Source organism: Miscanthus floridulus, chromosome 6 (genome assembly GCF_019320115.1).
Source record: "Miscanthus floridulus cultivar M001 chromosome 6, ASM1932011v1, whole genome shotgun sequence".
NCBI lineage: Eukaryota > Viridiplantae > Streptophyta > Magnoliopsida > Poales > Poaceae > Miscanthus > Miscanthus floridulus.
Window position 1 is genome coordinate 39,751,425 of NC_089585.1, and position 72,089 is coordinate 39,823,513.

The following is a 72,089-nucleotide window of genomic DNA, read 5'->3' on the forward strand; positions in this document are numbered from 1 at the left end:
AGAAGCGAAGGGCCTATTTGTTTGCCTATACAGATCTGCAAGTGACACGCGCAGCCAGAAAAACCAACCAGTGCCACTTCCTAGTTCCTTTCATCATCATTGGCTTAACCAGATCTGAAATGCTACAATGTTTCTTGTATACCTCATGTTCAAGCAAGGACCAAAATAGTGAAGCAAACAGAAAAAGGCAAGAAAGGAGACCTGCAGATCGGATCTGTCACCTCTGCCGCGGCACACGACGGACACGAACACCAATGTCGCCCCGCACCACTAGGAAGACCCACCGCCTAGCCTCCAAAAGAACGCCTGAGCCACCACAGCACACTGGGAATCCTCCGTTACCGCCGCCGCCGCCACAAGTCAAACGAGCACATATTTGTTTCCACTTGCAGGGGATATATCCAATATATAAGTCAACCTGTCCACACAAAAAACATATACTACTCCAAAGACATGTCAACACAACCAGGCGTCTAGCGCAATGGTGAAGATGGTCTATTCCTTGATCTAGGTCCTGTGTTCGACTCCTAGGACTCATGGTTTTCTTTGAGTTTGAATTTATTAAACCCCGGCGGCAACAAGTGACACGCAAGCCATCGGGTCCCACAGGTTAGATGGAGATGGATAAAGGTCCCACAGGTACACGTGACACGTAAGTCGTCGGGTCCCAAAGGTCGGATAGTCCCATAGGTACACGCGACACGCAAACTGTCGGGTCCCACAGGTCGGATGGAGATGGAGAAAGGTGTCGTCGAGTCCCACTAGTCGAATGGAAATGGAGAAAGGTGTCATCGGGTCCCACAAGTCGGATGGAGAAGGGTCCACAAGTGCAAGTGACATGCAAGCCATTAGGTCCCATAGGTCGGATGGAGACAGAGAAAGGCCCCACAGGAACACGTGACACGTAAACCATCAGGTCCCATAGGTCGGATGGAGAAGGGTCTATCGACGAAATACGTCTGGTAGTCTACCGAGGGGTATGCCTATGGTAGGAGATGAATCGGTGGAGGTGCGCGTGAGGGAACTGGATAGTGGCACAAAACGCAAGAGACAACGATTAGACAGGTTCGAGCCGTCAGCTTGACATAATACCTTACATCCTGTGTCTTTGTGGATTATATTGCGTTTGATCAGATGAAAACGAGGGGGTCATTACCCGCCTTATATAGCTTGGGGGTAGGGTTACAGATCGGTTGTTTCTATCCTGATCAATTTTACAAGATAGGAAGTTACAAATATTATGAGATCTGGTGTATCCGAGCAGGTCTCCTAGATCACCGGAAATCTTCATGCAGTCTTGCAAGGCACGCCAACTGGTATCGTGCCTTATACGGAGCGGTCTCGTGGGCTGGGCCTCCACCAATGGCGTAGCCCAGGCGCACTTTTATGGGCTGGGCCTCCCCTAGCGCCTCGGCCCATGTACAGCCCTGCTGGTATCGGAGGTTATACCCCCACAGCTAGTCCTTGAGCTCCTTGCATCCATTGGGAAACACCGTCTTAAGCTTGTCCGAGCTGTTGAGCATGCTTCCGAGCTGCTGAACATGCCATCCGAGCCATTTGACCATGCACCCGAGTTGTTTGAGCATGCGTCCGAGCCGTCTGAGCATATGTCTGAGCTGTTCATCTGGTTGCTAGAGCCAAGCACACTCAATGCTAGGGTTTATCATAAGGATGTAAGGAGCTCAAGTAAAAAAATTTCAAAGTCTCCACCTACGTCGATGAGGGCCAATGAGAGCCGTGGCGGCGAGTTGTCGACGAGAGGCAGTCCGCGGAGGCACGTACCTCAATCAATGAAGTAGTGGTCCGAGTAAGGTAGCCTACGAAGGCGCGTACCTCACCCAGATCTGGTTCCCTATAAGATAAATATACATAATTTTATAGTTATTGTTATTCAGGATATCAAGTCGGAGCAGGCCCCATGCATGTAAAATAATAGGTTGGGAGTGGATCCTAGTATTATGAGATGCTTGTAAAATTTTTTGCGTCTTGCTCTTGCTAGGCTGTGTAAATTCTCCGAGTAGTTGACCCCGTTTTTGTCAGCACTTGTATCTTCGGCATATGGTCGTGAGGTGAATGACCGTAGCCATGTGAGCCGTGCGAGTAAACAGTGTAGTTACAAATGTGAGTTCATACTACTCTAGTATTTGTACAACCATTAAGAGTAGACTTAGAGCAGTCGGTGCTGCGCTAAAAAAGAGGATGCACACAGAGCACACGTTATACTACAAGCGCGAAGCTGTATGAGTAGTCGGAACGCAACTATGGTATGGTCGTAGAGGCACATGTATAATGTCCAGAGATATATGAAAATTAAAGAATACGTAGAAAAATATTAAAGCTTGACTTAACTTGCATGGCCGAGTAGAGGAATCGGCATATCGACGACGCGAACGGGGCGTGCTGTCCGGGTGCCACCGTAGGATGACGACGGCCGACGAGTGCCGTGGCGGGTACTTTCCTGGTGCCATCGTGGGATGACGATGGGAGACGAGTGCCCGCTCGAGACCCACAGCATGCCTGGGCATTGGAGTCGGAGTTGGTAGTCGAACTCGACGTGTCCGAGTTGGAGTCGACGAGCCATAATATCCATGGATGTGGGATCGAGGGCTCGCTGGCGGCTGTTGATCTCGTACATGTTGGAGTCGTTTTGTTTGAAGTCTTGCATGTAGCTGGCTCGGTTCGTACGCCGGCAGTGCTTCCCGTAGCGTGGCCGAGTAGAACTCCTTTGTTTGCTGTACGGATGGCCATGCTGTAGACGTACACGGCTCCAAGACTTGCTGTAGTATTAGCACGGTGCCTTTTTAGACTTGTACGTGGCCTTGTGTACATGCAAGTGTACGCTGATTGGGCACGAGACGCAGTCGGACAACTTGCTCCCGGGTTGACAACAGTCTTTACTCCGTGATGTACTTGACGTACGCATCCGCTGGAGGCCCACAGCGTGCATGCCTGTTGGAGTCGGAGTCCGCCCCAGCGCAGAGGCGGAGTCAGCACTCGGTTTCAGAAGGCGGAGTCAGAGTCAGCACTCGGACTCGGCCGCTTGGACGATCCGGCCGCCACGGGATGTGAGGTCATACTGTTGAACGCCAACGCCGACTGCGGCGAATCATCTGGAGGCGTCGAGTCCCTTCGTTAGCAGCCGTTCGTGCACGGGGCCCAGTTCGACTTAGATCGACTTGATCTGCGTTGTTCGTGCAGCCGCAGATCTTGTATGTGCGCCTCGCACATGCATGTACTGAGTATATGCAAATCACGGTGGCTTTTGCATGGCTTGCATGATTAGCTTGCACAGCTTGCATGTCCCTCTATAGTCGTACGGTGATCTTTGTTTGTCTGCTCCTAGACCAATGGTGCCATGACGAGTTCCGACTACTGAGGATGCTGGCCGAGTTGCTTCGGCACATGGAGACCGATTGCAGGATCGTTGAAGAATGCCGCCCGCGGGGAACCGAGTTGATGTCGACTTGATGCGGCCGACGAGTTGACCATGTAGGACGACGGCACAGGGAATCTGGCTGCCTCAGACGGCGTGGAAGATACATGTTGATCCCGCCGAAAAAATCACGTTGTCGAGGTCCGTCGAGATCTTGAGCGCAAAGTCGCCGAAAGCTCTTACCTAACGCGTCAGCTGTCGGTGTTTGATGACCGGTAACTCGTCATGGGGTTACCCGAGACGATGTTCAAAGGGATTCGGCGTACATAGAACTCGAAAGTAAACGCAAAGAGACGAACGATTTATACTGGTTCAGGCCCTCGAGTAATAGCCTTTATGTTCAATCGGCGTGTAGCCTTTTGCGTTGGATTAATGGGTATGATTGTTAGTCATGGCCTGCCGATCTACGGAGCCTTGCCCTCCTTTATATATTTCAGGAGGTAAGTCTCCTAGTCAGTTATAATATAAGAGTCCTAGTAGAATTATAGGATAGCAATGTTACCAGAATTACATGTAGGGAATTTCTAGTCAGACTAGATCTTCTCATTTTCTTGCAGGGTACTCGGGGACTATGTCCCACACCATCCAGTCTGAAAAATCTTTGTTGTGACAAGCTGAAGGACCTGTTTGTTTTTCCTGATGGGTTTCATAAAGAGGTGGTAAAGGATCGGGCATTCTTTATCATGGGCAACCCATTCAACCATTTTAGGTACTACCTGGACACCCAATATGTAAGGAAGGGCATCGAGCCAGAATAGAGTGAATACCCACATCAATAAGAGTATTGAAGTGATTTTGTTAGTAGTGAGGAATCAGATAAGACGAAGGAACAGAGGGAGGCAAATACGATCAACTCCTGCAAAAATATGAGGCCGCATCGCACCGCCTCGCGTGGCTACGCCTACGCGAGGAAAATCCGAGATTGGGAAGGGCACGAGGAGCAGTTGACCCAGAGCAGTGTTACGGTCTGTACATCTGACTGGGATCCTCGCTCTGTAAGGTTCCTTCTTGCGAGGGGGGTTACCTTCAATCTAGATGGCTCCCTAAGTTATCGGGATGCTACAACCGAGGAATTCACACAAAGGATGAAGGCGGTCCACGAGGAAGTTGCTAATGGTACTTTCAAGCCTAATAGGGAGAATGATCAGTTGACTCGGGCACCAGGAAATAAGAGAGCATCCTAGTCGTACATGAGGGTTCATACACGAGGAGAATGCCCAAAAAATTAGAGTTACAACATATGATGGAGGCTGATCGACAAGAAATGAAAGAAAACACTGAACAATTACATCAAGAGCTTGAGGAGTGAATAAAGAACTATTCAATTGTGGGAGATATGACCCCCGATATCCTTAAAACAAGACATGGGCCGCACCATCAGAGGTGGCCCTGCCCACAAGATTAAGACGTGCATGGTACTAATCGACATACACTGCAAGATATTGTATAGTACCAAATATGATACTTTCCTTGTAACCCTACCCCTCCAAAGTATATGAGGAGAGGCAGGGTCCCCTAGACGACATCTATATACATCTCATATTCAATACAATCAAACCAAAGACACAGGACGTAGGGTATTACGTTGATCAAACGGCCCGAACCTGTCTAAATAGCTGTCTCTGCGCCTTGTGTCACCATCTGATTCCTGATTACGCGCACCTCCACCGATCAATCTACCTTCGTGGGATACCCCTCAGAGGACTGCCGAGCATCTTTTATCGACAGTTGGCGCCCACCATGGGGCTCATGCGTGCTGATCCCTGGCGAACTAGATGGCGTACCTCAAGAACAACGCCATTCATGGCAACCTGACTTCCTGAGGCGGCGTTCTTCAGCAGCCTTACGGGCTCGACGTTACGGCAACAACAACCGTTCGGCTACCTACAACAGGACTTCACCTCTCAAGCATCCAGCTCCGACTCGCCTAGATTTTGGCCAGGACCAACACTAGGAAGCAGGTCGGCGAGAAGCCAGGCGAACTCAGTTGCTGCAAATTTTATCAGATCCGATCTTAAAACTCATGACAAGATCAGAGTCTGTCCCGCATGCATCTCGTGTTGGCGAATACGAAGTCAAAGCTTCAGCCACGGCATGCATCAATGACGAGACTTGAAACCAGCGTTATGACATCACGTCATGATCTGCACCACCATTATGCCTGGCCTTACATCACCATGACATGAAGATGATCCAAGCAAGCTAGTCAAAAGTGATCAACGTATTAATCTTGGTTTCTGCCTATACGTGCTTACGCATGCACCGGTCACGCCTGCCAAAAATCCTTGTGACCTGCCTTTAACATGGGATCGACTATGCGGGTTCACCTACAACTCCGCACATTGGTTTGACTGCGTCAAGCCGCCCAAGCCACCAAGCGAGCCACAGAAGGACGACGTCGCCCAGACTACTTACTCCGACCACCCGACGCGTTGCAATGATGACCGTCACCACGACGACAGACCGGAAAGCTCGAGGGCCGGGCAATTTCATCAACGCCGACCAGATAACGCCATACGCCGCCGACTAGACATTCTGTCTAAAGCTAAGTCACGCTTTAATATTTTTCTAAATATTCTCCAATCTTCGTATATCGCCGTAATATTTTTCTGAGTTGTTTTCTCTATGTTTCTCTCCAAATGATTTTCTTTTATGTATACCATCTTAAAGATGACATACAACTAAGTCTAAGGCAAATCCCCGAACAGTCATGTTGATGCTCGAATGTCCCTAGAGACGGCCCTATCTCCGGCTCCTCCCTACACGTGGACGAGCGTCTGCCTTCTGTGTTATGGGTGGTCGGTAGCGGCTCCTTAGCGATACTTTGTTCTTCCTACACGCACATGGGCTCCGCGCTCCGCGTTATGGTTAACGAGCTAACTAGGACTGGAGACTCAGCTACACACTAACTAGTCGGATGGTTTATATTAAATATAAATACATCTTCACACCAACTGATCGCCGAGCTGCATATGCTATTTCATCACCATTACTGATTCTTCTCCAGAGTTCATATATTTTTACATCATGTACTACCCGTTCTACATATTTGTATTGCAGGATCATCGTCCAGGTGGTCGGACCACCTAGTGCCCGGACTTCTCCACTGATCAACTGGTCGAACCGCTAGGTTCATGGACTTCGTCGCCGACCAGTTGATCGGACTATTCGCCGGTCGCTTCTACTCAATGCTCACTTCGCCGCCGACTAATTGACTGGACTCCTTGGTGCTCGGACATCACCAACTACTTTGGGGTCTCCTCAGTGCTCGGACATCGCCAGCTACGCCGGAGAGTCCTCGGTGCTCAGACATCGCCAGCTACGCCGGGGACTCCTCGGTGTTCGCATTCTTCGTGCAAGCATCACCAGCTAAGCTGAGGATTCCCTTGGTGGTCGGATCTTGCTATGTCTCATCGGTCTACTATCAAGCTGCTCCATGCTATTCGGATCAGGGTGCTGATCTTGGGCAGCATGTCTGGGGTCTTGATACACGCATGTCAGATGATGCCGGCAAGCTTTCAAACTTCTTTTCTTTGATCCTGCTACAAGATTCATTCTTCATTTTCTAGCAAGCTTAGGGACTAAGTGACTACACTTCACCTTGCGGTGAATATAGTGCTTATTTCTTGATTTACCCTTCTTATTGATGGAGTCTAAGTGGCTACACTTCTCCTAAGTGGAAGAATTTTTAGATTTTGAACTTGAGCTCCTTACATCCTTGTGGCAATCCTTACTTGGGATACATTGCTCAACGATAGTTCACAACTGCTCGGCGACGATTCACAACTGCTCAGCAACTCATCATGGTGGTCGAACTATGAGTCTGACTGCTCGGCTTTGTTCGCACCTGCTCAGACAAGCTCAAGATAGCGTTGCACAATGAATACTATAAGGAAAATAAACCCTCATCCCATTTACTTTGGATTTTGGTGTTTGATGACCAACACAACCAAATTAGACTAAAGAATTTGCAAGTGTTTGTTTTATAGTTCAATAGGGTGCAAGACGTGACTTGGACGAAGGCGACGTAATGATCCGATGATCAACACCATAAGCAAGACCTTAGAAGCACAAGAGAAGACCCAAGATATCAAGCAAAGTCCAAGCACGAAGATATGAATTAAGCCGAACACAAGATCGTGAAAAATGAGCTCACAGAGGTGATAGGACGCTGCACAGGACGCTGCATCGGACGCTTCGATCAAGAGGTTCGGCAACAGCAGTGTCAGCAGCAGCGACCGGACGCTGCATAGGACGCTACACTGGACGCTGAGTGCCAGAGTCCGGTCAACATCAGTAAGGTTCTAGAGAGCCATTTTCGTGACCGGACGCGTTCGGTCAGTGCTGACCGAACGCTGGTCAGAGTCCAATCAGTAGCAGAAAAGCAAGATTTCATCCCCAATGGCTACTTTCTCAGTGGGGCTTATAAATAGACCCCCAACTAGCCATTTGAGTAGTGTGGAGTTGAGGAAACATACCAAGGGTGTTGATACACCATTTTAGTGATCTCCACTTGCATAGTGCTTAGTGTTTTATTAGGTGATTAGCGTAGGTGCTTTTGTGAAGTGCTTAGGTTGATTAGACCACCATTTATGCGCTTGCTCTAGGTTTAGGCCTAGTGTTTAGTGAGGTTTGCATACCTCTTACCACTCGGTGCTTGTGCGCACCATTATTGTACATCGGAGGGGCTTGTAGTCTTGCAAAATCACACAAACCGTGTTTGTGGTGTGGCCGCCACCGTGTACCGGAGGAAACAAGGCCCGCGGCGCTTTGGCCGGAAGCTTGATAGTGAAGACGGCAGGGAGCATCCGGGAGAGGCTTGCCGGAAGGCACGTCGGAGACCCACTTGCGCGTGGGGAAGGCCCAAGGCTATCCACGGAGTTACCTGACTGGGAGCTTGGCCCTTGCGAGGGGCTCCAACGAGGACTAGGGGGAAGCTTGCGCGCTTCTCGATACCTCGATAAAAATGTCAAAGTCATCGACGGGAGTTTGCATATCTCTACCTTGCTTTTTAGCTTCCGTATTTACATTGATTGCATTACTTCTTTTGTAGTAGAGATAGCAACACATTAGCAAAACTATAGTTGCACATTTAGATAGTTTGTCTTTTGCATAGGTTTTGCTAAGGTTAGAAAAAAGGACCATAGTGTAGAGTTAGAATTTTAAGTTGCCTAATTCACCCCCCCCCCCTCTTAGGTGTCACGATCCCCTTCAAATACAAGGTGCTTGAGGGCTAGCTATGGGGGATATGACCCCCGATATCCATAAGACAAGACATGGGCCGCATCATCAGAGGTGGCCCAGCCCACAAGATCAAGACGTGCACCATAAGATATTGTATAGTACCAAATAGAATACTTTCCTTATAACCCTACCCCTTCAAAGTATATAAGGAGAGGCAGGGGTCCCCTAGACGACATCTACATACATCTCATATTCAATACAATCAAAACAAAGACACAGGACATAGGGTATTGCGTTGATCAGACGGCCCGAACCTGTCTAAATCGCTGTCTCTGCGCCTTGCATCACCATCCGGTTTCTGATTACGCGCACCTCCATCGATCAATCTACCTTCGTGGGATACCCCTCAGAGGACTGCCGAGCATCTTTTGTCGACATCAATGCTCTCTTTGGCTCACGGGTTTGGCCCCTCGGCCCCTTTAGTAAATTTGGATGACCTCGCTACGTACTTAAAGTGTTTAGCAAAGCTTTTCTTAACTATGTTTCACCTTTTTCTTGTGTTCTAGACTAAAGTGTCATCTACACTGGAGCTGACCGAATTGGAGATATCTGAGTTCCAAGAAGATCTTTCCGATTTTATTACAGACCAAGTCGTGAGCACCAAGGGAGTCCATCACCTTCTCTAATCAAGGTGCTAGTGTTCTGAAAACTCCTATATTCGCTATTGTTGGATTTAGACATTATGTCGTTGTGGTTGAAAACTATGTTTATCGCTGTTGTTTTGTTTGTATGGATATTTGTGTCTCGGCGGTGATGTATGTTTGGATACAATATATTGTCTCTCTATATATATGTTGCTGGCGATGCGTAAGCCATGGAATGTCTGTATTGCTGTTATTATAATGTATTGTGAACAATAATGATGTTCAGTGTTAACGCCGATGGTAATGGACGAAACATTACTGCCGGAACAAGCACAACAGCGGCGGTGATGTTGCCCTCATTACCGCCAAAGGGAACACCGACCTGCGTTCGATGGTACATACATCAACGGCGGATCGTACGCCGGACCGGCGTTGATGTTCTTGTCATCACAGCCGGATGGTACGCCGTCCTAGCGTTGGTGTTCTCGTCATCACAGCCGGATGGTGCACCGGTCCGGTGTTGATGTTCTCATCATCACTGCCGGATGGTACGCCGGACCGGCGTTGATATGCTCATCCTCACCGTCGGGCGGTACGCTGCCCCAGTGATGATAGGTACATCGTCACCGCCGGATGGTGCATTGGCCTGGCGTCGATAGCTGCATCTTCACCGACGGATGGTACGCCGGCCCGGCGTCGCTAGTTTACATCATCACCGCCGGGCTGTATGCCGGGCCGGCGTCGATGGACGCATCATCACTGTCGGATGGTATGCCGGGACGGCAGCGAAGGACGCATTATCACTGCCGGATGGTATGCTGTGCCGGCGGTGGTAAGATACCGTCACCTGCCGTATGGTACGCCGGACCGACGGTGGTAAAATACCGTCACCATCGGCGCGCAACCGACAGAGATAAAGGTCTCAGATCACCGCCGACATACACCAACGGGGCCCAAAACCGTCGGTAACGGGGGTTCTGGAGCCGGCGGTGATTAGCTTTCTCTATTAGTGAATGCTGAGGTGGAGGAGAGAGGAGAGGAGAGGAGAGAGAGAGGGAAAATGGGCTGTAAACTTACAACCGGTTTAGACACAGAAACCAAGAAACTCTGTGATAGAGATAAGTAAACCACGTATTAATGCTGAAGAGTTAATTAGATGGGCTGAGCTAGTGACCGGCTATATTATTATCCATGCTCTAACGGCAGCATATGCGTCCATATATGTGCCCCAGATCCGGCAAAGACGGTATGATACGACACGACACTGCTGGTCTGGTGGGTAAAAAGAATACGTAGATAAATGTTCCTAGCTCCCAGAAAGTCACTTGCGTTGCGTACAGCGATTTCGTTCTTTCCTTTCAATGTATCACGGTACGTCGGGTACCTGTTCCACGCACATGTGACGCAGGACGACGGCAATCACTTGTACGTGTTGCGCGCTAAGCTTCGGTTGTGTTATGCGTGTGCTCAGAATCAGCGACCCGACCGGCGCGAGCGCTGTACGTACGCCAACAAAACTGGTAGCTAGCTCTTGCACAGCGACGTATCGTCGTCGACTCGCCGTTGCTGTTGCTGACCGGCCTGCTGGCTTGGTGAAATTATGGCACGTCGTCGTTGTTGCTGACCGGAGCAAGGTACCAACAGAACGTCGTCGCTGGTGCTCCATCGGTGGTGCATGGCAACTGGCAAGCGACGCCGAGGAAGACGTGTGTCTGATATGATTATCCTAGCTTGCAGATCGATTTGCGGTTGCGGTCTTTAAAAAGTTTGCTGCAGATTAGGAGTGCCTGAGATTCTTGTTATTCGTTAAGAGACCAACTGGGAACGTAACGTAACGGAAGATTCTTCATCGTTAGGTACAGCGTGGTGCACACACACTGCAGTTATGGGCGTAATAACGAGCCGAGTTAGTTTGGCATTCACTGTTGCCTGCTGGGTGTCATCGCTGCGATCCTCAGACAAAGGCTAGATGCTAGAGGTCTTGGCTACTGCCGTCCGCAGGACGTCGCCCATCCCTCCATCTAGACAGCGACGGCTCAAGGCTGCTGCACTAACTAATACAGCAGCAGCAAAGCCGCAATTAGTGCCGTGCTTGCTTTGGGATGACGACGACACGTACGTGTCCGTCCCTCTGGCCCGCGAGCCCTCGAAATCAATCGAAGCGAGTGAACTGCTGGTATGGGCTCGGAGAGCCCCTGGAAACGCTTGGGCTATCATGGCCTGGTTAGAATTTATGGGCTTCAAGGCCTGGTTGAAACTGGGCCAGAAAAAGGCCTTACAGCTCGGAACAACGGTCACAAAACCGAGGCCCAGTATAATTTCCCCATTCCTGCTTCTCCTCCGTGTCCTCTCACGGTCTTTCCCCTCGGCGCCGGTCTCCAAGCCCGCTTCCGCAATTCGTATCGCTTCCGGCTCGGGGGCCGACGGCCGAGCCCACTACCGCAGCACCGTTTCGCCTCTCGGTTACTATGGCTTCCGGCGAGGGGGCCGGGACCGGGGTCGGGTGGGAGGCGGCGGTGCGGGCGGAGGTGGGCGCCGTCGCCTGGTGGGACGACCCGGACAGCGCCGACCTCCGCGCCAGGTTCAAGGCCTTCACGGGGCAGCGCAGCGACTGGCCCCAGCCCACGGTCCTCTTCTGGAAGGACCTTCTCCTCCGCGTCGCCCGGCGACTCCGCGTCTGCTCCGCCCCTGCCCACCTCGTAGGCCTCCCCCGTCCACTGCCCCCCAACTAACCCACCTGAGCTCCCTTCCTCTCTTCTGAATGTTCTGACGAGGCGACGCCGACAAACGCAGGTGACGAGCGCTTGGTTCGCGCGCCCCGGAGGGCTCACGCCGCTCTGCTTGCCGCAAGTTCTGGTCTGACCTTCCCACGACTGTCTCAGTTTGTCTTATTGCTGCGGTAGGCAATGGAAACTGATTTTTGAATTTTTGGGCATTTTTCAGGAAGAGATGCGTGCGGATGGGGACATACTGCTGAAATCCGAGCTGATCAATCCATCCTCAAGGAGCCTGCACCAGTTGGTCAGGAGGGTGAGCCTGATGACCATCGGCTCGAGAAGGTCGGTTTCGCAGGACATCCTCGTGTTCAAATTGTTGGTTGAGGTACGTGAGAATGCTGCACCCAAGGCTCTTTGCTTGGTAGAATGCAGGAATTCTTATTTGTTTGACTGCTAGTTGATTGCAGGAACGAGCTGCTGATATTGCTAGGCAATTGAGTGACTCTCATTGGACATCGACATGTGTTGTTACGATTAGCAAATTCAATAGCTTCTTTGTTGACCGGGAGGATGCTCATGTCGCATTGTGTTTTTTGACCCAAAATGAGAAAGCTAGGTACCTTTCGGGCAGGAAACAAGACCCTATTGAGGTATGCTCCCTTTTTCTCGTGCATTCTGTTATTCTGCTGAGGCAAGTGCCTACTACCATGCTGCATTTTGTTCAGTTGAATTCATGCGTGTAGGGTGTCAAGTTTGCACTCACTGCTTCACAAGTTCCTGCCGTATCCAAACTTCACTGCTTCACAAGTTCCTGCTGTATCTAAACTTGACCACGACACCTTGCACTTAGTCTGGACAGAAGAGAAGTTGCAAGGACAGCTTGATGTGCTTGATCGCCAATGGGAGATGTAAGTATTTTCGCCATTTGGTCTCTGCAGTTTAAATGTAGCTGTTATGTATTTCAACTTTCAAAAGGACAGCCTTGCGGGTATTGGTTGCCTTCTATAGAATGCAAACTCCTGAAGAGTACACATCCCAGCAGATGACACTTTGGCCAGTTTTGTACATAGAAGTGCACACAAGATTTAATATTGCTGGTTCCCCGAACTTGATCCATCTATTTTCAACACATCAATAGCACCACAAGTATATATTGAATAGGCTATTATGATTTTCCGTATATGACCTTATGAATTGGGAAGGGGCTACCCAGTCCATTGCTTCCTGCTACCAGATTTGACAACTTAATGCTATTGGATTCTCCATCACTTCCTCATGCCCTTCTGATACTGCTGCTTCCTTTCTGCCTTTTGTATTTGTGATATCAAAAAAAATTTAGGCTCTCAAATTCCTACATTTGGCTGCTGGATGTTGTCCAGTGTTAAAATTATGTCACACAATATAGCAATAAGGAGGCCTAGATTAAATCATAAACTGAATAAGGTTGTGCGCTATGGGTTAATACTGAACTCCATGAACATAGTATGGTCATAGTGGATTTTGATAAATGCTAGTTCTAAAATTGTTCTGATTTGTAAAGAATTATCTTGTGATAGTTCAAGGCGAAGGGCATTGGCATCCTTCAAGTCCGGAGATAAACAAGCTGCTTATCGTTATGTGAGGCAGTCTAAATTATTCTCACAAAGCCAGAGCAGATGCACACAGTTGTTTTTTTTTTGAAACAAATGCACACAGTTGTTGTAAAGGATTGAAGAAGTCATCAGCCTAATTGCTAGTGCTGAATCAAATAAGAAGGTATGATATTTCTTACAAATTTATAATTATATGATGAGTAGTTACATTATGTGTATATAGATATCACAAACAATGACATCTTTGTAGCATAATTAATTCTGTAGTCTGTACATGATACTAGGTCTGTGAGGCAATACAAATTGGTATCCTGGCAATGAAGGTGTTATGACCGGCACCTATTATAATAGGCGCAGGCCCATTAGTGGCTAGGGGAGGACGCCGGCTATAGGGGCTAAGAGCCCGTATTATTATTATTTGCTATTTATGGTATTTATTCGTTAATTATAGGATCCTAGAGAGGATAAAGACTCAGTAAACAATTGAGATTGGAATTAAGCAGAAGCAACATATTTGTTGCCGGCTTCCCTTGGGAGCCCTAGCCGCACCTCCTCTTCCTCCTTGCGCCGTGAGCACCACGGCGCCAACCCGCCGCCGTTTCCCTAAGCCTCGCCCTCCGCTCTTCCACCCCTATAACCTACGTGGCAACTCCGGTAGGGCATCAAGTCTTATCAGAAGGATAACAATGTCAGCATAGGTGAGGTTAGCATCCACATGAAGGAGATTGATGAGCTTGTTGCTGCACAAAAAGAAGTTGATGCTGCCCTTGGTAAGTTGTTTGTGGTTCTTTTACTAGGAATTCTAAAGCTAAGGGTTTTATCTAGGGTGAAGTCCATTTTCTAACCTCCAACTTGCACGGCAGTATGATTTTCAACCATGAACTACGAAACAGGTACTGAATGCCCTCCAACTATTGAAATGGTCAAATTTAGTTATCTAGCTGGTTTCAAAGGTGGTCTTCTATTTTCTAAAAATAATAAAAATTTGGTTTAATCTTAAAAAATCATAAATTATTTATTTTAAAAGTACCAATTTTTTTTCTAAAAATGTTGTATATCTGTTGGTGAATCTATTTAGATTTATTTGGAACCTATTTATTTTGTTCCTCTTTTTTACTGCTTGTAATAAAACACTAAGAACACGAACACATAAGACTAAAAAAAGTCTAAAAAGAGCACCAAAAGATAGATGACATTTTTAGAAAAAAAAAAAGATACTGGTTTCACATTTTTCTGATTTAAGATAAATTACTTATGAATTTTTAGAGATTAAACTGGCTTTTTATTATTTTTAGAAAATGGAAAACCACCTTTGAAACCAAGTAGAGGACCAAATTTGTCCAGTTTCAACAGTTTGAGGGTGTCCGGTGCCCAGTTTCGTAGCCTGAGGATTGAAATTCGGACTAATGTGCAAGTTGGAGATTATAAAATGAACATTAACCTCTTATCTAACAAGCTTAAGGAAGTGTAACTTGCATACAGAGCTCTCTCTATTTAGGTAAAGACAATGGTATGATTTTGACACTGGGCATAAGATTGGTAGTTTTTTTTTTCATTCCAGCCAATCTAAACTAATTTGGTAAATTGAGCCCAAGTTAGGCCTACATGAGACCAATATAAGCTCAACCTAGTTAAAACCTTATCCAGCCCAATTCTGCCCATATCCAACTTAGCCTTGGCCAACATAAGTCCAACAATCTAGTCACCAAGCTGACCAATGCAGATGGTTCAGACTTATTTTCATTTTATTTGTTTTGGAGAACTACTATGTTTTAGAGGTAGTATTGTTAAATGATGTGATCACTATTACTTCATCATGTGGCCTTTTTTCTTGCCTTTTTGTTATCTTCATGCACTACTGTATAGACGAGATAGACATGAATTGTTTCTGGCCTGTAAACATGCAAGATTAATGATCATGTTCTCAGTTGCCTAGTTGGAACAATGAACTCCATGCATTGTGTTACCCTTGGTTCCACTGCAAACTTCACATGTATGATTGGATAAGTTATAGAAAATTAGAAATAGTCGTGTTAGTGTCAGTCTAGATCGAGTTTCCACTGTTTTTGGCTAATACAGTAATACTTATATGCCCCATGTACTTCTATGTAAGCCTTTGGTTTACACTCATCTCTAAAAAGGACTAACGAACTTTCAACATAGTTTCTATTTTTTTTCTGTGACATTCTGACTGGATTATGTGCAGAATCAGTACCTCTCCAGTTGTTAGATGATGAAGGAGATATTGAGGAAGAGTTCAGCAAGCTTGAAGCGGAATTGCAGGATGACATCCCTCATATTCATGTTCAAGAACCAATGGCACCTTCCAACGAGGAATCACCTGATGAAGTGGTTGAATCATTGAGCCATAACATGTCAAGCATTAGACTGGAGCCCATCTAAACGCTTCATTTTTCACTTAATTAATTTGACCTGTACATAGTGTGATCTAGTCAAATCATCTGGTCCCATCAGTGTGTGTTATGTTTCTTGTGACAACATCCTTATAGAAAGGAAATTCTGTTGCAGATATATTCCTGACATGAGTGCAATGATGCCTGCTGTTTTATTGAGCCTCAATAGTTCACCTCCTACTTTTTTAAAACGGTGGTTTCAATACCCTAATAACTTAGTTCATATACTGTTTGGTGCATATCGTTTAGTTACTGGCATTTTACTTTATATGCTCGCATTCAGCTCTTTATTATGCTGTCTACAAATTTGGTTATTTTCTGTGCACTGAACCTGTGGTTCATATTTGTATATGGCATCTCTCGGAAGAAATTGAAGAACACATCTTATCATAGGAGAATTTTGTGTAAACGGCATAGGGCTTTTTAGGAATCACTGAAATATATCACTCTTTGTGATGTTGATTTGTAATGTGGCAGGTTCTAAGTTCATCCTTTCATAAAGTTGACTTCCTTTGTTGAACTGTGAGCCGTTCTTATCATTGCTACCTGAATGGTGATGGATAAGGGAGAAGAATGGATGGATCATCTGCAGGTGGATCTTATTAAGTATTGGCAACAGAAGTGATTGGTCTGATATCTATTCTGTCTTCATGATGACTAGTCCATCACGCGCGTCCTCGCGTGCGTCGGCGTATGACTTGGCTAAGGCGCTGGTAAAAGATATATGTTCAATCTTTGTATAAGGCACTAGTAAAAAATATATGTTCAATTTTTGCATGTAAATAATATTAGGGGAAGGAGTTTAATGTAGATATGTCATGCACAGAAATTGAAAGATTTAAGTTCTTTTTATATGGTGTAGGACACATCTACATACTTTTTCAGATCATGTCATTTTCTGTGCGTGGTAAAGGAAGCAATAGACAGCCTGGGGCTACTCCAAAAATAGATGTAGATTCTAGCTGATAAGTAGAATATGATGAAATATGTTAGCTCAATCTATAACACAAACAACTGTACTGATACTTTTTAATCTTATACTTTAATTCTACTAATACAACGGCATCAGCAACGAGAGCCAAAAAGAGAAATCGGTAGGCAGTCATGATCACGGCATGAGCAATGAGAGCCAAAAAGAGAAACCAACAGCCAGTCAGCTTTCATCACCTGGAATGTAGCTTGCAAAAAGAGCATCAGATATTCAGATATCACTTTCAAACTGGTTGTCCATCAACATCTTGTATGGTCTTCTCATACTACAACAAAAAAATTGGCAGGAAACATCTTTTATGCCTTCAATTTAGGCCCTATCTGATTGTTGACGGAAAGAATTCAAAGGAGAAAACGCATCAAGAGTACTTTGGCAACATTTTTGAAAGTCGGCATATTGGTTTTTTTAGTATGATAGGTCTCATGGAAGTATATAAATAACCACATTCAAATTTGATCGACACACCAAAACAGAGCAAACTGAATAATAAATAAAAAATAGAAAGCATATTTTTTTTTACCTTCACAGTTCTTGAAACCTTGAGGCCAAGTGATCCAAGTGATACGATGTTCCACTTCTTTAGCATTTGAATAGATAGAGTTTTTTGCGAACTTTCACAGAAAAGATAAGCAATTATGTCAAAGAAAGAGATAACTGATAGCTCTAGAACCTACAGTTAATAGAGCAGCAGAACCCTAGCGCTCACAAGGCTACACTTCATAGGGTAACCAACCCCTTTAAAATAACAAAAAATGACCACAACATTTAACCATTTTCTGAATTGCACTACTAAAATCCATATAGCTCAGCAAAGCTTCTTTCTCTATCTTAAGACCTAAGAACTAAATAGTTAAATTGAGGGGCAAACTGTACATGAGCTATAGAAATCACAGTAGAAATTGCTAAAATGGCAACAGTAGACAATGGCACACATCAATCTATTTCCTTTGGTAATTTTTGAAGAGCGAATAAATAAATTCAGCACCTAATTTTGGAGACCAGACTGTGTAAATATAGCATCAACTTTGTGTGTCCTACTGTCTTCATCATTTATAACACCAGAAAAAGTTTTGAGGAAACAACCATGTCCGCTGGTCCATAGATACAGAGGTTGACTTTTTGTTGATAGCACAAATGCCTACAATAAGTTAGCAAAGCATGCACATTACATTGACAATAACAAAGCTTAGAAAAGATTACATTCAACAATAGAATAAAAAATGCATCTCATCTACATTTTTAAGTTATGACCATGAAAGGTGTTACCTATGAGATGGAAAGTTTGTGACAACAGCTGGATCCTTCCAACTTTCACATAGCTTCTTTTGAGTTTCTGCACAAAATTGGAACTATTCTTATGTTAGCAATGGGGAAATGATCATATCAATCTTCGGTAATTTTAAGTTAATAAAAATGTCGGTGTTAGCAATGGAGACACTGGCATTACATAATCCTAGGACTTATATTAGGCTATAAAATAGACACCAAGAACATGTAAGGATATATGAGGGACCTTATATTTTGTGAACTGATACTGTGACCATGCAACTTATAGCAGAAGCGAACAGGATGTTGAAATTTTCTCGGTAGTTGGATCCTTCCAGCTTTCACATAACCTCTTTTGACTTGCCACACAAAATCGGAACTATGCCTATGTTCGCATCGACATAATAACCGTATCTACATTCAGTAATTTTAAGCAGATAAAAGTCTAGAGACTACGAAATTTGCATGACATAACCTCAAGAATTATTTTAGGTTGTAAAATATACACCAAAAATATGTAAAGACATATAAGGGACCTTACATTTTGCTAATGATACTGTGCCACAACTTCTAGCAGAAGCGAATATGCATAATAGGCTATATGTATTTACGTAGAAAAAAAGTCCCCCAAAATAATCCAGTCCCTGTGAAAAGAAACATAAATGGGTGGAGACGATGCGATTATACCTCTCCTCAATCTAAGAACAGAAATCCAAGAAAAGATCCTCACTTCCTGAATCCACCGAACCGTCATGTCCTGCAGAGTCCTGAGCCTTTGAAAAATAGATTGAATGGAGATTCAGCACCGACGAAACAATATACAAAAAAATAAATCTTCACCACAAATGTGTAACCAAGAGATTTTGGGTACAGACGGAGAGGATACATGTTGTTTCTTTGGTTTGCTGAAGTTGAGCATCAGGCAGTAATTAACAAATAACAAGGATGTTCAATTTTTGGCTATAACGGTTATTACAAATGCAGATAATAGGAATCCTACATATGTTGATGCTAGCAATAAGATCAGCAACACCACCTCTATCTCCACCAGACATACCGTCAACTTCATCCATGATTAGTACAGCTCTAGGATTTGTTGACCTGTGGAATTGTTGCCCACTTAATATATAATAATCAAAATACAAAGCCAAAAGAATTCAAGACTCATGCTGCAACACCAACCACTTGTCACTATAATTTAGAGTTTTGTTGCTGATAAGGTCGTTGATAAACTCTTTTGCCCACAGCACTTGGTTCGGTTGAAGAAAATAAAGCATAAATAACATATTAACATGAGAAATGCAAAATCAGAAATAAAAAATAAGTGACAGTGAGTTGATTCTCCAGAGGATGCGAGCATAATAGTAGGATCAAATTAATATCCACAATATGAATAGAAGAGTCATGTCTCAGATAATCAGATCCAAGCAACTATGAGCATGACAAAACTATGTATTAGGTTGTGTTAAGCAGGATTCCACGACCTGCTATCCAACTATAGAATCCTTAGGAGTTTGGAGCTCCGGTCTATCTTGTTTTTCAACTTTAGCTAGAGTGTTGTTTGTCTATGATTTCTGATTGTTTTTAGGACTATTGTTGGTTTGATGTTTGTGCACAGGACTACAGGACCCTTTGCAAGCTTTATTTTTTGGATCAGATCCTCTAAAATATGCATTAGCTGAAATCATACACTAAAAAAACAAAGGTAGGCAGGTGGTGGGGTTTAAGGTAACTGGATGTAGCTCACAGTCACAGCATCAAGTCAGACCTCATCCTAATGTTAAGATGGACTGACGATATAAACAGGATGGTGACAAATATTTCGCAACCATGCTGTCAGTAAGGATTAGGCACTTCAACTGGAAGACGTGTAGATACCTAAAAAAGGCTTCTGATTTTTCACATACCAGAATTATTTATAAGCCAGTCAAGATAGTTTCTCAGGTCCAAACCATTCATAGATATTTGAAAAGTAAATTGAAAAGATCACATAGCTAGTTATGTCTAAATCAATACTCAATAGGCTTTCCATAGAGATAGCTCACAGATGATCAAAAAGACTGGCCTAAGACATGTACTCATAAACCAGTGCCAAATGATCTTTCTCCCAGCAGTAACCAATCGAAGACACCAGATTCCTGTGATGCACCTTTGTCAAGCTCTGGACCTATGTAACAAGGTATGGAACATATTTTTTTGGTTAAATTGATAATATGGTTTTTTTCTGGGCCACTGAAATTTGATACCTCAGCTAAAAATTGATCAAGCCCATGTGGTGATGATTCAGAACGCATCCTGACAGCAACCTCTGTGTTGTCTCCCAAGAGATTTCTAATGTCATACCATTCTGTCGAGCAACACCTTCCATTGAAGAAGAACAATATGAATCCAAGGAAAAAGAATTAGGGTCATATAATAAATTGAATCTAGAATTAAGAACAGGGGAGCATCATCCTTCAAACCTGACTCTGTAAAGAGTAAATCTAGCAAAATTTAGAGCAGCGCCACCATGGATGGCTCACAAGCACACCCCAAATCGAAGTTGCTGCAAAAAAAGCAAGCAGCGGCATCCAGGGTCACACCAATGGCCAGAATGTGGGCACCTAGGTTCCTAGAACCCTCGAGCTGGAGCTTCCCGCGCATGTCCTGTCGTGTTGGAGCTTGCCGACGCAGGGGCGGCAGTGCGATGCAACACCGGTGTGGCCGGCGCGCCGCGCTGGGGCATGGCCGGGTTGCCGCCGCCGCCAGCAGCCGAATCCTAGGTAGGCATCGTGGCCGTGCCGGGTACCAGCCACCCAGGCCGATGTGTTGCCCAGGACGTCCGCCGCGGGGGCTGACGCGCAGCGCCACTGCGACCCGCTGCACCTGCGCAACACCCTAGCGGGTGGCGCCGTCGCCCAGGCCCTGCGGCGCGAGGAGGGAGGGGTGTGGAGGAGGAGGAGGAGGGTGGCCGCTGCCGCGCCGAGGGTCGGCTGCCGCCAAGATTGACAGGGAGAGGGAGGGAGAGAGGAAGGGACGACGGTGTGGAGGTGGCGGAGGCGCGGGTCGCATGAGGATGGGCCGTGGCCTCGGGAGAGACCGAGATAGGGAGACGAAGGGAGCCTTTTTTTGCGATCTGGGACGAGGAGGGGAGAGACGGCGATGTTTTCGTGGAGGGGGCTCTGCGCTGTAGCGATCGGTGGAGTGAATATGGAGCGTCGATCGTATAATCAAACTACTGAAGGATTTCAGGGTGACGTGGACAGCCTGGTTGGCAGCTAAAGTAACTTGCTTTGATAAGAGTAGATGCTGGCCTTTTCCAGACCAGTCTTTCTAAATATGAGAGAGGTCAGCAATCATAAATCCAGAAGCATTAATAATCTATTTAATTGGTGAGTCTATGGGGCTTCGAAGTTAAGAAATCTTCTTTAAGCTATTATAAAGCATTTTCATTTGTATAGATGCTGCTTGCCACTTGCATATAATGCTAGTGCTAATAGTTTATCAGTCTCAAAATAGGAACATAAAGCCTGAAAGTGACTCATGCGTATCTGAGGTCCTTTTCTATGATGCGAGGATGAAAAGAAAGCAGCACATGCAAACAATTGTGCTGGGCCATACCTTTCTTATTAATTAGATAATTTGGCTAGCCACCGTGTACTTGCTTTAACCTAATATCACACCAGGAGGTCATGGTAGGCAGTAGTGGGGTTTTTAGAACTGTTTAAGCCCCATCATTTCCCGCTTCTGGCCAGTGTTTATGGCTTAGCTACTAGATTTTACTTTATTGAAAGAGGCAAATTTCTGCTGGTGTCACCTTGATTTGTATGCAAATTTGAACCCCATTTGGGTGTTTGACAAAAAGTTAACATAGTCTATGTAGCTTTTAAATATTAAACAAAACATCATGCTTCAACAAATTTTAATTATTTATTGTCCACCGACATGCAACTATTATTTGTGTTATATTGTGCAAATTATTATTTTAATTCAAGTCAAAACTATCAGGTGTTAAGCACCAGAGATTGAAATGCCATCGGTCATGACATCAACATGTAGGGCAGATACAGCTATCCAACTAAATGTAGGCAGTTCCCAAAGAAATTGGGGTGTATGCAATATGAGTGCTTATTTTGATGTGGTGGAGAACATATTTTTGAAGTGATATACTTAGTTGGAATTGTACAAAACGGAAATGAGCTTTTGGCTTACAATTATTGTTATGTGCCGTTGCCTACATTGCTTGGTTAGAAACAAGTTGTTACTATGATTTCTGTGGTGCAAACTGAAGTATCCCATGCAGAAGGATCTCAGTAAGGTGAACTGTGTGGCTTGATTATGATTGTTGAGTCCATCATAGTACAACTCCAGGTATCGCTGGAATAATATCTATAATAAAGGCAATAGAGTTATCTTGGCATGTGCATGTTTATTTCTGTCTGATACCACATGAAATGTTTTCATTTCTTGACCCACTTCAGTCCTTGAATATATGTACATCAGTGTTTCCTTTCTTAGGTATCGTTGTCTGTGATTTTCTTTACTGTAGATGATCAGGGCATGGATAGGTGCTGACCAAAAGTTACAAGTCGGGATGGAGTAGTAAAACGCCGGTAATAATAAAGCAGAGGGGAAAAGAAAAGATAGGCATAGGATAAGCTGTCAAAGGTCTAATCTTGGAAGGCACAAGCATTTCCTCGATTTGAGGGTATCAAGATCCATCAATGGACGATCTGAAGATAGGCCTGAAAACTGGCGACAACACCTAGCCCTGAATGATAAGACCTGAATTATTGGAGGGGACTTTGCTTGTGCTTTCTCCACATGCATAGATGCATGAATCTATCAGATGCCTGTCCACACCAGTCTTCAAAGTTATGTCAAATCAGGAATAAAATAGGTAGGGAAAAGCAATCCTGTATCTCCATTAAGTGATACAATAATGTTGGATACCATAACTAGCTTATCCTCTTACACAGTTACTGTAGAGTGATGCTGTGGGGCAATGAAAAACATAAGATTGAAAATGCCAGGCAGATGAACTAGTAGTACACCGTGATGCATGCTTTCTTTTTCTAGGCCAAATATGTACGTACTTTAATTCAAGTGCAGCATTTCAGATAAAAATTTAGCCCCATCTTTTCATTCTTGCTTTGTACTTGCTGCATGCTCTGGGTCCTGAACTTATTTTAGTATTGTTAAATTATAATATGCGATTTGTATTATGACTAATAATTTAACGTTTGTTTCCTGATGGGCTAACAAAGGTGACGATGAATTGAAGTCAACATGCTGTCGCTAACATGTAATCAAACGTAGGTAACATATATTCATGATTGAGCTTTTTTGCACGCTCACCAGAAGCTCCTTTTTTTAAGACATCTCTCCAGTACCTTGTGTTCAAATTCAGACTACATACCCTTTAAAGTAATACTCTGACTGACCAGCATATGGATGACATCTTCTATTCTTTTTTTTTTTTTTTTGGGGGGGGGGGGGGGGGGGGGGGGGGGGGGGGGCAAATATACAGATCATCTGTGTGAATTAATTCATTTCTGCTTCTTGTTGTTCAAATGATATTTAACTATGGTGTCACTGCTGGAAATTGCAAAACTTTCATATTAGTGCTCTTTTGGCCCTATGCACACATCTGCAGAATAATGTGGTTACATATTTGCTTAAGAATGCAGCTCTGAACAGTTGTTAGCTCATTATTATTTGCGAAGAGATATAGTTAAAGTAGAGCCAGTATACGGAGACAGATATCTTTGTGCATATGATCGCTGAATGCCTGCGAAAATAAGATATACTGATCCAAGAAAACTTTAGTGAAGCCAAAAACAACCTAGAAAACTGCACCGGCTGTCAAGAAATGTTTCTTGTAACCCTGGTAAAGGAGGAGGATTGTGATAGGCGTGGCGAGTCAACGTTAAATCTAGCTATTCTAATGGAGATGAAACCCGAAAGAAAACTATTGGGGAGTAACCCTCTTAGCGACGCGCCATATTGGAACCCGGGTATGGTGTTAAATGGACAAGGGCCGGGTCGGCACCCCCTTGGTGACGCGCCGTATCACGATCTGAGCATGGTGTCAAGTGAGCAAGGATCGGGTCGTCGCTTCCTTAGTGGCGCGCTACATCGGCGCTCGGGTATAGTGAAAAATGAACAAGGGTCTTCACATCTGAGTCGACGGGTGCGAAGGGATGTAGGGTCGCTTACAGGTAAGTTAAGAGAATTAGTTGATACCGCGACTAGGAGGCGTGTAAATATATTATGCGTTCAAAAGACTAAATGGAAGAGTTAGAAGGCGAAGGAGGTGGACAATACAGGTTTTAAGCTTTGGTACACAGGGACAGTCGCGACTAGAAATAGAGTAGGAGTTTTGATTGATAAGAGCCTCAAGAATGGTGTGGTGGGAGTGAGAAGGCAATGAGATGGGATTATCTTAGTCAAGCTTGTCGTTGGTGATATGGTCTTGAACGTAATTAGTGCGTATACCCCCAAGTAGGCCTCGACGAGAGTGCTAAGAGATAACTCTAGAAAGACTTAGATGACCTGATTAGAGCTGTACCTAATAGTGAGAAGCTTTTTATAGGAGGAGATCTTAATGGGCATGTAGGTACTACAAGCGCAGGTTTCGAGGCAGATCATGGAGGTTTTGGATATGGTAGTAGGAATCAGGAGGGGGAGGAAGTTATGAACTTCGCGGTAGCTTTTGACCTGATGATAGCCAACACTTTCTTTAGAAAGAGAGAATCTCATCTAGTGACCTTCAGTAGCGGATAACACTCTAGCCGAATTGACTTTGTCCTCACAAGAAGAAAGGACAAACGAGCATGCTTGGGTTGTAAGGTGATACTAGGGGAGTGTGTTATTTCTCAACATAAGCTTTTGGTGGTAGACTTTCGTTTTCAGGTGCGTGCCCATAGGGATAAACAAGCTAAGATTGAAAGAATAAAGTGGTGGAAATTGAAAAGAAAGATGTCAGAGGTATTCAGGGAAAGGGTTATCAAAGAGGGCTCTTGGAAAGAAGAAGATGACATAAACAACATATGGGAGAAGATGGCAACCAACATTCGAAAGGTGGCCTCAGAGGTGTGTGAAGTAACTAAAGGAAGTGGAGGCGAGGCTAAAGATACTTGGTGGTAAAACGAGGAAGTCCAAAAGGCTATTAAGGAGAAGAAAGAATGTTATAGACGCTTGTACCATGACAGGAGTGTGGACAACATAGATAAGTACAAGGTGACAAAGAAGACTGCAAAGCGAGCTGTAAGTGTGGCAAAGGGTAGAATGTACGAGGATCTTTACCAACATTTGAGTACGAAAGGAAGGAGAGAAAGACATATATAGGATGGCTAGGGTTCATGAGAGAAAGACAAGGGACTTCAATCAAGTTAAGTACATTAAGGATGAAAGAGAGCATCTCTTGGTGAAGGAGGATGAGATCCGACATCGATGGCAAGAGTATTTTGACAAATTGTTCAATGGTGAGAATACGGACACAACCTTTCAGTTGGATGACTCTTTTGATGACACCAATAGACGCTTTATGCAGAGAATCCAAGAATCTGAGATCAGAGAGGCGTTGAAAAGGATGAAAGGAGGTAAGGCGATAGGACCAGATGGTATCCCAATCAAGGTATGGAGATGCCTCAGGGACATAGCTATAGTATGGCTAATCAAGCTATTCAACCATATTTTTCGATCGAACAAGATGCCTGACGAGTGAAGGAGAAGTATATTGGTACCAATCTAAAAGAATAAAGGGGATATTCAAAGTTGTACTAATTATCGGGGAATTAAGTTGATGAGCCATACTATGAAGCTATGGGCAGAGTTATCGAGCATCGCTTGAGAGCAATAACGCAGGTCTCTATGAACCAATTTAGTTTCATGCCCGAAAGGTCAACCATGGAAGTCATTTTCTTAATAAGACAAGTTATGGAGCGGTATAGGGAGAAGAAGAAGGACCTACACATGGTTTTTATTGACTTGGAGAAGGCTTATGATAAAATACCAAGGAATATTATGTAGTGGGCTTTGGACAAATATAAAGTCCTAACGAAGTACGTCGGGATCATTAAGGACATGTACAACAATGTTGTGACTAGTGTTTGAACAAGTGATGGAGACACGGATGACTTCCCGATTAGGATAGGACTACATCAAGGGTCAGCTTTGAGTCCTTATCTATTTGCCTTAGTGATGGATGAGGTCACAAGGGACATACAAGGGGACATCCCTTGGTATATGCTTTTCGTGGACAATGTAGTGCTAGTTGATGAAAGCCAGATAGGAATGAATCAGAAACTAGAGTTATGGCAGGAGACTTTGGAGTCCAAAGGTTTTAGACTCAGTAGAACTAAAACTGAGTATATAAGATATGACTTCGGCACTACTACTCGGAAGGAGAAAGATATTAGTTTGGAAGGTCAAGTAGTGCATAGGAAGGATACCTTTCGATATTTAGGATCAATGCTACAAAGAGACGGGGATATTGATGAAGATGTTTGACATAGAATCAAAGCAGGGTGGATGAAGTGGCGCCAATCATTTGGTGTCCTATGTGACAAAAGGGTACCACAAAAGCTAAAAGACAAGTTTTATAAGACGACGATTAGACCTGCTATGTTGTATGGTGCAGAATATTGGCCTATGAAAAGACGACATGTTCAACAGATAAGTGTCGCGGAAATGCGTATGTTGCGTTGGATTTGCGGTCATACAAGAAGGGATCGAGTTCGGAACGATGATATACGTGATAGATTAGGGGTAGCACCAATTAAAAAAAAGCTTGTCCAACACCGGCTGAGATGGTTTGGACATGTTCAACGGAGACCATCAGAGGCACCGGTGCGTAGTGAAATTCCTAAGCCAGGATAGTAACGTGAAGAGAGGCAGAGGAAGATCGAAGTTGACTTGGGTAGAGACAATAAAAGAAGACTTGAAATGATGTAATATACCCAAAGACTTAGCCTTAGATAGGAGTGCTTGAAAAATAACTATTCACGTGTCTGAACCTTAATTGCTTCTGCTGGGTTTCAACTCTAACCTATACCAACTCGTTTTGGATTTAAAGGCTTTGTTGTTGTTGTTGAGGTTCCATGTACCACCTACATTTTACACAAAGCTTTGGAGCATCTTAGCTCGCTAAAGCTAGACATCCTGCCACCAAATCTGTCTTGATTGATTGGACTCTTTTCAAGTGATAGATCTGCTTCGTGGATCTTGAAACTCGTTAAGCTCGTCCAGGATGAGTTGGTGCTGATATTCACATCTGCAGCTTGTTAGTCGAGACCTGAAAAATCATCAGCCGTGTTCTCTATTAGTATAAGAATGTTGTGCAAAATTCCATGATTTGTGTCAAGTTTAGCATTGAGTCAGGTCACACACTCGCACTTGCTGACTGTTTTTATGTTTCAGCTTCATTTCTCCCTGCAGTATGAGTCCTGTTGCCACCACCATCCAAAAACTGATTGCTTTCGGTTTGTGCTGAAGAGGGCACACTAAAATGCTGGTTCTCAGCCTGGAATCATTGTGAAATTTGGATATAAGAGATCCAGACAAGAATTGGTGAAGATCTTTTCATCTACTTTTATACTATTTGTGAAATGCTACCTGCACGATAGTCTGCAATTGAGGATCTCCTGTATTTGCTCCCTGTTGAGCTTCATTATTCAGGCTCTGCTGCTGCTGAGTCGCTATGCCGTGCTGTTGCTCCTGCACCATGTTAGGCATGACGGCTGAAACTTGAGGTGCCGGGTTTGGCCAAACAGGAAGACCCGCCAAAGATGGGAATGGCTGTATGCTAGATGCTGAGGGATGGATTGGTTGCCCTGGGACTCCAAACATCGGCATCGTGTTTCTGCCAGGCATTCCAAGACCTTGTGGTGGCGTGCCTGGGATCATTGAACAAGGGAAGTGAGCACCAGGCATGGGCGGAAATGGAACCGCTGCTGTGCTGTTCATATCGAGGACACCCATCCCATAATCCAATCCCATGCCGAGATGAGGGAAATGAGCAATTGGAGGAATTTGCAAGTGCTGCATGGTTGGTGGCAGCAGCATGGGAGGAATGCACAGTCCACTTCCCATGGACATCATCTGTGTGTCAAAGATAACCACCATCTTGTCAGTGCATTTATGTTTGCATTTATATGAAAGAATCATGCTACATTTCGAATTAGGCCCTGTTTGATGGACATGTATCCATTTCAATCCATATGTGTTGGAGTGGATTGGCATGGAACTTAGTTTAATTTCACTCCAACACATATGGATTGAGACAAATATATGCACATCCAAACAAGGCCTTACTTGGTTTTAATGTACCTGAACTTGAAGCTGGAGGGTTTTGAGGTACTCAATCGCTTCATCCAGCATGGAGGCTTTGTCAATCTGCAAAAAGATGATACATCTGTTGCTACCAGTTTACCAAATGCCTTCGGATTCAAGTGGTGGATAAGGAAGTAAAGATGATAGAAATGGATTGCCATACCTTGTTGCAGTTGGGGATGAGCTCTTGGAGGGCGCGCATTTTTTCATTGATCCTGTCCCTTCTCCTCTGCAGGTTTGTTGCATTACAATGCGATCAGTTCAATTGCAGCTCGAGCTTGAGAGTCAGGAATGAGCCTGTACGGAGATCGATTGCATGCTTACCCTTTCGGACAAATTGTGCACCTCCGCGGTGCGGCCGCGCTTCGTAGCTCTGCTGCCTGATCTTCGCATCCCACCGGACTCATCATCAAGATCCTGAAGAAAACCAGTTTTATTAATTATTAGCAGTACAAGGTGTGCGCAGTCAGATACTCAACTGCTATCTCACATCCTCTGCTTACATCATCTTGACTTGCAGAACACTCGGCCTGACTCTTCCTCTTTTGTTGGCGCCAGGACTCGTCATTTCCTATTCCAGCACCATTGCCGGAGCAGACCGATGAAGTAGCGACTGCAACCTCAGAAGCCTTCCTGGTCTCAACTTTTTTCTGCGGAGTCATCTCCCGGGGCATCTCTTGCTGCAGGTTACCAGCCGTCGGTGCTGCTGCGCGTGAAAACCGCACCTCCTTGGATTGTGACCACGGCGTCCTCTGGTCCGTGAACACAGGGGCAGTTCTTGGTCCACTGGCCGACTGTAGAACCGTCGGCTCCGCTCGGGTGCTCGTGGTGACATTGGACGCCTTGTCTGTGCCTGTCTGTGGTGGCCTCTGCAGGCTTGCTCGCGCCATGGCTGCTGGCCTAGAGAAGAGGGAGAAATTCATCAAGCCCTCTCCGCCGCTCTCCGGCCGATGTTTCCTGGTGGCCGCGAACTCAGCTTGTGGCTCAGGCCTGCTGGCTGGACCTGGTACTGGTATGCGGTGGGTTTCCTTTGAGGGTTCTGGTCCTCTGCTGGTGGTGGCTACCGGGGTGCTTCTGTTGTTGCCGGTGTGCTGGACTGGTGGTGGCAGAGCGCTGAGGTTCGTCGCCGCCGCCGCCGCTGCAACTGCCGCTGCATGGAGCTCCGAGAAGAAATCTGGGCTGTAGCTCTCTGCGAGGGCAGGTGCGGCGCTGTCTTCTTCGACGATGGGGTAGTGGATCCAGGGTACGCTGTCATCAAGATCACCGTTGTCACGGGTGGCGTCTAGGCCGGAAGAGAAGTCGCCAAAGAGGCCTCCCGTCTTCAACAGCGCCACTGGGTCGGTACCTGGCTGCTTTTCTTGAGCTCTGCTGCTGCTGGCAGCTCCGCGAGTGAAGGGCGGGAAGGCGGCCTGGGGCTGCTTCCTCCTCCCGTGCACCACCGCCTGCCCGTTCTCCCATAGCAGCTCGGCAAACTCGTTGCTGTCGGACCTGCACCACGCGCACATGCATGCAATCAGCGCTGTATTAAGGAAGCAAGAACCGATCAATAGACAAGCTTCAGCTTGAATGAAATGGGATCGCTCACATCTCGGCGCGGGGAGCTTGGTGGATGAGCGCGAAGAGCCCGCGGCAAGCGGGAGAGGACGACAGCAGGACACGCTTGATGAAGGTGAGCAAACAACTGGGAACAGACGTCGATCGGTGGCTCGGTGCAACACGCAACAGCAGGTTTCGCTGTTGATCGAACGCGACGGCTAATGGATTTGCTTCTGCTGCTGCTGCTTGTTCCTCAGAAGCTCAGCCTTAGGTGTCTTGGCTACAGGATCGGAGGAAGGTTGGGAGCTCTCGCCCTCTATCGGTCTTGGTAGAGAAGGGGTAGTTAACAGCGAGCGGGAGGGCGGCTGCACTGTTGCCCTGCGGGAGTGCTAAAGCCTGTTTATTTAGGCTGTGTTTGACTGATAAATCATGATTAAAAATACTATAAATTAATTTAGTGAGAGAGAAAAATATTATCCGTTCGTTGAAAAAATACTACTTAGGAGGTGTTTGGTTTCCTAGACTAAATTTTAGTCTATGTCACATCGAATGTTTGGATGCTATTTAGGAGAACTAAATATGAGTTAATTATAAAACTAATTACACAGATGGAGACTAATTTACGAGACGAATTCATTAAGCCTAATTAATTCGTCATTAGCACATATTTACTGTAGCACAACATTGTCAAATCATGGACTAATTAGGCTTAAAAAATTCGTCTCGCAAATTAGCCACAATCTATGCAATTAGTTATTTTTTTCGTCTATATTTAATACTTCATACATGTGTCTAAACATTCGATGGGACAGGGACTAAAATTTTCCTGTAGGAACCAAAGACCCCCTAGAAGCCAGATAAATCCAAACCAACGGGGTGAAGGTGGGGGACCTGCATGGAAATGGACAACCAGATAAGTCGGGCAATGTGCAACAGCGGCCTAGGCGGTGCTCTGTACCGGCCCGCCCCAAAGGTAGTACGTGTGTATCCGTCCACTGTGCTTCCCACCGTATCTTCATTGTACTCTTCCTCTCTTGGATTTATGCTCCTCTCTCGTCCTAGTTAAGAGTTGGGTGCAACGGCAATTATTTTCTAGGCGCAGTTGGCTGCCACTGCCATACGCCCATACTAGTTCAATACTATGCTCTGTGGCTACTAGTACCTACTAGCAATAACCTTTGTTACTGATTATTATTGACCGAGGGCTTGTTTAGATCGTAAGTTTTTTCATTCTTTCTTCATCACATCAAATCTTTAGACATATGTATGGAGTATTAAATGTAAATAAAAAAATAACTAATTACACAGTTTGATTGTAAATTATGAGACGGATCTTTTGAGCCTAGTTAGACCATGATTGGACAATAATTGTCAAATACAAATGAAAGTGCTACAGTGCTAAATACTGATTCCTAACCTCAATCTAAACAAGACCTGACTAACCTAAGGATTCATATACTCTCTATAAAAAAGAATGCAATTCTCGTTTTTCGATAAATCAACAGTTTAAATTTTAACTAAATTTATATAAAAAAGTACTGGCATTTATGATACAAAATAAGTATCATTAGATTAGTTATAGAATATATTTTATAGTAAATTTATTTGGAGGCATGAATGGTAATACTATTTACTGCAAGATTGGTCAAAGTTGAACGAGTTTGACCAATACGGATCCTATAATTATATTCTTCTGTGAACGGATGGAGTAGTTAGTTGACCTAGCGTCTTTATTTGTTCTATTTTTTTATAAGGACCTGGCATCTTTATTGTAGCTTGACTACAATATTTATTAGCTTGTTTGTTTACTTACTAGTATTATTATTACTAGCGGTAAGAAAGATATATCAGGGTGCAGAATGAATTTATATGGTGTCTTAGACATGATGAAATCTACCTACTTCATCCGCAGTAGCACGAATCCAATCCATCGTTCGTTAGTAGAAGTAGCTCCTGGAGGTTCTAGCTCGCACTATTTCTTGCACAGCTAGATCTAAATGATTGGGTGATCAGGGGATGCGGGGACCATCAAATGAATGATGAGCAGCGGGGAACACTGCTTCAGCTCGTGCTGCCCTGCTGCAGTTGACAGCCTGCGCAGGCAACTGCACCAAAGTGTACATGTACTTGCTGATACTGATCGATCTATGGGCATGCAACTTCACTGCAGTCCCAGCGATACATGGCAGGAACTCAGCTTCTGCAAAGCCAAAAGTGGCCTTGCTGCTGCCAAAGCAGAAGCAACAAGACTGCGAGAGGCAGAAAAGAAAGGGAACTAGCTGAAGGAAGGCAAAGCCGCTTTGACCAGGCTCTCTCCAGCAGGAGCCTTGTTGCGGAACTCAAACTTAAAATGAGTCCTAGAGGAGGCATAATCTAAATCTAAGTATCCTCTCTTCTAGAGATTCATTTACAGAAAGGGTTGTCTTTATGTCTTGTTGTTAGAGAAGATAAAAAATATATATTGAATCATTTGCCTGTAGCGCTACTCAAAGGACGAATATGTCTTGTATTTTGGATCGCGGTTGTTATTAGAGACAGTCTTATAGCGGACCCAGCCCAGATGTGTGTACTCCTGTGCGGCTGTGCGACCGATTATGATGACGATAGTGCTCGCCGAGCCTAGCCTCCACTGATAAAGAAAGGTGCGTGCGCGGCTACTGGTCAGAAAAACGGCTGACGTTCATGTTGACGTTGATTTGTTAGGAGTAATCGCTGAAACTGTACTACCGATGAGTTTAAGGAAACAGAGCCAAAGCGTGCGAAAGCTGCTCCCTCGCGCCACACACTTACCAGTACTATATGCCACAGCTAATCATTGGCCCTGCTGAAGGAAAGGAGCGCGAGGACTAATGCATGGTTTGACATTTCTGTGGCTTAATTAATCTGCCAGTTGCTACCTGATCAGCGGTGCTAAGGGCACTCTCAGTACAGAAACCATTATGGTCCCGTTTGGCTTATCTCATATTCGGTTTGTTTGGCTTCTTTTCTTCGACCAAAACAGTATTCTTCTCTCACAACAATTTAGCCGGAACAGTATTTTTCAGCCAGTTTCAGTCAAGTTTCAGACCAGCGAACGGGGCTAGTTTCTATAGACATTAATTGTACTGTCATTCAAGCGTTTTACTGATGTGGCAAGGTAGTTATTGAAGAGAGAGAGAGAGTAAAATCATAGAAACCGGGTCTAAGTTAGAAACCATGTTTCTACGAGAACCAAAACATAAATGGATGTGATTGATAGATAATGAAGAGAGAATGCATGTGATTGGATAAAAAATTATTCTATAAAAATTATATATTGGGATTATGATTTCTACGTGTAGTTTCTATGGAAATTTAATAGGTATAGAAACTAAATGTAGTTTTTAGCATTAGGACGGCCTTAAGGGCGTCCCAACAGTGTCACTTCAACTAGCTCATAGAAATCTATGTCAGCACTTTTCTGATGTAGAAGAGAGAAGGTGAAAAAGAGAAGAGATTATCTCTTATCTTAATACCTATCTTGCTCAGAAAATGAGGTAGTTTGTGGGCTTGCTCATAAAAAATGAGAGAGAAAGGACAGAAGATGTAGAATAAAAAATCATTTACATATGATATTCACGTAATGAAGTGGCCATAATATGACATGTATAAGCTAACTGCTATCCTTTTGAGAACGCCCTAAATGAAAGAAACTTTTATCTTTCTGTGGCGGTATTGCAAAAGCAGGCACGGGATCTCCATCCCTCGGTGATTTTGTTGGGAGCCGGGCACGAGGAGTGTTTCAGTGTTTGGCGCATCAACATATGGCATGTTGAGCTATAGGGAGTATGGGCGTGCTTCTGTCGACTAGCCTGTTCTCTATTCGGAGACGGATCCGTTGCATTAGAATTCGGGCAACCATGTATGCATGATGACTCATGAGCGTACTATGTTTTTTTTATATAATATTGGTGAGCTACTGCTTATATTTAGAGCAAGGCTAATAATACAGCCGGTTTGCTGGCGGTAAGGTTCCTTGTAGCCTTCTCTCAGCTCACTCATATAGCAGTTGTCTCTTTATAGTTAATACATGGCCCACTTGTCCCTCTCACAGACTTTCTTGGTTCTTGTGCCCAAGCTAGCTGTAAACTTACAGCCCGCTTCTCCTCTCTCTCCTCTCCTCTCTCCTCCACCTCAGTATTTAGTCGGCTTACAGCCTGCTATTATACTTGCTTTTAACAGAGACAGTTGTATATGCATCTGTTTAGTAGGTTGCTGTAAGCATCAGAGAAGATTTTCACACGACAGCACAAACAAACTATTAGTTCTACCTTAGCTACTCATGTACTCTCATAGAGGAAAAATTTTGGTTAACTACAAGTCGACGGATTGACCCGACAAAGGGTATTTAGTATTTACACTCTTTTTTTAGAAAAAATGGTATTTGCACTCGTGAATGAACAATCTCTTGGAATTGTGCTGGGAATAATAATCTGATTTCATACGTTGAAAAGAACTGTGGCTACTATAAGCACTGCATGAACCGTTTCTCAAAAACGAGGGCAGTGTTCGGCTGGCTGGTCAGCCACCTCACGAAATCACTGTTTACGTTCTGCTAGAACAGTATTTTTCTCTCACAACAATCAGTCGGAACAGTATTTTTCAGTCCTGCCGAACAGGCCCGAGATATGCGGTCGTCGTCTCTGGACCAACCGTTCATGTGCCTGTTCTTCGACTCAGAAACGTTGTTCTTATCTGCGCGCACCTTTAACTTGTCGAATTATATTACAATGGATCTTTGGTTGGTACGGCAGGACACGATCTAAGAATATTGACATAATATTCGATACAATGTTACCACATAAGCAACAGGTGAATACTGATGGTGTACTTAGCAGATATGTGCAGATGGTTTACTCGTGTTTTAATAATATCTAAAAATGACGAAATTTCTTGATATATCTCTTGTATATGTGCTACTTCAATGCATATCTTTTTCTTTAGATAAGGAAGCAAAGTTTCAGCCTTTACTACCCGCAGATGGTATAGAGATCTCTTTTTTATCTCCTAATATGTATTTCGATGAATACGCAACCTTTTCTCTCATCCGCAATACTCCCTCCATACAGAACACTGCAGGAAGATCCATGGGATGCATGTAGTCGAAGTTTTATCCTTTATTTAGAAAAGCAACCAAAAAGGTATCTGGATTGACCATACTAATTTTTACTAAACTTAGACGAAGTATGTGATATTTATTGTAAATTTGTTTTATGTATGACAGCAGTGTACGACGATCATTGTAGGGGTTGTTGCCTTGTTTTCTACCTAACAGAGCTTCAAGTTTCGGTCTTTCGTGAATGAAGAATGAATAAATTGTAAGTGCGATCTTAATACGCAAAAAGAGATTTCATACTAAAAGCACCAATAGTTATACATGTATTTATTTCATAATTACTATAGATTCCTTTTGTCTTCATATCAAGAACTATGACCACTGTTCTTTATTTTTGAGAAAATAACCACTGATTTTTATCATAATATAATATATACTGGTGTAAACTGCAAAAACATCATAATACAAAATAGCCTTTTCAGTTGAATCTACTTGTGTCATTTCTTATATTTGGGTTCTAATTTCAAACACAAATAAACATAAAGTGCTCCAGTTTTTTTTTTCCAAAAGAAAGTTAATTAGAATACTATAGCCTTTAGCACTCCAGAGAGCCTTTAGCACAATAACATAAGCGTTACAGTTCTGCATGTCTTTCGCTTTCTAACAGTTATCCTTGAGTACTACATCTCTATCGTCTTTCTAAAACTCTCTTTCATGATATATATATATATATATATATATATATATATATATATATATATATATATATATATATATATATATATATATATATATAGGGAGAGGCTATTCAGTAGCCGGCTACAAAATAAGTTATTCTGTAGCCACCTCCATTTACTATAATTTTATATACTTATTTACGATAATGTCAATACATATTTACGATAGTTGGGTTACTATAACACATGGGGATATTTACCATAACGTTATATTAAACAACTTAGTAAGGAGTTACTATAATCTCGTAAATTAACATAGTAATTATCGTAACTCAAAGTGGCTACAGAATAAGTTATTCTGCAGCCAGCTACAGGATAGTAGTTCCATATATATATATATATATATATATATATATATATATATATATATATATATATATATATATATATATATACGCGTACTATTCTGTAGTTGGCCGCAGAATAAGTTATTCTGTGGTCACTTTGAATTATGATAATTACTATACTAATTTACGAGATTACGACAACTCTCTCCTAAATGATTTACTATAACATTATGGTAAGTATTATCTTAAATTATAGTAACATATGTATCGTAAATGTGTATTGTCATTATCGTAAATTGGTACAAACATTATCGTAAAACAAGGTGGCTATAGAATAAGTTATTCTGTGGCCAGCTGCAGAATAGCCTTATATAGAACTACTATCTTGTAGCTGGCTACAAAATAACTTATTCTGTAGCCACTTTGAGTTACGATAATTATTATGTTAATTTACAAGATTATTATAGTAACTTATTACTAACCGGTTTACTATAATATTATGGTAAATATCCCCATGTGTTATAGTAACTTAACTATCGTAAATATGTATTGATATTATTGTAAATTAGTACATAAAATTATCGTAAATGAAGATGGCTACAGAATAACTTATTTTGTAGCCGGCTACTATATATATATATATATATATATATATATATATATATATATATATATATATATATTAGAACTACTATCCTGTAGCTGGCTACAGAATAACTTATTCTGTAGCCACTTTTGAGTTATGATAATTACTATGTTAATTTACGAGATTATAGTAACTCCTTACTAAGTGGTTTAATATAACGTTATGGTAAATATCCCCATGTGTTATAGTAACCCAACTATCGTAAATATGTATTGACATTATAGTAAATTAGTATATAAAATTATAGTAAATGAAAGTGGCTACAGAATAACTTATTTTGTAGCCGGCTACTGAATAGCCTCTCCCTATATATATATATATATATATATATATATATATATATATATATATATATATATATATATATATATATATATATATATATATATATATATATATATATATATATTCAGCCTGATCGGCTGTACTCATTCAGCTGCAGCTGTTGCTGTACTGCTGCAGAGTCACTCACACTGCTACAGGGTTCAGATTGCTTTGTCCATCTTATGCGGGTTCCCCTTTATTCCATTCAATCCTGAGTATCCTTTTGATTTATGCTTCTATTGGACTACGGATAGGCAACACGTGTCCACTTGTTGCTTTGTTGTTTGCTCATCGATTTACAGTACCTAAAATACTTTATCTGTACTTTAGTGGTCTGAAAAATAAAATCAGGATGCATCTTTCATTCACACAATAGATACCGCATTGTGGGTTTATTGACTTGGTAGTTAAAATGGACTTAGACTATGATATTGTGCTAATATATTTCGTGTTTGTGTTGTTGTTTTTTTGAGGGGGGTGGGGAGCAAATGTTGTATCGAGTTACATGAAGTAATACCAATTTGTAATAAGAATCGAAGAAGCACCATGTTAGTTAGATAAGTGTAAGAAACAAGGATCATAAACATGACTCGATACAAAGACATTGTCATAGGTTTGAACAAAGTCATTCTATATTTTCGAAACTATCTTTTTGTTTGGATAAATTCAACTTTATTGCCTCAATTCATTCATTTCATTCAACCTCCTTACAAAGTTTTGACTCACTTTATTGTTTCAAACTATTTAAACTAATTGTTTCCATTTCTTCCTGTATAACTTTAAGTACGAATTTTGTAAGGTGACAATTGATATCATCTCTATGTTAGGAAAATACTTTATAGAAAAAAAACCATTATGTTATTCATGCATATTCATATCTCATGGGTTGTACTAGTATTTGACAGTTGCAATCCAAGGAAACTTTTGTAATACTTTGTAACATAGATTATGATGTCAATTATCATCACCATGAAATTTGAACCCATAAAACACAACTTGCATGAGCATAAACAAAAGCCACAAAATTTGTAGGGGGGGGGGGGGGGGGTTAAATTTGTTTAAATGTTGTATTGGTGGTAAGTCAATATACCGAATAGTTGAGGATAGTGATAGGTCTTTAACTTTCTTTCATTTAGTATATTTGACAAAATTCAAGTAAACTACTTTGAGCTTGTTCGGCTGGCTTGTTCCAGCACTCACGAAATCACTGTTCACGTTCTGCCAGAACAGTATTTTTCTCTCACAACAATCAGCCGGAACAGTATTTTTCAGTCCTGCCGAACAGGCCCTTTAGGTCATTCTCCTAGGGGTATAAGACATTATTGCCTTATTAGATTCTTCTCTTCTATGTGCTATATATTTGTGTGACATGTACATATATGTCTATCACATCAGCTAGACTTTGAGATCTAGACAAAACGTATGGTGTACCACCATATCTATGGCTCTTAGCCTAGTTGTCATGCATGAATGTATACATGACCGCCGGTCTATGTCAAACGTCACAAAAGATATGTATATTGACTTGAATTGTGCAAGACAAAAGTTAATATGTCGTGTGTGTTGATCATCCATGCAACTATATATTTGCATGTCGCAACATGATCCAAGAAGGTGACCCTTTTGTATGTGTGATTCAGCTAGCTCCGATCCATGGGTTTCTTCCCACTTGCAAATATGATGAGCTAGGAACGAATTGAACAGCCACTTCTCATTATGTTCTTAGAGCATCAAGTATTCAAGTGGCTTCAAGGTAACCTGCCCTTTTTGTGAAAGGCAAAGGCCCTAACTGAAGCGTCGTTGGACTGTTCATGTCCAAGCAAATTAAGGTATAGCCGGCGGCCACCTGGCTCTCGGGGTCGGGATGGAATGGATTCACCAGATCAGAAGCCCCACGGGCACAGGTTAGTCCGGTACGGTTGATCCACACACGGCTGAGGCCTGAGGCCTGAGGCCTACTAACGAATAATGATAACTCAATACAGGTGGTGGAGCTTACAGCGAAGGTGCGCGATGTCGATCGAGGACGCAGGTCGTTCGACAGCGCGCTAGCTGCTGCGTCGAGCCGCCGGACGGCGACCGCTCGTACGGCGGCATCGCCTCACGCCCTCACCTCACGAACCCGGGGCATCTCTGCTTCCTTGCGCGGTAGCTAGCCAATGCGGGTTGTCGGCAGTCAGCTGGCCGCGCGATCCGTCGAATCCCGCCAGGGCGAAACCATATCGCCTGACGCCGACCGGCGGCTACGTTTCGCGCTCCTGCAGGAGGGAGGGCCATCGATGGCGAGGTCTCGTTTGGAGCAGGTGGCGCCGGGCACGCGCCGCGCGTGGATGTTCACGTGCATGCCAAGATGCGCTCGGGCCCGCCCGCGCCAAAGGCAGCAAACACCAAGTCACCGCGGCCGGTCGCTTGGGTGGGGGCGTGGACCAGGCCAATGCAGGCGCCCGATCGACGGCAACATCCACCGGGGCATCGGAGTCCGGAAATCGACACGCTTGCAAGGAAGAGACTGTCGGCACCTAATAATGGGTACTCAAAGGGGAGTTAATAATCGTTAGACGTTAATGATTCCCAACAGATAAAAACGTAGCTACACTTCTTGTCCGAACGACTGAAGATTAGCTCCGCCTTGCCCGATGTCCCGGGCTGGCTCCGCCTCGCCCGACGTCTGAGGGCAGGTTCCGCCTCGCACGACGTTCGAGGGCTGACTCCGCCTCGCTCGACGTCCCGGGTTGGCTCCACCTCGTCCGGTGTCTGAGGGCGGGCTCTGCCTCGCCCGACGTCCGAGGGTAGGGCTCCGTCTCGCCCGACGTCCGAGGGCAGGGCTCTGCCTCGTCCGACATCCGAGGGCTGGGCTCCGTCTCGCCTGACCCCCGAGGGTTGGTCATTTTCCCGTCTGCTCCCCGTAGGGTCACGGCTTGGCACCCTGGCACGCCGCACCGTCCGCCGGAGTAGGATGGGACGTAACCACTTGCTGAACGAAGCCAGAGCACAGCCCTATCAGGATCAGCGAACGTGCTATCCCTAGCACCGTCTGCCTTGTCAGCAGAGCAGGCTAAGGGAAAAGAAAAACCCGGCACCTTCGAGGAACCTTGTCTACCTCTGATTTTTTTCTCTTTCTCATTTGTAATCCCTGCTCCCCCTTGGTCTATAAAAGGGAGGGCAGGGCACCCCACTAAGGGGACGGATCAATTCGACACATATCACACACACAGCTGAGCAGTAACCAAGCTCTCAGCGCCCTTTCGACCTTTTCATCAGAGACTTGGGACCTGTACCTCTCTCGATCGTTTGTACCCCCTACTACGAACCTTTTTCAGTGCTAATAATATGAGTAGCAACATATTCTGCCCAAACCAGTATAAACCTTGTGTCCTTTAGCACACTATTTAGGCCTAACGCGCAACAAATACAAATTTACTAGTTGGTGTTTACTCGAAACACCGACAATTAGCGCGCCAAATAGGGGACCTTTGCGCGTTCCGACGATAAACATCAGGCCACGGATAGCTAGCCACGATATCAGCTGAGTCCCAAGCGCACACGTGCGCTTCGGAAGCCTAGACTTCATCATCACGGTGGGATGAGAGTTGGCATTGGCTCACAGCGCCATCCAATCTCTCCCCTCCATCGGCCTCAACAACGAGAGGCTTGAGCGCCAGTTCGGTGTCTTCCTTGGACCCCAGCAGTCCTAGGAGGACCAGCGCTGCCTCACCCTTTCCGACGCCAACGACATGGCGCGGTTTTCCGAAGGAGGATCCCTCTCCCCGGAACACCACATATGGAGTGCCCTGACAACGCTTTCGTTCGGTCTCTGCAACGCTGCGGCGACCGTTAGCCACCTTGTGGCATGACACATGGTCCTGCCGTCCGCGAACAACGAGTTTGTGGGAGTGATCGAACACGTCACGGAATCTCTCCACAACCTCCTCACAGAGGAGCCGGGGTCATTCTCTAGCTCTGACTCCAGCCGGGGGAGCCATCACCCCTCCCAGGAATGCTTCATGACGGGTACCCCCGAGGGACACGTCGAAAGCATCCCCATGGAGGAGGCTACCCCGGTGGGCAACCTTAGCGATGAAACCGAAGGGGAGACAATGGACCTACCTCGCATGGGGGTGGAGCAGCTGAAAGCCCGAAATCTAGAGATCGAGGAAGCCAGACTCCAGCTTGTGCAGGAATGCATGGAGCTCGATCGGGAGATCAAACACCACAGAGATGGTGGGCGCGCACGCGCCATGGCCCGTGATGTAAACCGAAGGATCATCGCCGACAATGAAGCCCTTCCTCGCTTCGCCCGAGCGAGCCAGAACATCGCCGTCGCAGCGGCCTTGCTCCATGGCCTTCCAGAGGCCGCGATGCCCAAGGATCATCGGGCCCACCATGAGATTCGCACGGTGCTCGAGCGTGCAGCGGCGCAGCAGGCAGAGAGCTCATTGTCTCGGCGACACGAGCTCAACACCAGCCAGCGCATGCCCTTGGCGCGTCCCACCAGGGACGTGTCAGTCCACTAGGCACCACAGGGCGACAGGCAGCGCGCCGTGGTCCCGGTGCATCAGCGTCTCGGCCACAACCACGACGCACACAACACCCTCGACGCCCGTAGACGCACCTATGGTGACTCGAGAGAAGGTGCCCGCCGTGGCTATCATCCTCATCGTGGCGGACGCTATGACAGTGGCGAGGACCGAAGCCCGAGCCCTGGCCTGTCGGGCCCTCTAGCCTTCGACCGGCATATCCACAATGCTGCTTTCTCGCCAAGGTACCGATCACCTACCAATATCCCGAAGTACTCTGGGGAGACAAACCTCGGACTTTGGCTTGAAGACTATTGGCTTGCCTGCCAAGCCGGTGGTGTGGATAATGATGACTTCATTATCCGCAACCTACCACTGTTCTTAGCTGATTCGGCATGAGCGTGGTTGGAACACCTGCCGTCCAACGCGATCTAGAGTTGGGTGGATCTGAAGATCTTTGTGGGAAACTTTTAGGGTATATATAAGCCCATTGGGAACCCATGGGACCTCAAGAACTGCCGTCAGAAGGCCAGTGAGACCCTCTGAGGGTACATCTGGTGCTTCTCTCTATAGTGCAATAAGCTCCCTAATGTCGCCGACGCTGACATTATAGGAGCCTTCCTATCTAGGACTACCTGCGAGTCTTTGGCTCATAAGTTGGGACGCAAGGGCCCGCGAACCAACAAGGAACTCCTAGACATCGCCACCAGCCATGCCTCAGGAGAAGAGGCAGTTGGAGCAATTTTCGATCGTCTCGAGGGCAAGGCAAGGCGAGATGAGGACGCCGACGAAGGCACCTCCAATCGTTCCACCAAAAGGAAGAACAAGAAGCAACAGCGCGAGGACTCGCTTGTGGCCACTGCTGACCGCAAGGGTGGTCAGAAGCTCGCGGAGAGCACTCTGTTCCACTTCGAAAAATTACTCAAGGGGTCGTGCCCGAACCACGCCTTCCCGGTTAAGCATCTACTCAAGGACTGCAGCCTCATGCAGCGGTTCCTGTTTGGAGGCTCCAACAAAATGGAGCAAGGAAAGGACCCTGCCCCCACCATGGATGACATTGAGGAGAAGGACGATGACTTCCTGACCTCGGACGGCTGCCTTATGACTCCAAACGTCGTCAGAAGGTCGCGCCCCGCGAGGTCTACACGGCCACACCTCCCTCCCTTCGGTGGTCAGTGTGGCAGAATAGGCTAATCTAATGCCTCCCATGAGTGCTTGTCTTCCATTAGATACTAAGCACCCCAAGGAGAACACTAAATTACTCGGTTTCGTCGGGCACACCCCAAGGGAGAACCCAAAAATCCACATTTTTGCCATCAGGATCACAAATGAGAGAATAAAGCTTACATCATTCTGAACCATTTCTTACATCACTTTTAATACAACATCAGAGTATAATATTTATTAATATAATAGTGGAATGAAATCATATTATTAGAGTTATGAACAATTTAACTGAACAGTGAAATATAAACATGTGATCAAAATTATAGCGGAAATGAATATCTAATCATGACATGATGAAGTAGTGATATATAAACTACGACAACAGATTATGAAACTTTCATTTATAAAAGCATTTGGTGAGAGTTTATAAATAACAACTACAATCGCAGCGTAAAGGAATCCTCGCTGAGCCCACCAGGAGGTATCCACACACAAGGGTCAGCTCTAGCATCCACCTGTCACCTGCAACAGGGGGAATAAAACCCTGAGTACTCAATTGTACTCAGCAAGACTTATCTGACAGGGGGAAAGAAAAGACTCCAAGGATATGCAAGGCTATCTAGCTTGTGGGTTTATTGCATTTGCAGGAAGCATTACTAAGCGTGCGTCCTTATATTCGATTTTTATTAATAACCGCATTGGTTCATTAACTAACCATTCTATGTAAGCACCTGTACTACTTTCAAGCAGGTGGAAAACAATCAGATTTCCTTTTCCTTCCATCTTTCATCTTTCAGTTCTTACTATGGTGCTAGGCATAAGATAAGCCGTACCGACTCGGCGGTGATTCACGAACCAATGTGCCCAGCTAGGTGCCTCGAAAACACATGCCCCGTTTGTACCCAAGGCACAAGCAGGACCAATCCATCACCCTCCTATCCTAGAGTCCTAGGTCCCCATTCAAACTGGGACTCTAAGCCCTCGCCCCTAAGTCCCGGACTCAGTGCGGTGCAAGGACCTCCTCCATAAAAAAGTAACCCTAACAGTCAGTCTAGAAAGAGCCGGAACCCATGACAAGAGAGCAACAAGTCTTCCAAGCGCCCATACTCAAGTATGTGCTCGGGACAATAGATCTGTGACTTGCCTCGATGGCTTATGCAACGATCGGTCCTTAACTGACACAGACAGGGAAAGCAGTGTAACCAAGCCATGCCCCACATCCACGGTGACATAGCCTCTTAAACCCACCAATACCCAAATCATATCCCTGCCCGGTCACTATTTTTCTTTCCACCATTTATATTGTCCAAGTGATAATAATACAGTAATATATTTCCTATCTCTCGCGAGTGACAGCCATCACTCGACTTCTATCAGAGTCCTGTAGCATAGCATCCTACACGATCCTGTCATACTAGTAAGACTCATAGGATAAAGATATATATGCAAGTGGGGTTTATTCAACTCCTTAAAACTCAATGCACAAATATAATTTAAACTATAGAAAATAGGGGTTATGCACCAGAGCTTGCCTGGGTAAGATATAACCAAAAGTTAGTATTTACATCTTCAGACCATCCACCATCAACTAGATAGAATACCCATTGCATCATCTCCTAGAGAGAATACCATTACACCATCTTTGGATTCCCAATCATCCTTCAATTGATCCATTGATCCATCATCGTACCTATATGATATGCAATACGATGCAATGCAAAGACGTAATTAATCGACTGCAATCGTGACTCATAAAGTACGATTTACGCCTCTCAAGTTAACGAGCTAGTTTTAATGACGATCGTACTTAGGCTACATATCCATGTCGTCGAATCGGGCGTTATTTCCCAACAATTATTTTAGTTATATAAATCCAAGTGGTTTCTTTATTTCATTCTATCGATTTAATCATTATTCGAAATAGGACATCATTATCTATTTAGCAAACTAATTATTCTAGAGCTACAAAAATTATAGTGAGTACCTAATATTGCTAGGAGCTTACTGAAAAAATTTTATATTCAACACTATTACCAATTTATCACAACAATTCCTACAAATTTATCTTTTCACAATATTAAGTACCTTAAATTAATTATATAACTCCCAAGAATATTATCAAACTATGTGAACAAAATATACTAACAGGTAGATCGTGATTTTAGAGACTCAACAAAACTGGTTTCACCATTTTTGGATTCATATACTATTTTATATTGCTTTTATAACTTTAATTCCAAAACTAACTTAGCAAATGCTTATAAGACTAAAGGCCAGCAGGAACTGCGCACATGAGGCCCAGGCGCTGCGGCACAGGCCAGCCCAACGAAGACCGGTGGCCCACCAGGCGGTGCGCAGGGTGCGAGCGGCCCAAGTGCGGTGGCATAGGCCCAGCAAGGCGACAACTGGCCCAGCCACGGCAGCCACAGACCGGCCCAGCACGAGAGCAGGCGGGCGCGCTACTAGCGGCCTAACAGGCTGGCTCACGCGTGGTGAGCGCGGCCCAACACGGGCGGCAGGACGTAAATTTGCGAGAAAGCCCCTATACTTTCCTTAAATTAATCCGCGGTACCCTAGACACTATTCGACACTATTGACCCGAGTCACGTATTTTGCCAATAAACCCTGTATAAAATATTTGCTTGGATTTCTCACCTCAGCTCCTCCCACAAAACAGAGCACCGGCAAGGAGCCCATCCACCGACCACGGAAACGGCTTGTCGGCGACGGGTAGTAGGCGGTGGTGCGGTGGCTAGTGTGGGCAGTGCCAAGGCGGCGGTCCAGCATGGCCATGGGGGCCCACGTGTGCTCGTTCGCACATGCGACGGACGAGCCACCGCGGCGCACCACGGCTACTTTGGGCATGGGAAGGGAAGCGACAGGGGCGCGGTGGTGGTGCGGTGTGCAGCTGTGGGCAGAAAGCAGCGTGCCAAACAGCTCCATGGCGCATCGGGGAAACAGGAGTAGCCATGGCGGAGCTGAGACGGTGAGATAGCGGGCACTTCGACGGGAGGCGCGCGGGTGGTAGGAAGACGAGGGGGGCACCGGCGACTGCGGGCATGGGCGCATGAGTTGCTCGACAGGGCGACTCTGATGGAGAAGGAAGAGGATGGGGTGCCGACGCAAGGGTTGCTCGGCAGGGCAACCTGGCGGAGAAGGAAGAGGATGGGGTGCCGGCGCGCGGGTTGCTCGGTAGGGCGACCTGGTGCAGCGACCGCGGCGGTGGCTGAGCTCGGTGCGGACGGACCGGCGAGGCGCTACGGTACGGGAGCACGGAAGGGCGACGGTCCAGCGTGGGAATGGAGGGGTGGCGCTCACGCGCGGTCATGCGGGGAGGACCGACGACGACCAGGGTGGCGCAGCAGTGGGGTGCGGTAGTACGGGCGGCATAGCACCAGCAGCAGGGGTGCGGCAGTATGGGCGGCACAGGCGGGGATGAGAAGGGCGAGCCGGGGCGGCACGTGCGCCCATGAGGGGGAGGGCCGAGGGAGCCAATGAGCGGGAAGGAAAGCGCAGGAGCTAGGGAGGGAGAGCATGAACATGGGGCTGCGTCCAGCGCGGTGGTAGGCGAGGGAAAGAAAAAAGGGTCTACTGCTGCCTGGACACTCGATGATGCGACAGGGTACCTGCTCGACTGGCGCTCGGCTAATTTTCAGATGCAACGCAAGAGAGAAGGGCAAGAGTGGAGCCAACGAGGAAGCAAATGCACGTGAGCAAGGTAGGCGGTTCCAGTAACAAAGGACGAGCTCTACAGCGGCCAAAGTGACAAAAGGGTAAGGGCGCAGACCTATGTCAGTTCGTGAGAGCAGTGCCACGGCTGGCTACAGCTTGCGCACAGCAGGAGCAGATGCGACCTTGCCAGGCCCGGTGTGTAGTCTACGGCCACCAGGCTGGCCAATGGGGCAAGGCATGGCAAGAGGACAACCAGGCGATCGGGGACAGTAGCGCGGCGATGGTGGCTCGGCTCAGCCAGACAGCAGACGCGTTGAGACGCGTGGTGACTGCGGGCACAGGCTGAGCAGTCGAAACCAGTGATGTGCATGCTTTTTAAAGTGAAGCCAAGGCTGCCCACCAGTGCAGTTAAGGTTTGACCAAGCTCACTAATCCAAAGTCCACGCCACCAGCTAGCTAGGGAAACATTCGGCGCAACCCAAGAGCGACTTGGGAAAAAGATACGGGAAGGCCAAGATGAGTTCGTCGAGCAGCGCATCGGTTCAAGAGCAGCACACCAAACGTGGTTCTTCATGTGTTCTAACGAGTTTTCGAGAAATTCTTGGGGTAACCCCACTACATCAGACCATTCTATGATCCACTCCACGCCAAAGTACTCACCATGAAGCAACTAGCGATACAATAATATAAAGTTAGTGTTTAAGAATTTAGCTAGAATTTAATTGCTAGCATGCCATTGTTAATCATTTCTGACTTAGAAAATTATAACTTTTTGGTTTGAACTAACATCCAAGAACTACCCAACTAGTTAGTTCAATATAACTCGCCACGAGCGATACTTTTAAACATCAGTTAAATGTTAAAATCCGAGAAAATCATTTCGGTAATTTTTGTCTTAGGCCTAAATCACGTCGCTAATCGAGCTCATAACACCAGAGGTGTTATAACCAACCCCCCTTAAAAAGAATCTCGTCCTAAGATTTGAAGCAAGAACCAGAAGAGGGGGAAACACGATTACATTCCGTAGATCAGGGATTACATGAAAGATTACACGACTTCGAATACTAAACCACATGGGGATTTAGAGATACATGGTTAAAAGCAACCTAGTACAAGCGAGACTTAATCCAGAAGTCAAGATAGACGAGGACAATGGAGAAACAATAAGATAACGATGATCCAAAACATGGTGTAGGTCCAATAGATCCAGAAACAGTCGACTGAGAAGTAAAACATCATGAATCCTAGGATCGACTATCCAAAGGTAGACTTGAACTTCTGCAAAAACCAGATCCATTCTTCTTCATAGACTACACCATCACCTTAGACTGACGAACCTAGTTCCACGACTGATGGCTGAATCTCGTAGCTCTACTCCAAATGCGAGGGAATGGGATGAAGAAGAAGAATAAGGACCAAGGGTATCTTATAGAAGTGAACAGAGGTGGGGCACAACACACTGAAAGTGGATGCGGCGGGAATGGGATACACAGATTGCTGTGGGGATAAACAAAGCCATGGTGCACTCCCTGCACAAGCGAGCTGATAGGAAATAAAGGAGGGGAGATAAGAGTGTGCGCTCGACGAGGGAGGCATGCGGGCGACCATGTTCACAAAAGAAGAAAGGAGGGAAGGGAAGGGGGTCTGGTATGAGGGATGAGGTGTGAGAGTCGAGAGCCGACCGGATGCTAGGAAAAAAGGAAAAAGCGCACTGTGCACAAGGATGGCGAGTGTGGCATGATGTCGCGGCCACACGAAAACGGGGTGCTAAAAGTCTCGACACAGACGATGTCCGTAGGACACGCAACATAGTAACCCAACATGCGTAGCATGGTCAACTAAACATAGGGCCTGGGACAAGACGTCCACTCCGGCTTTTGCAATCACTCCCGACTACCCGAGCCTAACTTTCCTTACTACTCTTTTTTTTCTTTTCCCTTCCTTGACCACATCCATCTTTCCTATGGACTAAGACCATGTCATACGTTCTTCCTCCGAAACCACCTTCTCTTGCTTACCTTGAGAGAACATTGTCATCAACCTGTTGTGGATTTCCTGTTTAAACACCTAAACATTTCCAAGGAAATTATTTGTAGCAAAGGTGGTATGGTGGTGTAACTTGGTAAAGGTACTTGGTTAACAACCTCGATACCAACGCGTGCCGAGCAGCGTCACCTGTGGCAGCTGTTCCACAGGGAGCCCTTGGTTTCATCACGGCACCATAAGCTATTAACTAGGCAACTACTACCAACTTACACGCCATGAAGGCGGTGGGGTCATAGACCATAGAATAAGGAGAGTATTGCAAGGGAAGATTCAAACAACAAGGGTTCCCTTCACAACAAGGGACAAGAAATTCAAATCCAACAGCGGATTTGATTTAAAGAGATTCAAGTGTTTTATTGGGACATCCACAATTAGTTGATAGAGTGTCCAATGTTCTCCAATCATGACTGGTTTGCTGATATCTGAATGGCAACTTCTCTTGTATCCCGCTTAATATCGCCTTTTAAAGACTTCAAGCACGTCTACTGAGACCTAAAGGCAGATGGACGCAATAAACACAGCAAAATAAACAAAAGGCACATTCCAATGGTCTTATATGGGTACAACGTACAGGCATCCAAACTCCCATTCATGTCACAACATTCACCTTTATTACTGGCGGATGATCTCAACACTACGGATGGAATACAACGGCAAGAGTAAAAGATCAGAGGACAGCAACGAAATGCACTACTAGTATGGGTACTGCATCCCAAGGCAACTAATCTACATCTTCTCGTGGCAATGGTTGAGTGAGAGGAATCAAGGGCTCTTCTTCTGACACTTTTGAGGGTGGAGGTGCTGGCGACACTGCAACACCAGTTCTCCTTCTTTTAGGCGGGTGGATAGGGATCCCCTCCAAGATTGGGGCATCCTACCTTTCATCAACCAACGTCCTCCGCTTGGCCCTAGCGAACAGATAGGCCTCACCCAGCTGATGGTCATGCTGATCTTCAGCCTCCTTTAGGGCTTCTGACGTGGTAGTTTCCTAGCTCTTAGCAGCTGCAACACTGGCATGCGCTTCGGCGAGCTACACCTAGAGCATTCGGTTGAAGATCTCGGCTTCCTCAGCACGCTAGAGGCACGCCCTTAGCTCCAAGGCTTGCTGGTCATACTGCTCATCCAGCGCTAGGAGGTACATGGTCAAGTGCACCATGGTTGGACTGTCTTCTTGTGTGTCTTGCCCTTGCAAAGCCTCCATGCGAGCCCTCCATGCCCCAATTCCTGTCCAAAGGTGGAAAGAACTGCATGGGGGTACAGGCAATGGGCTCTTTATAGATCTGGCAGAGGTACTATAGGGCTTTGCAAGCCACAACCTGGTAGGTGCCAGTGAAGCTAAACCTAGTTGCAGTCACACTCTAGGCTTCAATGAGGTTGGGGAACTCTTCACTCTTCCTGATGTAGACAGTAACCTCACACCGATCGGTTCCATGCTTCTCATACTCATGGCCCTCATACTCAGGACGATCTCTGACTTCGAGCTTTTGTAGGGTGGCATGTAGGATTCTAGAAAAACCCTCAACGTTAAGGCAGTAACTACTAACCTAGGCTCTAGCCATTTCTGGAGTGGTGGTGAGGAAAGCTGAGCAAAAAGCTTGCTAAAAGGAAAAGCTAAGCGAGCTAAAGTGCGCCAAGTGGTGGTACCAAGGGCAAAGTTAGGCTCTGCTTATAAAGGCAGAGTGCTCAGTGGTCCTAGCGCAGCCCACTAGGGTTCCCGCGTGGGATCACTAAGACAAATTGACCAAATTCCACGTGTTCGAGGCGAGCGACGTGCGATGCCATTACTGACTAGTGTGACTACAGGGCAAGGGTCCGATAGGAGCATAGAAAAGGGGTACAGAGAGACGTGGGTCATGATCGGCATGAACCATAGGCAAACACGGAACACGAAGCCATAATGCAGACCTAACTCTGGAACAGAAATGGGCCAGTCGTGCACAATACGACACGCGTGACACCAATGTATGGCATATCTACAAGCAATACAGGCACTACAATGCACAAACAGGATATGTATGAATGCATGTCCTATACGTCCTTTCACTGTTGCCAACATATTGGGCAACCGTTCTTAGATTTTTGGCACATCATTCTCTCTTTGTAACTAGTCGATACTATCGGACTATGCTCGAGTCAGTGTACCTGTAGAAAACTTGATTAATTCTACCTAAGTTAGTAGAGTGACATCTATCATGGATACATAACCATAGTAATAGGGCTACTTATATAACTTCGCATACAAACGTCCTAACTTTTTGAAAAGAACTTATTGTCGAACTTTATTTTAGAAAAGATTTTCGAAGCTTTATTTCCTCATTTGCACTCTGATACCACCTATGGCAGAACCGCCTAATCTAATACCTCCTAGGAGTGCTTCTCTTCCATTAGACACTAAGCACCCCAAGGAGAACACTAAATTACTCGGTTCTGTGGGGCACACCATAGGGGAGAATCTAAAAATCCACATTTTTGCCATCAGGAACTCAAATGAGAGAATAAAGCTTACATCATTCTGAACTATTTCTTACATCACTTTTAATACAACATCAGAGTATAACATTTATTAATATAATAGTGAAATGAAATCATATTATTAGAGTTATGAACAATTTAACTAAACAGTGGAATATAAACATGTGATTAGAATTATAGCAGAAATCAATGTCTAATCATGACATGATGAAGTAGTGATATATAAACTACGATAATAGATTATGAAACTTTCATTTATAAAAGCATTTGGTGAGAGTTTATAAATAACAACTACAATCACAGCGTAAAGGAATCCTTGCTGAGCCCACCAGGAGGTATCCACACACAAGGGTCAGCTCTAGCATCCACCTATCACCTGCAACAGGGGGAATAAAACCCTAAGTACTCAATTGTACTCAGCAAGATTTACCCGACAGGAGGAAAGAAAAGACTCCAAGGATATGCAAGGCTATCTGGCTTGTGGGTTTATTGCATTTGCAGGAAGCATTACTAAGCGTGCGTCCTTATATTCGATTTTTATTAATAACCGCATTGGTTCATTAACTAACCATTCTATATAAGCACCTATACTACTTTCAAGCAAGTGGTAAGCAATTAGATTTCCTTTTCCTTCCATCTTTCATCTTTCAGTTCTTACTATGGTGCTAGGCATAAGACAAGCCGTACCAACTCGGTGGCGATTCGTGAACCAATGTGCCCAGCTAGGTGCCCCAAAAACACACGCCCCGCTTGTACCCAAGGCACAAGCAGGACCAACCCATCACCCTCCTGTCCTGGGGTCCTAGGTCCCTGTCTAAACTAGGACTCTAAGCCCCTGCCTCTGAGTTTCAGACTCAGTGCGGTGCAAGGACCTCCTCCACCAAAAAATAACCCTGACAGTCGGTCTAGAAAGAGTCAAAACCCACAACAAGAGAGCAACAAGTCTTCCAAGCGCCCATACCTAAGTATGTGCTCGGGACAATAGATCTGTGACTTGCCTCGATGGCTTATGCAACGATCGGTCCTTAACCGACACAGATAGGGAAAGCAGTGTAACCAAGCCATGCCCCATGTCCACGGTGACACAGCCTCTTACACCCACCAATACCCAAACCATATCCCTGTCTAGTCACCATTTTTCCTTTCCACCATTTATATTGTCTAAGTGATAATAATACAGTAATATATTTCCTATCTCTTGCGAGTGACAGCCATCACTCGACTTCTACCGGAGTCCTATAGCGTAGCATCCTACATGATCCTGTCATACTAGTAAGACTCATAGGATAAAGGTATATATACAAGTGTGTTTAATTCAACTCCTTAAAACTTAATGCACATATATAATTTAAACTACAGAAAATAGGGGTTATGCATCGGGGCTTGCCTAGGTAAGATATAACCAAAAGTTAGTAATTGCATCTTCAGATCATCCACCATCAATTAGATAGAATACCCATTGCATCATCTCTTGGAGAAAATACCATTACACCATCTTTGGATTCCAAATCATCCTTCAATTGATCCATTGACCCATCATCGTACCTATATGACATGCAATGCGATGCAATGTAAAGACGTAATTAATCGACTGCAATCGTGACTCATAAAGTACGATTTACGCCTCTCAAGTTAATGAGCTAGTTTTAACAATGATCGTACTTAGGCTACTTATCCATGTTGTCGAATCAGGTGTTATTTCTCAACAATTATTTTAGTTATATAAATCCAAGTGGTTTCTTTATTTTATTCTATCGATTTAATCATTATTCAAAATAGGACATCATTATCTATTTAGCAAACTAATTATTCTGGAGCTACAAAAATTACAGTGAGTACCTAATATTGCTAGGAGCCTACTGAAAAAATTTTAGATTCAACACTATTACCAATTTATCACAACAATTCCTACAAGTTTATCTTTTCACAATATTAAGTACCTTAAATTAATTATATAACTCCCAAGAATATTATCAAACTATGTGAACAAAATATGCTAACAGGTAGATCGTGATTTTAGAGACTCAACAAAATTGGTTTCACCATTTTTGGATTCCTATACTATTTTATATTGCTTTTACAACTTTAATTCCAAAACTAACTTAGCAAATGCTTATATGACTATTGGCCAGCGAGAACTGCACACACGAGGCCTAGGCGCTGCGGCCCAGGCTGGCCCAACGAAGACCGACAGCCCACAAGGTGGTGCGCACACACAGGCGCGAGCGGCCCAAGTGCGGTGGCACAGGCCCAGCAAAGCGACAACCGGCCCAGCCATGGCAGCCACAGACCGGGCCAGCACGAGAGCAGGCCGGCCCAGGTGGGCGCACTATCAGCGGCCTAACAGGTTGTCTCACGTGTGTGAGCGTGGCCCAACATGGGCTGCAGGACGTAAATTTGTGAGAAAGCCCCTATACTTTCCTTAAATTAATCCATGGTACCCTAGACACTATTCGACACTATTAACTCGAGTTGCGTATTTTGCCAATAAAACCCTATATAAAATATTTACTTGGATTTATCACCTCGGCTCCTCCCACAAAACAGGGCACCGGCAAGGAGCCCATCCATCGGCCACGGAAATGGCTTGCCAACGAAGGGCAGCAGGCGGTGGTGCGGTGGCTAGCGTGGGCAGCGCCACAACGGCAGTCCAGCATGGCCGTGGGGACCCACGCGTGCTCGTTCGCATATGTGACGGACGAGCCACCGCGGTGCACTGTGGCTGCCGCGGGCGTAGGAAGGGAAGCAGTTGGGGCACGATGGTGGTGTGGCGCGCAACTATGGGCAGCAGCGGGACCAAGGGACGCGGGCCAGCATGAGGCCGCGGCATGCATGTGGGACCACAGCACGAGGAGCTACGAGCGAAGGATGCAGCGTGCCGAACAGCTCCACAATGCACTGGGGAAACAGGAGTAGCTGTGGCAGAGCTAAGACGATAGGACAGCGGGCACTTCAGTAGGAGGCGCGTAGACGGCAGGAAGACAAGGGGGGCGCCGACGACTATGGGCACGGGCGCATGAGTTGCTTGGCAAGGTGACTCCGGCGGAGAAGGAAGAGGATGGGGTGCCGGCGTGTGAGGTGCTCGGCAGGGTGACCTAGCGGAGAAGAAAGGGGATGGGGTGCCAGCGTGTGGGTTGCTCGGTAGGGTGACCTGGTGCAGCGGCCGTGGTGGTGGCCGAGCTCGGCACGGACAGATCGGCGAGGCGCTATGGTATGGGAGCATGGAAGGGCGGTGGTCCAGCATGGGAATGGAGGGGCGGCGCTCACGCACGGTCATGCGGGGAGGACCGGCGATGACTAGGGTGGCACAGCTATGGGGTGTGGTAGTACGGGTGGCACATCACCGGCAGCAGGGGTGTGGCAGTATGGGCGACATAGGCATGGACGAGAAGGGCGAGCAGGGGCGGCGCGTGCGCCTACGCGGGGGAGGGCCAAGGGAGCCAGCGAGCGGGAAGAAAGGCACAGGAGCTATGGAGGGAGAGCAGGAACATGGGGCTGTGTCCAGCATGGTGGCAGGCGAGGGAAAGAAAAAGGGGTCTGCTGCTGCCTGGACACTCGATGATGCGATAGTGTAAGGGCCAATAGAGCTCGGCCACACCTGCTCGACTGGCGCTCTCCTAATTTTCAGACGTGATGCAAGAGAGAAGGACAAGAGCGAAGCCGACGAGGAAGCAAATGCACATGAGCGCGGTAGGTGGTTCTAGTAACAAAGGACGAGCTCTATAGCGGCCGAGGTGACAACAGGGTAAGGGCGCAGACCTATGCCGGTTCGTGAGAGCAGTGCCACGGCCAACTATAGCTTGCGCACAGTAGGAGCGGATGTGACCCTACTTGACCCGGCGTGCAGTCGACAGCCACTAGGCTGGCCAGTGGGGCAGGGCATGGCAAGGGGACAACTAGGCGATCAGGAATGGCAGCACGACGATGGTGGCTTGGCTCAGCCAAACCATAGACGTGCTGAGACGTGTGGTGACCGTGGGCACAGGCTGGGCAGCCAAAACCAGTGATGTGCACACTTTTTAAAGCAAAGCCAAGGCTGCCCACCAGTGCAGTTAAGGTTTGACCAACCTCACTAATCCAAAGTCCACACCACCAGCTAGCTAGCGAAACATTCGGCGTGACCCAAGAGCGACATGGGAAAAAGATACGGGAAGGCCAAGATGAGTTCGTCGAGTAGTGCATTGGTTCAAAAGCAGCACAACGAATGTGGTTCTTCACGTGTTCTAACAAGTTTTTGAGAAATTCTTGGGGTAACCCTGCTACATCAGACCATTCTATGATCCACTCCACACCAAAGTACTCACCATGAAGCAACTAGCGATACAAGAATATAAAGTTAGTGTTTAAGAATTTAGCTAGAATTTAATTCCTAACACGCCATTGTTAATCGTTTTCGACTTAGAAAATTATAACTTTTAGTTTCAAACTAACATCCAAGAACTACCCAACTAGTTAGTTCAATATAACTCACCACGAGCAATACTTTTAAACATCAGTTAAATGTTAAAATTTGAGAAAATCATTTCGGTAATTTTTGTCTTAGGCCTAAATCGCGGCGCTAAACGAGCTCATAACACCAGAGGTGTTACAGTCAGAGTCCACCATAACCTTTGATCAAACCGACCATCTGGATAGCGTCCCGCACCTAGGAAGATATCCGCTCATGGTTGACTCGATTGTCGGCCCAAAGCGGCTCACCAAAGTACTGATGGATAGAGGCAGCGGCCTCAACATCATGTACGCCAAGATGCTCAGTGAGATGGGCATCGACCGGACGTGCCTCTGCCCAACCCAAACATCTTTCCACGGTATTGTTGCCAGGAAGCAAGCCATTCCACTTGGGTAGATCGATCTGCCCATTACCTTCAAGGATTAGTTCAATTATAGGATTGAAACCCTCACCTTCGAGGTGGTTGGGTTCCCCAAAACCTTCCATGCCATCCTAGGACATCCATGCTACGCGAAGTTCATGGCCATTCCCAACTATACATACCTCAAGCTAAAAATGCTGGGCCCCCGTGGGGTCATCACTGTTGGCACCTCCTTCAAGCATGCCTATGAGTGCGAGGTCGAGTGCTGCGGTCACGCCGCAGTGATCGTCACCTCCGAGGAGCTCGCCGCCCTCAAGGAGGAGGTCACTGAAGAAGTGCCCAATGCCAAGAAGTCAACTAGGTCATTCGAATCAGCAAAGGGCTCTAAAGAAGTCCTCATAGACCCTAGGAGCTCCGAGGGTAAAATGGTGCGCATTGGTATCATGCTTTCCTCCGAATAAGAAAGCACGCTCGTCGACTTCCTTTGCGGCTACAAAGACATCTTTGCATGGAATCCCTCAGATATGCTAGGCATTCCGAGGGAGGTCACCAAGCATACCTTGAAGATCCACCTAGGCTCAAAGCCAGTGAAGCAACGCCTGCGTTGCTTCGATGAGGAGAAATGCAGGGCCATTGATGAAGAGATAGCGAAACTCTCGGCAGTCGGGTTCATCAAGGAAGTATACCACCCAGAGTGGTTAGCCAACCCTGTCCTTGTATGAAAGAAGAGTAGGAAATGGAGGACATGTGTTGACTATATGGGTCTCAATAAGGTGTGCCCAAAGGATCCATTTCTTTTATAGTGCATAGACCAAATAGTCGACTCTACCTCGGAGTGCGAAACCCTCTACTTCTTTGATGCGTACCCCAGGTACCATCAAATCATGATGAAAGAGTCCAACCAGCTCATGACATCTTTCATCACCCCCTTTGGATCGTTCTACTGTGTCTCAATGTCGTTCGGTCTAAAGAACGCTGGGGCTACGTACCAGCGTTGTATGCTCAAATGCTTCAGGGACCTCATCGGGCGGACCGTTGAGGCCTACATTGACGACATCGTGGTTAAGTCCAAATGGGTTGACCAGCTTGTTGCTGATCTTAAGTAGACCTTTATGAAACTTCGAGCAAATGGCATCAAACTCAATCCCAAGAAGTGTGTTTTTGGGGTCCCGAGGGGCATGCTGCTCGGCTTCATTGTCTCCGAGCGTGGCATCAAAGCCAACCCAAAGAAAATCTCAGCCATCACAAGGATGGGCCCAATTCAAAACATAAAGGGGATTCAGTGAGTTGCAGGGTGCCTCATAGCACTTAGCTGATTCATCTCACACCTCGGCGAATGAGGTCTCCCCCTTTATCGACTCTTGAAGAAAGCTGATAGCTTTGAGTGGACATCCAAGGCCCACGAGGCACTTGACATGGTTAAACTACTTCTAACAAGGGCTCGATCTTGGTTCCTCCAACCGATGGAGAATCCCTTCTACTGTACATAGCGGCCACCATGCAAGTGGTCAGCGTCGCCCTGGTAGTGGAGCGGGAGGAAGAGGGGCACACCCTCAAGGTGTAGCGCCCCGTGTACTTCATTAGCGAGGTACTATCTGACTCTAAGACCCGCTACTCCCAAATCTAGAAGCTCTTGTACACTGTCCTCATCACCAAGAGGAGCTATGCCACTACTTCGAGTCACACCTGGTGACAGTAGTGACATCGTTCCCCCTCGGTGAGGTCATCCAAAGCCAAGATGCCATGGGAAGAACCACAAAGTGGGTGCTCGAGTTGATGGATCAGGGCATTATGTATGCCTCCTGAATGGTGATCAAGTCATAGATGTTGGCTGACTTCATCGCAGAATGGACTAAGGTCCAAACACCACCAGCAGTGATCGATCAAGAGTACTAGATGATGTACTTCGATGGATCATTGATGAAGAAGGGCGCCAGCACGAGGCTAGTCTTCGTATCGCCCCTCAGGGTATGCATGAGGTACATGGTCCGTCTCCATTTCCCCTCATCTAATAATGTGGCTGAGTATGAAGCACTCATCAATGGCCTATGTGTCACCATCGAGTTGGGCATCTGATGCCTCATCATCCGGGGTGACTCCTAGCTGGTCGTTAACCAAGTCATGAAGGAGTCAAGCTATCACAACGCCAAGATGACTACGTACTGCCAAGAAGTTCGACGGCTAGAGGACAAATTCAATGACCTCGAACTCAATCACATCCCAAGGCGCCTCAATGAGGCGGCCGATGCACTTGCAAAGGCAGCATCTGGCCAAGAGCCGATGCTAACAGGTGTCTTCGCCAGCGACCAACATAAGCCCTCAGTGCACTATGAAGGGTCAGAGTAGGCCGACGATAGTCCGTCCGATCCAGCCTTGGGAGCTAACCAACCAATGGCTCTAACCGGCCCTGAGGTCATGGAGCTTGAAGAGGATCCAGTGATAGAGCCTGACCCTCTAGTCGACTAGAGAACACTCTACCTCGACTACCTCCTCTATGACACGCTATCGATGAACAAGACAGAAGCTCGACGACCACACATCACGCCAAGTCCTTCGTTTTTGTAGAAGGCAAACTCTACAAATAAAGCCACACTAGGATCCTGTAGCTCTGCATCCCCATCGAACATGGGAAGCATTTGTTGATAGATATCCATGGTGGGGTCTGTGGACACCACGCCGCGCCTAGAACCTTGGTTGGAAACGCATTCCGATAGGGCTTCTACTGGCCCACTACAGTAGCCGATGTCGAGCAGATCATACACACCTGCAAAGGGTGTCAGTACTATGTTCGGCAAACTCACCTCCTGGCCTAGGCACTCCAGATGATCCCCATCACATGGCCCTTCATGGTCTAGGGGCTCGATCTGGTTGGACCTCTAAAGAAAGTGCCTAGGGGCTACACCCACTTGCTTATCACCATAGACAAGTTTACAAAGTGGATAGAAGCTCGGCCAATCTACATGATCAAATCCGAGCAAGCCGTGACATCATCCATTACTTTGGAGTACCAAACTCCATCATTATAGACAATGGCACACAGTTCACCGACAAGAAATTCCTTTGATTCTGTGATGAACACCATATTTGGGTTGATTGGGCCACCGACGCGCACCGCTAATGAATGGGTAGGTCGAGCGTGCAAATAGCATGCTCCTACAAGGTCTCAAGCCTAGGATCTTCAACTGGTTGAATAAATTTGGCACAGACTGGGTCGCTGAGCTCTTTGCGGTGCTCTAGAGCCTAAGGACAACCCCCAGTCGAGCCACCGACTACATGCCTTTCTTCATGGTCTATGATTCTGAGGCTGTCCTCCCAACTGACCTTGAGTATGGAGCGCCAAGGATCAAAGCATATGATGAATAGGGAGCCGAGCATCCCACAAAGATGCCATGGACAAGCTAGACAAAGCTCACGACATTGCCCTCCTCTGCTCAGCCAAGTACCAGCAGGCGTTGCGACAGTACCATAGCCGATGGGTGCAGGATCGAGCCTTTAACGTCGGGGACCTAGTTCTCCACCTCATGCAGAGCAACAAGGACCGCCACAAGCTCTCCCCGTCCTAGGAGGGGCCACATGTCATCATGGAAGTACTTCGGCCAGGCACCTACAAGTTGAAAACCATTGACGTGAGGTCTTCACCAATGCCTAGAACATTGAGCAGCTATTTACACCAAAATTTGGGAGGAGAGCGTGGGAACTCGTAGGCTTCCAGACTTATGCCAATCAAGGAGTCGATAGAGTAAAGATTGATATCTGCTGGATCGAATGCAACACTGGATCCATTCTCTTCGAATGACATCAGCAGATAACAATGACATGATATAATTAGCGCCAAGAAAATACATATGGGACTACAAAAGGGGAAAGATTAGAGTCTAAGTTATCTTAAGATAGGAATATTTCCTTCATACCAAAGAATTGTATTAGGTCGAATTCGAGTAAGGTTCGTTTTTAGGCTCCAGGTATAAATACCAAACCCCGGCTATTATAAAAGAATCAACCAATCAAATACAAAGTCAATTACTTTTTTCGGCTCCAGTCACCCCTTAGGAGTAGGAGTAGAGTAGATCTTGGTGAGTTCTTCAGCAAGTATGGCTGCATCGATCTGGCTGACCTCCACTGCTTGTCTGTAAGTACTGTCATGGTTTATACCTCTATTCGTATGGCTGCATCGATCTGGTCGACCCCCACTACGACTATGGTATAGGCTAGTTATCGACTCTTGTCTAATTCAAGTATGGCCTATGTGATTCTGCCTCACACCCCACTGCTTGAATTAGATCAAGGTCAAGTTATCGGCTCTACCTTAGCATGGCAATCTTTGGTAGATTCATTAAGTTACCGATATTGCTTATTGCTTTCATTATTTATCTAATTATAGCAATATCATTATGCCCGATTGAGATTGATCTGGATCGGCCTTACATCTTGTTTAACTCATCGTTTGCTAATTTAAAACTGATCTAATCTACATCTTAAGCGATGAGTTATGTTTTTATTGGCTATTTTGCGTCAATCTTAATCATGCATAGTGTGCGGTTAAGGCATGTCCGATCTTGAGTAGATCTATTAGCTAATAAAAACCGTTCCATGGCCCATCATCATGGCCTATGGGATTCTGCCTCTCACCCCACTGTTGGCACAGTGGAGTGGGGATCATTAGTTGGTAGACCCGTTCCTGAGAAGGCATGACCTTAACTATGCACTATGCCTGAATCGGCTGTTTAGCCGATATTGAATGCTTTCACGAACAGTTCACATTATGAGATCGTTGAAGTAGAGATAAGTTGAAAGATATATTAGCCCCATGATCTTGTTATTATATTATGGCCTGCATGATTCTGCATCGTGCCCCACTGATATTAGTAATGAGTTAGGGTTGTTGAGTCTATTGTTATTTCTATGGCCTGCATGATTCTGCCTCATGCCCCACTGGTCATGACGATAGATGAGATCTAACATGTTCATTAGATTCATCTTTATTAAATGGTTAAGTGATGTTGAATTGTTTCTTTATATAAAAAGGAGTTCGGTTACTTATAATCATTGGCTCAATACAAACCGATCACCGCTAATACCTTATTGCCATTGATTAATATTTGCTTAAATAACATTTATCTTGAATGATAACTGATTCTTCTTATACAACCCCATAAGCTTTAACCGATTCATTCTTGTAAATATGCTGGGATCGACTATTTAGTCAATCTCCTCTCATATCGGCTCTCAAAGCCGCACATTCGGGGCTGTCTAGCAACACCGGCCTGTTCCACCCTTAATTACTGATGAGCTTTCTCTCCTTGTCAATTGTAGGGTCAAATTGACTGGCACGTCTCAATAGGATTGTGCAGGATCGACCACCCTTGCACTGAAGCTAGGTAGATCTGCTCCATCGAGTGGACCCTTATGGCTTGCTGCATGTGTCCTTGGCACAGAGACAAAAATTTTGTGTCGGCAGCAGCTACGTTGTTTTTACCCCTAAATAAATGCATACTTTCTCTTATCAGTTTTGTCATCAAAATCCCTAATCTTTCATGACATTTGACCCCTACAAGTGCGAGTGGTCGTACCTCACTCGGGGGCTGGTATGAGTACGTTTATCTTACAAACATTCTCTGTGTTTTCTCTCTTTTCTCATGGTAAGTCCTAAGGGCTAGGATTGCGGGAACAACTCTAAGTATAACTAGTAGGACTGTGGGAAACTCACGCCCCAGTGGCTACGGTCTCCTTGCTCACCAGCATGATTAGAATTGGCTCGCCCGCACTCTAAGTTTTTTGCAACCTTAACTATAGGAAGGGTTGGAAGGCACTAAACCCCTTTTACAAAAAGAGAGAGAAGAGCTGAAAAGCTGTTTGCCGTAACAAAATTTAAGAACTTGTTTATTTTTGCACAAATTCACCACTTACAAAGCAATTTCATCATGAAAAGGGACTGATGTATTCATGAATACAAAAAACTATTCACATGGGGCTCCCCCACAACTTAAACGATTACATTTTCTAACTAGTTCTACTCTAAATACTACTATGGTCATCGCGCCACGCTCTCCATCAGCAACGTCCTACCGCTCCGTGGGATCCTTGAGGGTGCCGTCATCTACAATGTCGAGTACCACGTCGGTGACTGTGGTGTCTTCGCTAGGGCATCCAGGGACTACACCATCGTGATCAGCTGCAACCCTAACAACGGCACCTGGATAGGGGGCGCTGCCACCGAAGAATGGCTGCCATGGCTGATGAATGTCTCTAACATCTCATCATACTTCATGAACTAGCCGATCTGAGCGGTTGCAAGGGTGAAGCCCCCCATCGACATGATCCTAGGCGGCTTCCCCACCAACAAGGCTCGCCCAGAGTAGATTCACCAGAAGAGGTCCCCGTATGGCTCCATCCCAACAAAGGCCTCACGGATGACGACAAAGCCGACGACGCTCAACACCCTCTAGTGCGTCTCCTCCTTCGGCGGAAGCGGCCCCTTCTTGATGAAGGTAGTCGACACCATCTCATCTACATTGGATGACCTCTAGCTTGACGTTGCGCTCTGGATTCACGAGTAGATTTGTGAGTTTTCCTCTCCCTGGCATTACCCTCTCTCACTTAGAAACCGCTGCGACGCATTAACGCATTCGGTGAAAAGGAAGAAGAGGGGAGGCGGCGGTAGCTCAGGAATAGGTGGAGGAATGAGATGAGAACCCTCTCCCTTCCCCTATTTAAGGAGGACACACAACATTTGGAGAAAGGCAAAAGGTTGGGATGAAAAACTCTCTCTCTTCCCCTATTCAATGCAGATGGGAATTTTATGCTGATGAGAATTCGAGGAGACATGTCTGGACTGATGGGACATGCCCTACTCAATGAGATGGCACCTGGTCAAATGGGACATGGCTTGGGCATGGCCCACCACTACCGCACGCCAGGCACGAGAAACAAGGCGCACCCGCAAGCAGGCGACTCTCCGCTTCCACAGGCAAGACCTAGAAGGACCCAATGATGAAACCTCCATTAAGGGAAGACCAACGGGCCTCCTGGGTCGATCAGACGGCCTAGGTGAATGCCGAATGAATAGCCACCGAAAGATAAGCACCTTTGTTTACTTACTTTGTGTGTCAATTTTACTATCGAGCCTCCGACCCCTACAACGGTAGGGGCGCGGACATCGCTCAGGGGCTACCGAGAGTGTGTACTTATTTAGACATTCTCTTCGCCCAACCCCTCCTTATGTTTAAAAACTAGAGGCGCGGTGTGTGGGTGTAAAACTTTAAGGAAAACTAGACAAACTGCTAGACCCTATGCCCTACCCCTCCTTGTGAGTCAAGGCAAGTACATCAAGGACATGATCAAGAAGTTTGGCATAAGTGATAGCAAAGTCATTAGCACACCAATGGGAGCCAATGGCAACTTGGATAGTGATGCAAGTGGAAATATGGTGGATCAAAAGTTATATCGGTCTATGATTGGAAGACTACTCTATGTGACCGCATCAAGGCCGGATGTCATGTTTAGTGTATGCATGTGTGCAAGATTTCAAGCCTCACCAAGAGAAAGTCATTTGAAGGCTACAAAGAGAATATTGAGGTACTTTAAGCATACACAAAATGTTGGTTTGTGGTATCCCAAAGGAGCAAAGTTTGAGCTAGTTGGTTACTCCGACTCGGACTATGCGGGATGCAAGGTTGAAAGGAGGAGCACCTCAGGCACATGTCAATTGTTGGGAAGATCACTTGTTTCATGGTCATCAAAGAAGCAAAATAGTGTTGCATTATCAACCACCAAAGCCAAATACATATCCGTCGGTAGTTGTTGTGCACAAGTACTTTGGATGAAGGCCACTTTAAGTGACTTTGGAATCAAGTTCAAGAAAGTGCCATTGCTCTATGACAATGAGAGTGCAATCAAGTTGACCAACAATCCGGTTCAACATGCAAGAACAAAGCACATTGATATTCGCCATCATTTCATAAGAGATCACCAACAAAAAGGGGACATTTGCATTGAGAGTGTAGGCACCGAAGATCAACTTGCCGACATATTCACCAAGCCATTGGATGAGAAAAGGTTTTGCAAGCTAAGGAATGAGTTGAACATATTGGATTTCTCAAATATGTGTTGATGCACCTCCCCACTTATATGACATGCCTCTCCTTCGAGCAATTCAAGGTAAAAGTTGATTGGCATGGCATACATCCTTGCTAAGGACTTGTTTAGTGCATCTAGACATCTTTCATGTTTAATAGGCTCATTCATGAAAATCAAATGAATTTGATGATTGTATGGTACCACTATTGCTTCTATGCTTATTTTGATCTAGTGGTATCATATAACATGTTTGTGGGCTTATAAACCTAGTGTTTAATCAAGAAAATGAGCTCTAAGTGTTTAACTCAACATAGTACAAGATAGCCCTTATTTGGAGGTGTGAAGAAGCTTGTCCTTAGATCAAACCGAGTTAAATATCTTTGGCAAATGATCTAGATTTTACCAAAATTGTGGGAATATGATCCTCACCCCATTGATTGACATTGATAATCCTAACCTATCTATTTTTTAAACCTTTGTGGTCATTGATGACAAAGGGGGAGAGAAACAAAGATATAAGTGATAGGAGAAGAAACAACAGAGATATTAGTACATGGGGAGAAAAGACAAATGATATATTAGTGTACTAAGATGGTAAAAAAGGGGAGAGATATGACAAAGGAAAGGAATCAATTAAAATTTTGAGCACACAAGTAGGAGGAGCAAGCTCATGAACTTGTATGGTGCATTTGAATGTTCATTTCATATGTTTGCTTGCATGGCACAAGTTTTAAATTTCGATATGCTTGTGTGGTGTATGCTAGTTGTAGGTTTGAATGATGAAATGAAAAACTAGCATGCATAGGTTATATATTGATTTCATTTTCAATGTGTTGTTTCCAAGTGGTATCAAGCTAACCATGATGCTAAGGATTGTATAATGGTGCACTTTGATTAGTATCACGCTTCAAAGGTCCATCTTTTATACCTTAGCATCATTTGGTAGACATTGACTCCTATATTTCCTATCCAAGCATATGTGCAAGCTACAATCCAAACTCTTAGCACATATGTAGGGGGAGCAATTGCTACCATTTGGGGTTCATGAAACTTGTCAATATCTTTTTTACACATGGTAAATATGCTTGGGCAAGCACCATGGATTCAATTGAATTTCAATTCATATCTTTGTGAAAGGGTTGTCATCAATTACCAAAAAGGGGGAGATTGAAAGCTCTAGTTTGGTTTTGGTGAATTGATGAAACCCTAAGTGCTAACCTAGTTTATCAAGTGATCATGAGATAGGTAGCATACTCCAAGTGATGAAGCAAATGAAGATCATAGCATGATGATGATGATACCATGGTGATGATCAAGTGCTTGGACTTAGAAAGAAGAAAGAGAAAAACAAAAAGCTCAAGGCAAAGGTATAAACCATAGGAGCTATTTTGTTTTGGTGATCAAGACACTTAGAGAGTGTGATCACATTTAGGATTGATAGCCATACTATTAAGAGGGGTGAAACTTGTATCGAAATGCGGTTATCAAAGTGCCACTAGATGCTCTAACTCATTGCATATGCATTTAGGATCTAGTGGAGTGCTAACACCCTTGAAAATGTTTGTGAAAATATGCTAACACATGTGCACAAGGTGATACACTTGGTGGTTGGCACATTTGATCAAGAGTGGTGAAGTTTGGGAGCAAGGGTAAGAAACTCCACCGGTAGAGTGTTCGCCCGTAGAGTGTAGATAGTCCGACGGTGCCACCAGCGCCCTAGACAGAAAAGATAGAGGTCACTGGGAGTGACCAGACGCTGGCCACGGTTGGACCGGCGTGTTCGATCAGGTGTAACAGCGAAGACGCTGGCGTCGGTCAAATGATCGGACGCTGGGTCGCCCTACGACCGGATGCTGGCAGGGTATGTTTGGTCAGTGCTGACGTATGCTGACGTAAGGCGCACAGAGGAGATGATGAGTGACCGAACACTGGATGAGTTCGGTCGGGCAAGACCAGACGCATCCGGTTGTGAAAATTCACGTTTGGAACCTTACTAGAAATGACTGGATGCTGAGGTCCAATGTCTGGTCACTTTCTAACCGACGCATCTGGTCAACAGATGACCGTTGAGATCAGACGACTCTTGTTGAATGCAGTGTGACACGTGGCTAACATCGAGCGACCGGACGCTAGGTCCTGAGTCCGGTCGATCAGACCAGAGCGTCCGGTCACCCCGTGTTCAGCCCAGTGAAGGGGTACAACGGCTCTATTTCATAGGGGGTTCTATTTAAGCCCCATGGCAGGTTCAAGCTCACTCTCTTGGCCATTTGCATTGACATAGCAACCTTGTGAGCTTAGTCAAAGCCCTCCCACTCATCTCCATCATTGATTCATCATCTTTGTGAGATTGGGAGAGAATCCAAGTGCATTGCTTGAGTGTTTGCATCTAGAGGCACTTGGTGTTCGTGTTTCACTGTGGGATTCGCTTGTTACTCTTGGTGGTTGTCGCCACCTAGATGGCTTGGAGCAGCGAGGATCGTCGAGCAGAGAGTGGTGATTGTCTCCGGCTACGATCGTGGTGATTGTGAGAGGTTCTTGACCTTTCCCCGATGGAGCGCCAAAAGGTACTTTAGTGGATTGCTCATGGCTTGTGTGATCCTCATCTTGTGTTGGTTGTGCAGCACCCTATTGAGGGTTTGGCTTGTGAAGCCAATTAGTGCGTGAACCTTCAAGTGAGTGAATCGCCACAACGAGGACTAGCTTGCCGGCAAGCAAGTGAACCTCGGTAAAAAATCATTGTGTTCATCATTGATTCCGAGGTAATTGGTCTTCATTGTTATTCATCCTTGTGATTGATTGGTTTCTTCATCTACATGGCGGTATAACCTTCTTGATCACTCTCTTTACTTTACCGCAAACTAGTTGACAAGCTCTTTAGTGTAGCTAGTTGTGAGAGCTTGCTTGCTTGCTTGGTGTGGCTCTTTAGTTAGCCTTTGAGAGCACACTAACATAGGGTAGTGTCATAGCTATTGTGTGAATAGACACTATCTAAACTAGAATTGTGATAGGTGGCTTGACTTTTGAGTAGGCTAGCGCAACACTAGCTTCGTCTCATAATTGTCTAACCGTTTTGTTAAGTGTTGTTGTAGAAATTTTTAATAGGCTATTCACCCCCCCCTCTAGCCATTAGGACCTTTCACCTATCGAATGGCTTGGGCATCTACTAGGAGGTGGGTTAAGAAGTAGTGGAATGCCACATGAGGGCTCTACCAACCCTGTCAGCGAATGACGGACCTAGATTCCACACAAACATGCCTGTTAGCGAGCTCATTGAGCACGACACTTGAGCCATTGAGGCAAGCGTCATTAGCTTAGCCCCTCCGATTGTGGAAACCGAGGATGGGGTGACACATGAAACATGGCCAACCCCTATCAGACCCTAAGGGGCTCGAGTGTCACACTCAGGGACAGGGCGACAGTCACAAAAATGAGCTGACCCTTGACCGAATCCCCGCCATGTGCGGGGTCTCGGGGAAGGCCGAACTTGCAATGAGACCGAACGCATGGTCGTAGAACGATAGCTAAAATCCTAAGAAGGGGTACATGTGAATACAAGAGTAGTTCTACTATCCTCTTTTCGGTCTCCAGTGACATCCGACCCCTCCAAACCGCAAGGGGTCGGACCTCACTCGGGGGCTAATAAAGGTATAAATATCTCTTTTTTCAAAACAGTCATTGCGTCGGACCTCTTCCTCATGTTAAGGTTAGCGGCGAGGTTTGTGGGAATAAATAACCAAGCACGCCCGGTAAGACTGCAAAAAAACCCACACCCCGATGGCTATGGTAACTTTGCTCACCAGCATAATCGAAATTCCCCTCTTATACACCTTAGGCCCTATGGCCTAAACAAATGGAAGGTTCGGATTGCATTAGCACCTTTTTTCGAATGCAAAAAGAGAAGAAAGCAAGTTCAATCAAATGAAATGAAATTGCGAATTTGTTTAACGAAACAAAGTTGCAAATCTGTTTTCAAAAAACGAAAGTGCTGACACTTGTCCACAGATTATAGATAAATGTCCATTAGACTCATTCGACTAACTACCCCCTCTCAGGGAGAACCATATCTTCAATTTTGCTCGCCAGGGTTTCCGCAAAAGGAGTCACTGTCGCTTCTATGTCATCTAGCTCGGAGGGTTCATAACCAGGCATGAAACCAAGGTTCATCACCTCGAAATCGATGTTGTCATTGTACTACGAGCGGGCGATGATGAAGGCTTGGGTGATCCCTAAGCGAAGAGCTTCCTTCTCCAGCTAGCGCACCCACACCATGATATCTGTGGCATAGGCTACGAGAGAGCTGGTCCCCTCTGCCTGCACCACCTGTAGGTCATCGCCGACTACGCCAAGGGCAACCTTTAGGATATCGAGCTCGTCGTTCTCTGCCTAAAGAAGACTCCTCGACTCAGCGAGATCCGTGGCCAGTCCTACAGTGGCACCCTTGGCCTCTAGCTTCTGGGTTCTCATGGGCTCTAGCTCGGCTAGGAGGGAGCTGATCCTCTGTTGTGCCTCGTCGCGCTCTCGTATGGCCTGGTCATGCTCCCCGCAGGCCACACTGTGCTCCGAGCAGAGCCTCTCTGTAGTCTGGTGAAGCTCGTCTCGCTCCTTGCGTAGCTGGACGACCATCTCGGTGTCTAGTTTTGCCCTCTGCTCTTGGGCCATGAACCTCTCCTCGGCCACCAGCCAAAGATCTCGCTCCCTCTCGGCCTCGACCAGGAGGTCGATGATCCACTGGCAGGTCTCGGCATCCCTCTAGGGTAGCTTGTCCCGCTCCTTCCGCACTCTGGTGGCCTCCTCCTAATCCTGTTGCACCCTCTCCGATAGTTCATCAAAGGACTTCTTGGCGTCCCCCGCATCCCGGCAGGCCTCGGCCGTCCGCCGTCGAAGATTGCTCGCCTCCACAGCGAGGGGAGTCAGCTCGGTCACCCTCCATCGGAGCTGGGTAGTCACATCCCTGTGCAACCATGCCTCATCGATGAGGCAGTCCCAATCCTCCTTGTGTTCACGAAGGAACAGGGATTTCTCACGGCTGCGAGCAATAAGAGACTGAAAAAATATGGCGGTCAAAAAACAAAAATAGATGAAGAAAAAAAGAGATCGAGAGGCAAGACCAAGTGAATACCCGGTCGATGGGAATGATTACATCTCAAAGGGCGCCATTGGCCTAGTTCAGAGCTTCCAGTGTGGCCGTAAACCCCTCGCTAAGCTTCTCCCACTCCATGCCCTCAGCGGCATCATCGAGGGTGAAGAGTTCTGACGATGGCTCCCACGGACTCACCCACCGGAGTGGGGGCTCATCCCATGTGGGCGGGTGGTAGCCCTCTGATGGTAGGACCAAGGACAACTCACTGCCAGTCTCCTCGACAACCGCCATGGTGTCTGAGGGTCCCTGGTCCATGACCCCCTTGGTCCTACCCATGGCGGGCGTTGTCTCTAGGGCTATCGGTGGCACGGGATGCGCCGCTGCCTCTGGCGCCGTCACCATAGCTTCTAGCTGTGACCCATCCGTTGTTGCCACCATCACCTCCACCTTCATCAGTGGGACCTCGTCCGGCTACGCTGCGCCCACCGTGGTTGACGCAACGGGTGTGGCCGACAGCTCAGCCCGCCCTGATGTCGACAGCGGCATCACTTCCATCGCCGATTGAGCGGTGGCCTCCGAGGCCCCCCCCCCTCAGCCTCATCAACCGCTTAACCCACTGAGGGCATGAGCACCACTGTGGGTAGCACCAGACCAGCCGATGAGGCTGTGACGCCAGCTCTGCTCTCGCTCGAAAATAGGAGTGACGTCTGGCGATGGCCCCTGCCTTGCCTGAAGGGCGACGGTCTTCTTGGGTGCCAGCGCTATATAAGTGCCTCGTCTAACTTGTCTCTTGACACTGTAGAAGAAACAAGAGGCGTGAGTCACTATGAAAAATAGAGAAAAATAGAGGAATCCACAACTTACGTCAATGCTGTTGGGTGGTGGACATGTTTGGGGGACGAACACCCAATTCCCTGCTCCACCTCGTCGGGGCAGGACTATTTTGAGCCCTTCTCCTGCTCCCAAGATGAGGGGCTCACCTCCCTCGTATCTAGGGGGCACGGCGGTGGAGCCACTCACCTCTCTCGGCACCTTGGGCGCGGCGGCAGATCCACCCGCCCCTGCCGGCTCTTGGGGCACATCGATGGGTGCGCCCGCTCCTGCTGGCACCTCGGGTGCGGCGGCATATTTGCCCACCCCTGATTGTTCTAAGGACAGGCCAATGTTCCGGTCCGCCTCCTCTGGCCTCACGGCTGCACCTTCCCCTACGTGGAATAGGAAGGGTCCCTACATCGACAAGTGGGTACCTATCAGCGCGTCCTCGCCTCCCAGATCACCCCACTCAATGTCGGTGAGTACCTCATCATCCTCCTCCTCCTCCTCGTCATCACTATCTGTCTCCTCTCCTCGCTCCCTGTGCCTGCAACTTCTATAGCTTCTTCTTCCTCTTGAACTCCTTTGTCTTCTTCTCCCACTCGGCCGTGGTGCGATTCGCCACCGCCACAAGCGGGTCCTTCAGCAACGGAGCCAAGCTATCCGTAAAGACGAGTCTCTTCGGCTGGTCCCGCTATCCCAATGTCAGCATCAAGGGGTCAAGAATTCAAGTAAAAAGGAGGCACGGGGAAAGAGAACTTACGAAGTCAATGTACCCCGGTTTCGGCCGCATTGGAGGATGCCCCGACACTGGATACACGAAATCAAGAATGACGTCGACGTCGTCCTTCGAAGGCTCCATCGCCTCCTTGATGTGCTGCGCCACTTCAGAGGGGAAGGGCGCTTCATCGAAAAGCGCCGTCCCATCGAGTGATGCTCTGGGTGCCATTAGGTACAGGGGAAGCGCGCGAACTCATCAGCGTCGCCACCCTCCGTGTATGGTAGGCACCAATGATCCCCGACCCCTTCATACCCCTCTCCTTTAGAATTTAGAGGGCGGTGAGATAGTCCTAGAGTTTCTTCTTGTCTTTATTCGGGACCCCCTCACATCCTCCATGATTCCGGGACCTCTTCGGTGAGGTGTTCGGTGAACGCTAGCAAAGGGGTGGCTGTGTCATTCTTGACGTAGAACCAATGCGAATGCCACCCCTTGTTGGAGGTCGACAGACGCATCGATGGATACTCGTTGACCCGATTGTTGCGAAGCGAGATGCCGGCGCATCCCATCGGCACGCTCAGCTCTCGCTTCTTCTCCCAGCTTCTTCAAGAGGGTGACATCGAAGAGATGCCACCATAGGTCGAAGTGGGGACTAATCCCCAAGAACCCCTCACATAGAGCGACGAACGTCAGTAATGTGCTGGACCCCATTAGGAGTAAGGTGTTGCAGCTCCACCTTGTAGTAATTCAGTAGCCCCCGAAGGAACTTGTCAGCGAGGGGTGGTGAATCCTCGCTCATGAAAGTGAGCAAAGGACACAACTTAGCCATTGGGCGGCGATGATGCGTCCTCATTACCGGGCAGCCGCCACTCATCGGTGGCGGTCCACGCGCAAAGAAGGCCGTGGCGAACAAGGCCCTCTAGACGCTGGAGGGTGACATCAGATCTGCACCACTACTCTATTGGACTGATGGGGGTGGTTGGATGCGATCTTGACGGCGGCTGCGATGCGGTTGGGAAGCTTAGGCGATTGGTGGCGGAGGTTGTAGATACAAAGGCGAGGAGGCAAAGTATGAAAACCCTAGGGGCGAACCCCTTGGTTTTATAGGGGCGACGGATGTGAGGAAGGCAACCGTCTACCTGGATCTCCGCGCCTGCCATGATACGCCACCACGTCACATTGCGAGATATGCGTCCACAATCCTTATCCTTTCCCACCAAAGTCACGTCGGACGTTTCGCCTTCCCGTGCAGACTAGGACTCTTTTCCCGCAGAGGGGATACGGGTCAAAAAGCGTTTTCTCTGGTCCACCTGAGCCTAGGAGTTCGAGGGCTAGCCCAATGATTTCAACTGGCCATCCCAACGAGGGATGGGCCCGCGAACGGCCAAAACTCAGGCACACGAGCCTCAAGGGAGTCTCGATCCGCAATCGAGTCCCAACCGGGTTGACCCTACATGAATCCCCGCGAACGGGATACCGGGGTTCCCTTTAAAATATCCAGTTATCAAGATACCAAATCTCACAGTCATACCCGCGAAGGATCCGAATTACCCTCCGG

The 72,089-nt window shown here is 46.2% G+C and overlaps 2 protein-coding genes across 4 annotated transcripts; one reads left to right on the forward strand and one right to left on the reverse strand.

The window, feature by feature from the left end:
* The first annotated feature begins 11,632 nt into the window (after positions 1-11,632).
* On the forward strand, positions 11,633-16,134 carry LOC136458117 (uncharacterized). The gene is given in 10 exon segments (XM_066458111.1): positions 11,633-11,960; positions 12,055-12,117; positions 12,205-12,363; positions 12,446-12,628; positions 12,722-12,777; positions 12,812-12,886; positions 13,535-13,733; positions 13,855-13,893; positions 14,250-14,340; positions 15,777-16,134. Coding segments are annotated over 10 exon segments (1,293 nt in total). The 5' UTR covers positions 11,633-11,729; the 3' UTR covers positions 15,974-16,134.
* Positions 16,135-27,133: 10,999 nt separating this feature from the next.
* On the reverse strand, positions 27,134-30,466 carry LOC136458118 (transcription factor PHYTOCHROME INTERACTING FACTOR-LIKE 15-like). 3 transcript variants are annotated; one of them, XM_066458114.1, is made up of 8 exons: positions 30,141-30,466; positions 29,059-30,043; positions 28,880-28,972; positions 28,719-28,784; positions 28,553-28,618; positions 27,839-28,324; positions 27,614-27,746; positions 27,137-27,518 (listed from the first exon to the last, which is right to left on the reverse strand). In XM_066458114.1, coding segments are annotated over exons 1-7 (1,812 nt in total). In that variant the 5' UTR covers positions 30,143-30,466; the 3' UTR covers positions 27,137-27,518; positions 27,614-27,632. The 3 variants fall into 3 exon arrangements, with proteins under 3 accessions (XP_066314209.1, XP_066314211.1, XP_066314212.1); XM_066458112.1 differs by lacking the exon at positions 30,141-30,466 and having other exon boundaries at positions 27,134-27,518; positions 29,059-30,060; XM_066458115.1 differs by lacking the exon at positions 27,614-27,746.
* Positions 30,467-72,089: the final 41,623 nt, after the last annotated feature.

What these genes read in the sequence shown, in the direction of transcription:
- LOC136458118 (XM_066458112.1), bottom strand. Translation starts at nt 30,060, where the DNA reads ATGTGCGCGTGGTGCAGGTCCGACAGCAACGAGTTTGCCGAGCTGCTA. An exon ending in TGCACAATTTGTCCGAAAGG is followed by an intron (nt 28,785 to 28,879) that starts GTAAGCATGCAA and finishes ACAAACCTGCAG; the next exon opens with AGGAGAAGGGACAGGATCAA. An exon ending in CCCTCCAGCTTCAAGTTCAG is followed by an intron (nt 28,325 to 28,552) that starts GTACATTAAAAC and finishes TTTGACACACAG; the next exon opens with ATGATGTCCATGGGAAGTGG.